General features: G+C 48.5%; 3 protein-coding genes and 2 long non-coding RNA genes across 12 annotated transcripts; 2 read left to right on the top strand and 3 right to left on the bottom strand.

Moving 5' to 3' along the window:
* The first annotated feature begins 3,658 nt into the window (after positions 1 to 3,658).
* Positions 3,659 to 43,034, top strand: APLP2 (amyloid beta precursor like protein 2). Of its 5 annotated transcripts, none has more exons than XM_052697092.1 (18): positions 3,659 to 3,800; positions 20,678 to 20,851; positions 22,024 to 22,153; positions 24,946 to 25,058; positions 26,554 to 26,729; positions 27,245 to 27,462; positions 29,058 to 29,225; positions 31,187 to 31,302; positions 31,511 to 31,585; positions 32,784 to 32,942; positions 33,353 to 33,481; positions 34,949 to 35,048; positions 35,599 to 35,769; positions 36,368 to 36,403; positions 39,154 to 39,236; positions 40,039 to 40,113; positions 40,548 to 40,703; positions 41,483 to 43,034. In XM_052697092.1, the coding sequence occupies exons 1-18, from the start codon at positions 3,720 to 3,722 to the stop codon at positions 41,582 to 41,584; spliced, it is 2,262 nt and encodes a 753-aa protein (XP_052553052.1). In that variant the 5' UTR covers positions 3,659 to 3,719; the 3' UTR covers positions 41,585 to 43,034. The 5 variants fall into 5 exon arrangements, with proteins under 5 accessions (XP_052553052.1, XP_052553053.1, XP_052553054.1 ...); XM_052697093.1 differs by having other exon boundaries at positions 39,154 to 39,233; XM_052697094.1 differs by lacking the exon at positions 36,368 to 36,403.
* Positions 43,035 to 47,015: 3,981 nt separating this feature from the next.
* LOC128087538 (uncharacterized) lies at positions 47,016 to 49,133 on the bottom strand. The gene is made up of 3 exons (XR_008209892.1): positions 49,081 to 49,133; positions 47,232 to 47,325; positions 47,016 to 47,115 (listed from the first exon to the last, which is right to left on the bottom strand). It is a non-coding gene; the product is annotated as an uncharacterized LOC128087538 (long non-coding RNA).
* An 816-nt stretch (positions 49,134 to 49,949) lies between these two features.
* Positions 49,950 to 58,809, bottom strand: LOC128087527 (transmembrane protein 45B-like). Of its 3 annotated transcripts, XM_052697136.1 has the most exons (7): positions 57,315 to 58,154; positions 54,820 to 56,709; positions 52,296 to 52,500; positions 51,843 to 52,055; positions 51,160 to 51,344; positions 50,637 to 50,782; positions 49,950 to 50,430 (listed from the first exon to the last, which is right to left on the bottom strand). In XM_052697136.1, exons 3-7 carry the CDS (start codon positions 52,480 to 52,482, stop codon positions 50,307 to 50,309), a joined length of 855 nt encoding a protein of 284 aa, XP_052553096.1. In that variant the 5' UTR covers positions 52,483 to 52,500; positions 54,820 to 56,709; positions 57,315 to 58,154; the 3' UTR covers positions 49,950 to 50,306. The 3 variants fall into 3 exon arrangements, with proteins under 3 accessions (XP_052553096.1, XP_052553097.1, XP_052553095.1); XM_052697137.1 differs by lacking the exons at positions 54,820 to 56,709; positions 57,315 to 58,154 and adding an exon at positions 58,735 to 58,809; XM_052697135.1 differs by having other exon boundaries at positions 54,820 to 58,154.
* Positions 58,810 to 58,954: 145 nt separating this feature from the next.
* LOC128087526 (transmembrane protein 45B-like) lies at positions 58,955 to 67,723 on the bottom strand. Of its 2 annotated transcripts, none has more exons than XM_052697133.1 (6): positions 65,021 to 65,059; positions 62,769 to 62,970; positions 62,268 to 62,480; positions 61,129 to 61,313; positions 60,091 to 60,236; positions 58,955 to 59,608 (listed from the first exon to the last, which is right to left on the bottom strand). In XM_052697133.1, the coding sequence occupies exons 1-6, from the start codon at positions 65,042 to 65,044 to the stop codon at positions 59,491 to 59,493; spliced, it is 888 nt and encodes a 295-aa protein (XP_052553093.1). In that variant the 5' UTR covers positions 65,045 to 65,059; the 3' UTR covers positions 58,955 to 59,490. The 2 variants fall into 2 exon arrangements, with proteins under 2 accessions (XP_052553093.1, XP_052553094.1); XM_052697134.1 differs by lacking the exon at positions 65,021 to 65,059 and adding an exon at positions 67,617 to 67,723 and having other exon boundaries at positions 58,956 to 59,608.
* Positions 64,889 to 66,036, top strand: LOC128087535 (uncharacterized). The gene is made up of 2 exons (XR_008209887.1): positions 64,889 to 64,984; positions 65,311 to 66,036. It is a non-coding gene; the product is annotated as an uncharacterized LOC128087535 (long non-coding RNA).
* Positions 67,724 to 68,410: the final 687 nt, after the last annotated feature.

The following is a 68,410-nucleotide window of genomic DNA, read 5'->3' on the forward strand; positions in this document are numbered from 1 at the left end:
AGGTCTGACTCTTCTTCAAACGCACCAGTTTTATTTATTCTTCACCCTTTCTTCTCAATTCTGCCATATTCCTGTGGAAATCAACATCTCTTAAGCTCCTATCTTTCAAGGCCCAGAAAGTCTCTGTCTTTTCTGTTATCCCCTTTCTCTGGAGTACCTTCATTATCTGTGTGTACCTTTCTTGCATTGCTTCTGCAAGTTCTGTGTTTTGTCTGCCACTTGTTGTCTCCCTGAGCTACAGATGGAAGATGGAGTTGCAAAACTGCAGGAACCCTACATTTGCACAGATAAATGCTGCATCCCAATATAGATGCCCAGTGCTAAAGCAGGTTGGCAACTTTTCAATGTTATTTCTGGTTTCCAGAGAAATGTTGTTTCCCAGAGGCATTTGTGTAGCTGGCATTAGTTTACTATTAAAAGTTTGGTATTTCTTTATGGCTCTCAAACAGCCTTGTTGGCAGTTGGGAGACTTGTCTTCAATGCAGTGCAGATCAGGATGAGTTGTTGCAATTAACTGTATCTCATACTTGCAGATTGATTAATACATTTTTCTCTTGAAGCACTCATCAGTGTGAGTTGTGCCTGAATAAGGAGTCCTCTTTCCACTCGAGCACACCCATATGCTGTGCTTGCTTTCTGCATTCAGTTTGCATTTTGCCTCCTAAAACCAGGGCTGGCTCAGCTCTACCCTCACAACCCCACAGTTGCACATATCTGTCACGTACAGTTAGTGCAAGCAATATGATCTGCCACTTAAATCTTCCATCAAGTTTTTCTAATTAAGAGCTGCATAACATTACTGTTCACAGGCTGGATCAATTTTATGCTTTAATTTGTTGAGTCTAAGAGAATGATGAAAATATTCGAAGGCTTTCTCACTTCTGTGAACTCATTCTCCAGTGCTGGCACGATCTCAGCACATCTGTTTGCTGAAGCTGCTGCTCCTTTCCTGCATCAGACATTCCTCACTGACTCCAGTTCACCCTTTATCACAACAGTTTAACATGCACCATTTAGGGCACGTTTTCATGACCCCAACTCAGCTGTGATCTCGTTGGCGATAATGGAGAGGTGTTCGCTTGAAATATTATGGAAGGAATCAGCAGAAGTACTGGAGGATTTTTCCCTCCAGGCCAACCAAGGCTGAGCGTAAGATTTCCAGTGCATCTTCAGCATAGATGTACTGGGAAAAGGGCACTAAAAGCCCTGGAACATACATGCTCAGGCATTTCAAATAGGGTTCTTGGAAGGAAATGGAAGCTGCCACCTGCCTAACAGGGTTGACAAGGGAAAGGTGCTGCAGGGAATGCTGCAGATTTGCAGCAGTTCTATGTTCTATTTCTGTTGTCACAGGCAACAGAAAGCTACCTATCAGTTCTAATCTGGAATGTATCTATGGAGAAAATGGGGCTGTGACCATTGCGTGTGCCAACATGTTGTGCTGATACAATGTTGAGTAGAACTTATTTGAAAAGCAAGCTCAAGTAAAACTTGTTGTGATCCCTGAAAGTGGTGGTTTTGGGTTTTTTTGTGTTTTTTTTTTCTCTTATTGTTTTAGCTGCTGGAATCAAATTTGCATTTTGCTGTGTAAACGTGCTGTTGGGCAGCTCTGGACAACCACCTGCATTAGAAGGGAGATTGCTCTGGTCCCAGAGCAGTCATTCTCACAGCACAGCCAAATGATGCTCCACCAGCCCACTGGCTACGAAAGCTGCACTGTGCACTTTTGCTATGCAGTACAGAAACTCAGCACAGATGTGTGGAAAGCTCCAGAAGCTATAACTAGTGTGTTAAAAGCAAGTAGAGAGGCTCTAGACAACATAAAGTATGTGAGTTATTTGCACTTTCACAGAACCTTTCACCTGGGAATCTTAAAGGGTTTTATGGGCATTAATGTAACCTTCCTGTGCCTCACGGAGCATATATTAAACACTGCCTCCACATTAATGCTGAGCAGAATGAAGCAGTCCCAGGATCACTCATCCAGGACTGTACAAAGTGGATCTGTGGGGGGTGGTGGATCGTTGGTGGGCTTTGGAAGGTAATTTTCAGCCCTTACTGCAGCCTCATGCTCCAGCACTTTGTGCTCCTGCTCTGTGAGGGCTCCACGATGGCTGATGGAGCACAGCAGAGGTAAATCCACTCACCCTATGGTTGCTCCTGTTGCTCCTGTCATACACTCTGGTGGTGCAGTAGTTCCACAGGTGGTCAAACAGGTTGCAGCAGAGGACTCGCTGTATTCTGATTGTATCGCTTTGACGTCTCACATGGGCACAGCGTGGCTGTAGGAATTCATGCTCTCACGACAGCCCTGATGCTTTGCATGCCTCAGCCACTCGTGACTTGATTTCTGGAGGTACTCAGAAACCTGCAGCCAACTACTTCAGTTTCTGCTGTACCCTGAACATCAAACCTTCTCGTACCTCAAATTAACAAGCCCAATTTTTTGGCAGCCTTTTTGACATCTGCAAAATGCACCAGCTGAGAGGGGTTATGAATATTAAATATTCACTGAGCAGTATGTAAATATTAAGTGTTAAAATTATATTGATTTATATAGCGCTTTAAATGCTGTATGAGTTCAGCCAGCAATGAAAGCCTCTACCCAAAGATTTGTAACCAGCTTCCACTCCTTGGCCTTGGGAGAAGGAGAAATGCTTGTTTTTATTTAAAGAGGGGCTGAGCTGAATATCCTCAGTTATTTAGTCCTGCATTCACACTACACAATAAAATATTTTCATTAAGATCTATCAGTTTAGAAAGAACTCATTAAAAGCGTTTTCCAACTGAAGCTGGCCAAGCTGAGAAGAAAATTACACATCCCTGAGGACTGCAGCAAAGGAGATTTAGAGGTGTTCAAATACTACAAAAAAGAGACTGTAATAAGTGAGTAGTGGGCCAGGCAGCTGCTTTAATTAAAGCTGGGGCTGCTTATTGATCTACTGCTCAGATTTACCCCGCTCTGCAGCACTTCAGCAATATTCCCTTCCACCTTTGCAGCCAGCAGTGCTTGTAGGAGAAGCTGAGGGTGATGAAGTTGGGAATGGAGGTGTTTTATAACGTTCTGTGCTGAGGGCTTTTCTCCACAGGGTGCTTCCATGCTGAAGTGAACCCACGTATTCTATGCAGCGTGACAGGGATGTGCCTGCCGTGGTTTGCTCTGCGGTGATGCTGGAGCACGGCGTGATCCCTGCGGGCCGTGCTGCTGTGTGACGGCTTTTGTTGAAGAGGAAAATAAAAGGAAACGGCCTTTCATTGGGAAGGACGGAGGGCTGCAGGCTGAGCGCCCTGTGTGCAAAGGAGGTGAGCAGAGCTGTCGCTCGTTCCGAGTATGTGGGGAAGCCTCATGTCTGCAGCCTGACCACGCCGGTGGGAGCAAAACAACAGCTTCAAGCGCCCGTTGTCCGCGCAGCCCCGCGCGGCCCTTTTCCACACACGAAGAGCCGCCCGGACACCTCAACCCGCGGCCGCCATTTCCCTCAGGGTCTGGGGGAACGCGCCCCCGTGGGCGGGACCTCCGCCGCGACGGCTCCTCCTCCCATTGGCCGAGTGCGGCGAGGCAGGCGTGGCTCTCGCCCAATCTCCCTCATTCCCCGGAGCTCCACCTCCGCCGCGCTCCTATTGGCCGCGGGGCGGGGCTTGGCGAGGCGGCTCCCATCGCGCCGCGCAGGGGGCGCGGGGGCCGCAGTAGCGCTTGGGCGGCGGCGGTGTCGGCAGCGATGGGCGCGGCGCGGCGCTTCCCCCTCCTGCTCCTGCTGGGGCTGGCCGGCCCCGCCGTCACGCTGGCCGGATACATCGAGGTGGGTGCGAGCGGAGTCCCGAGAGCCGCGCGGCCGGCCGTTGGGGGCCGGGAATCGCCTGGCGGAGCCCGGAGGCTGCCTTTGGCCGAGGCTCCCCCGGTCCGGCTCGGATCCGCGGGGCGGTGCCACGGGGGATCCTTCGCCGTCTAACAGCGGATCTGCAGGGCGCTGCGGGGCTGCCTTGGCAGCGGGGCTCGGCGGGCCCTGGGCGCGGCCGCTGCCCGGAGCGCCTGGCTGCGGCTGCGAGCGGTGCTTCGGGCGGCGGAGCGGTGCCCGATTAGCGCAGAAATGAGTAAATCGCTGCAGTTCGCCTGCGTGTGGGTACGGCTTTCACGTATGCGTGCGTGCGGAGATAAGGAGAGGAGGGAAATTCCGGCTTCGTCCGTGGAAGTCGCCGCAACGTGCGGTTGAGGCGCTGACACGGCGGGGGAGGGAAGCCCCGCAGTTCGCTGCGCACGGAGCCGGGCGGACCGCAGCTGGGTGCGCAGTTCGACCGGGCCGGGCTGGGGCCGGAGCGCTCCCAGCTCTGCCGCAGGAAGCCGAGCTTCTGAGGTTGCGTTGCGTGCCGCCTGCCCGTGGCTTTGCCCGCTTATGGAGGCGCAGCGCTCCGTCTCCTCCGTGTCGTTGCGTTAAATCCGCGTAACGCTGGTTTGATCGGGACGGGCCGGTGCTGAGGATGCTTCCGGCAGGGCTGGCCGCCGAGGTCACTCGGGGTCCCCCGGGGGGGCGGTTTGGGCGGTGGCTGCGTCCATCCGATCTCGTGCACCTGTTGAGAAGCTCCTCCGGCTGTAGGTCGCTTCCTCTGTCACATTCAACACGCGTTCTGGAAGCCGCCGTGCCCGTGGATTTGTGTTACGAAAAGCCAGCGTCCTCCTGTGGGAGCAGATGTGGCCCGCAGACTGTTGTGCTGGGGCTGAAGAAGCAGAGCTCAGCGTTCACCCACCCGTCGTGGGGTCAGCAGAGGCTTTGGCAGCCCTGAGCGCCCTGGGACGGCGCCATCAGTGCAGCGGTGCTGACCTGATGGAAGAGGGTTAACCTGGACCCAGTCCTGCCTCGCTGCTCGTCCCAGGCTCGCCCTGCCGCAGGCTGAGGCTTTGCTCCTGAGCCACGGATCAGGGGTTACACGGTGCACCCTGCTGCTCGGTGTGCAATCTGCTCGGCCATTCCCGCAGCACCATCTGCATCCTGAAGGCGTGACAGCCTCCTTCATCTGCTGGCACAAAATGTCAGTTGTCACATTTTACTTCTTTTTTTTTTCTTTTTTTTTTTTTTTTTTTTTTTTTGCTGTATTCTCCACCATTGCCTTGTCAGTGGGGGACTGCAGGTCTTCCTTGCTGCCAGATTTGCTCTGGAATCGTAGCTGGATGCAGAGCTGAGGAAGTGAAATGGTGGCTGTTTTTTTTTATCGCCTTTACTGGCGGATAGCAGGTAATGTAATGAAAAAAAGGGGATAGATTTTTTTATAAAGAGGACATTTGAAAGCATTCCAGAGTGAAGGAAAACGCATAGTAGCGGCTGCATTTATCAGTTCAGTGGAATTGGCAATGTCCCATTAGGTGGATTTTCTTTTGCTTGATTATCTTAGCTAGCAGTCCCTGTCCCCGGAACACCCGTTAATCCGCTTATCGACTACAATTTGTTTTTCTTTCTCCCCTGCATGGAGGAAGAGGAGTGGCAGGCATATTTATTTATTTATTACTGGCATCTGAGCCTTTGAGTAGGGCATTCCCCAGGGCTCCTGGCTGGTGTCAGCCCTCCTTTCAGATAACCTCTGACAGCCTCCTTGCAGACGGGCTGGGATGTAGGAGCACAGAGACGATGCTCTGCCCAGTGGGGCTGTTGTCTTTGTGTCCTGGGCTCGTGTCTGAACTGGGGGCTCCTGCATTCTGCTTGTGAAATCTGAGAGAACTTCAAATGGGGTGCAGATGCCAACTGAAAGAAAGAAAATGAATCCATTCTAATTTGATCTCTGTTCCTATGATAAACTGCTTGTGCTCTGTCCCCAGGGCCTTCAGGGATGGAAAGTTTCTTTTTTATCGCTTGACCTTTGTGTGTAATCGAATCTGAGGCAATGCAGACTTGATGCTGCTTTTGGTTTTCTTTTTAATAGCCTTTGGTTTTACTGGTCCTCTTCCTAAGCTATCCTGAATGCATCTGTTACCGTTTCAGGTAATGGAGGTTTGGGGTAAAGAAAACAACGTGCTGACTTGCATCAGGGTTGTGCCTTTTGTGTTGCTGTTGTTTTTGTGTGGTGTGCTTAAATTCTCACTAACGAAAATATCAGCCTTGTGCCATTTCTGCAGACCTTAGGGACTTGTAATTGCCTGCTGCATTGAACAAAGAACTCCACCTAGGGGAAATTTCCACTTCTGTGTTCCAGTCCTGAGGAGAAACAGCTCAGGAAAATTCCAGTCCTGAGCACGGCCTTTGCGTTGCACTCAGTTCCCAAAGCTTCACTTCCCAGGAAGCATTAGGATAAATGCTTTGCTATCAAAGCAGCTGTTTGCAGAGCCTCATCTCAGCCTCCACAAAACCTCCTCTGAAGCAGAGATGTGTGTAAGGAGGCAGTGATGGACACCTGCTGCTGTGGGATGCTCTGCGCTGCCTTGGGCTGCTCCATGGAGGTGAGCTCTGTGCTCTGCTGCAGCTCTCCTGAGCCTCAGCTGTGAGGTGTTGTGTCAGTGACCTTAAATGCTAATGAGGCATTAATATCTCTCAACCTCGGGCTAGACTTCTTTTGTGAAGAACGCCCATTGCAACACGAGGGCTATTCAAAATCCATTGTCCGGGTGGCTTTGACTGTGTTTGGGCTTTATTGCTGCACGTTTCACTTTCTCCAGTGCCATGCAGTGCAGGAAGAAGCAATTTGGGGTCTGTTCTGTATGGGTGGTGCTTCTCTCTTGATGTTGCTGGTAAAAATGTTGCCTTTTTTCCCTTTGCATGTATATTTGAGAGGCATGAAGACTCAATCTTGTAAACATAAGTTATTTTGACTGCAGCATCTGCTTCTACAACTGTGCTTAAACCATAACCTTGTTCTCCAGTTGGAAACATAAGGTGTGTGCTCTCCCCAGCCTTTCATACTGGGACAAGGCAGCCTTCATGTTTGTGCTCTTTGGCATCTCACACTTCTTGTGAGCTTGTGGAAGTTGATGTCGTCCTTCAGCTGTTTGCTCTCGTGCTGCTTATGTGCAGTAAAACAGTGCTGTCGTTATTTGTTTTTATTTAATTCATGCAGTCAGCACCGCTGGACCATTGTTAATTTAAGACGATGTTGGCTCTTAATTGGAGTACTTCAATACTCACCACGGCCATAAACCATTTGGGTGAGGCTTCTGCTTCAGAACTGTACCTGAACTTGTGATGTTGTTTTTTTTCTCTCAAAAAGTGAGGTGGACTCATAGTACCATTTCCTATCACTGCTTTTTACTCTGAGTGGAGCCTTCCAGGCACGTTGCCTGTGTGCATTTTGTCTTTCCACTTCTGAATTTCCATTTCCAATGCTTTGCTGTATGTGCCATTAAATCTCAGGTCTGTGAGAGAGACAGCATTGTGCAAAGTCTTTGAGTGACTCTTCCATGTATCTATTTACTTAACAAATAGGATAAGCTGGGGGCTCCTCTTTGCTTCATCCAGAATGGCACCCTCACTCAGTTTGCCTCATTAGGAGATCTGATGGCTCTGTACTGGGAGCACTGGGCTGAGGCCAACTGCAGGCTGTGGGTGCTGGAGGGTTTGGGATCTCAGGAAAAATTGCTTTTGGTTCTTATTTTGTTGCTCTCGTTGTTTATGAGCTCCTGCAGAGGTAAATGACCAAATCCTCGTTGAGATCTTGCATGTGGATAGCAATTCTTTTATTTGGCAATAGACTTGCAGTCCTCTCAGCTGGGACGAGTGTATATTCCTGTCCAAATTCCTGAACAATCCCATAGAAAAGAGAAGGCAGAAGTGCAGCTGACTGTTCTGTGGCTCTGCTGCTTGCTCTGCAGTCTCACATTAACTTCATCTGCATTTACAAAACCTCTGACTTGAGACAAACGATGGAAATCCTAATCTGCAGAGGATGGCAAACCAATTTCACCAGCAGCAGAGCACAGCCTGGCTTTGCACAGCCAGGTGACCACAGGCACGTGCTGCTGAGCTGCTGACTGCCCAGTGTTACAGGACTGCTTTGTGCTGCCAGCAGGGAGAATGCTCTCCTTATTTTGGTGGCACTGCACAGGGCCGTGCTGGGGGCTGGGCTGCCCTTCTATGGAGATTAACCTTGCAGCATGCTGGCCACCCTCTGCTTCGTGGGGGCTGTTCTGTGAAGCTTTGGAGGGCTTTACTGAGGAGACAGAATCAATAACAGTTTGGCTTGGATGGCCTTGCTGCGTTTCCAGACTAACTGAAAATCGTTATGAAATGATGACTTTGAGTTTTTTCAAGTCGCCGAATGCAAAGAGCTTAAAAATTGCCTGCGTCGTTTAAATGTGATGCGAAAATAAATAACAGCAGAGATGATGGAGCTTTGGATGATGGTCCTTTGCTGGGCGGTTTGGAGGAGCTGTGTGCCATGCAGGCTGGGCACAGTGCATCTTTGCAGCGTGACTCATCAAGTAGGAGGAGCTGTGCTGGGGGAGAGAACCGTGCTGGGATTCCAGGTTTGGCTCTGTGTCAGGGATGCATTTAGGTAATTTCATACGGTAAGCTCTCTAACAAAATTACAGCAGTCAGAAGTATGGCCTGATTCAGGTCAAGGACGTGGAGGGAGATGCACGCACAGCCGGGCCGTGGTTCCTCCTGGCTGTCACAGAAGATTGCTGCTTAGGGAAGTTTCCATTTAAGAGTTGCTAATTATCATCTTACTGCTGTCTTCTTGCCGATCACATCAAGCAAGCTGACAACCAGCCTTAGCAGATGTGTTGAAGTAAAAGTAGTGCTTAACCTTGGAAGTGCCCTTTCTCATTTAGGTCTGCTTTTGCAACCAGCAAATGTTCGCTGCTGAGATGGCATTTCTTGAGCGTGTGCTGGGAGCTGCTGGCCAGTGGGCTTTTCATTCTTGCATTGGGGAAAGTTGTTCTGTTATCTCTATGCAGGCTTGTCTTTCCTCACGCAGCTTCGCTGCCTTGAAGCACTGTGATAGACAGGGATACCAGCTCAGAAATCATCTGCTGCTGCTGTCCTTGCAGGGGCACAGGAGGCTGGGTGAATGACTTGGGATTTTTGGGGAGTTGCCCTCTGTTAACTTGGAAACTGAGGTGCTTAAATGAAAAGCCAAGCATTTGCTTTTTTAGTCTTTGGGCTATTCTTTAAAGGCTTTTACATTATTGTTAGCCCCCAGCTCCCTGCCAAAAGACTCATCCCTATTGTTTTGGATTTGGGATTGGTGAATCCCATTAATTATGATGTCATTGCGTAGTGTGAAGTGACAGCAACAAAAAGAAAAATGTTGCCCGTGCCATCTGTTACAATAAGCATCATGCACTCATGTTAGATTTCAAGTGGATTTGGAGTGCATATTCACAACAGACGCTGGGCTCTGCTTAGACGTATGGTGGCCTGCAGCATAAAGCTTTTAATCGCCAAATTCCCTGTGTGGTTTTGGATTTGGTGTGGCACATTGCTGGGTCTTAGCAGTTTTCCTATTTTATCAGTGTTTAATCATTTCCCATTCGTGCTGGGACTCATAACTTGACAGAAGTGGTCCTAGAGCAATGGGTGTGAACTACACTCAGTCACTAATGCTGTGTGTTGGGTGCTGACTTCTTACCCTGGTCGTCTTACAGTAACTGTGGCCTGAAATAGAGAGGGGCAGATTTGCTTTAATCTGCTAAGTATTCCTCTCAAAAGATTAAATGCAAAACGTTGGTTCAAACCTGGGCTTTGAGTTCCCAGCGAGCGTATTGGCATTTGAACGTGACTCTTTCTCTGCATAATTTATCAAAGCTCTCGCTGAAGAAATTGAATTTGATGTCTGGATCGTTTGACGCAGCGAGATCAGGTGTGCATTTAGGAGCCCAAAAGAATGGAAAAGCGTTGAGATCCAAGCAGTGCACTTTAGCCAGCATAGCAGCCTTGGCCAGAGGTGAGCTCTGCAGTGCTGGCTGTATGGCAGGGCTTGTGGTTTCGTTCAGTGTTATGTGTGCTGGGAGGAAGGGAGACAGGTGGTTGAGGGCACAAGGTGACATGGAAAGCAGCTGCTGCTCTGCAGTGGGGCAGGATTCTTGCAGCTCCCACTTGGGCTCTTGGAATAAGATGAGTGCCTCTAAGTAGTGGAGATGCAGGGTTTCAAATAACTTCCGGAGTCCTTCAGGATGGCTTCATAGCCCCAGAACGGGAAGCATCAAGCAGTGGGGAAGGTGTTTTCTTGCAGGCCAACCAAAAGAAGTTTGGGGTTTTGAAACATGAAGCTTGGCTTGAAGAGCACCATCAGAAGCTTTGTACCCGCTGCCCCCTCCGCTGCTCCTCATAAACACTGGCTTGTTCCCATTGCATCAGTGCTTGCTGTGCAACAAAGCTGGGCACTGTGTGGCTATTCTGTTCAGGGCAGCAGCCGCTTTCTCGGAAGCAATTTCCCAACAAAGGCAGGAGATGAATGGCCTGCCAGAGCACAGCCTTGTTGCAGTGTAGTGTTTTGCTGCCCTGTCCCTGCGCTTTCTGCAGCTGGCTTTGTGCTCTGCATCACAGCCTGTGGTTGCTTTAGGTCTCCCACCTTCCAGCTATGGGCTCGTGCTGTTATCCTATGCGTGTTCAACATGTCTTTGTCACGCTCAATCACAGCATCTGACGTGGATTACTTACACTGCTTTGATGCATCGTGTTTTGGATAATGTATTCCTTCATTTTCAATTCTTGTGACTTGCTTCAGAATGTCTTCATTTCTTAGGTTAGGAGACAAAGGGATAACCCTCAGCCAGCTGATCCCCTTGCAATCCCTCTGCCATCTCTCCCCTCCCTTTGCTCAGGATCCTTTGCTCAGCACTGTGCCTCTGAAGAAGACTGAAGGGAAGAGCTGGATTCCTAGTGGAGCAGGGTTGCTAAGACACCCAGAAATCTCCGTTTGGATTTGCCTAACTGTCAAACCTGCAATACCAGCAAAAAGCGTTTTGAAGTCTAGGCTGGAATTCCTGGGTTGGGATGGATTTGTTGTGCTCAGTTGTATTAAGCAAGCTTTTGGACCTTGCTCCACAGTGAGAATTAGTGCGAGGGGAAGAACACTGTTCAAAGTGTAACCACATGGGAGGTTTTCCACAGGGCATCTGTAGCACGTTAATTCCCTCTTTCATTGTGGGGCACAGACCAGAATGGATCACTGTAGCCCTTTTGTGATTCCTGCTGATGTATTTCAAGTGTATTACAGCTCTGAAAGGGCCAGTGCCTTGTTAGTCAGGTGTATGCAGACATCCCCAAACCGTGGGGCTGGGAACTTCATCCATAGAGCGGAGGAGGAGAAGTGGGCAGCGCTGCCTGCAGAGGCCGGTGGGCCTTTTGCCTCAGGCAGAAGCAGCCACAGCATGATTTCCTTTGCCTGTTTGGCCTCGGGTTTGGTTTGACTTCTTGTGTTCCCTGTCACCGTCCTTAAAAGATTTTTGCAACAAGTTGAATTGTTATTCCTTATTGTCTAAGTGGTTGATGGCTTTATTCATGCTGTTCTGTTGTTATATTCAATAGCCTGTGATTATTAAATCTATCTTGGTTGTAGAACTGAGAGCATAACCAAGATTTAGCTACAGCTGGCAGCAAAGGTAACCACCTAAGGGGAGTTTAATGTTCACAGCTGTCTGTAGCTGCACTTCCAGCAGCTATTGCTGTGATGCTAACTTTGAGATGCGTTGCCAGTTATACAGACTCTTCATTTCCTTGTGCCATAATAGGAGGTTGGTCAATTTTGACCCTTTACAACAGATAACTCTGAATACTCTAGATCTATAAAGCAGAGAATTGTGTGTTTTGTAATATTTAGTTTGGAATTACTTCTCTGGTTTAGAATCTCTCTTCAGATGCATCTCTGAGCAGCATCTGTGTAACATCTGTGTATGTATGTACATCACATGTAAGATGGTGCTCTTTAGCAGTGGAGCTGCCAAATACACCATGGAGTATATGAAGCACAATATAAAGGAAGATGCATTCTGAGCATCCCTGAGTGGTACAGTCTGGTGGAATGCATCAGGATGGGGACATCTTCAGCTGAATTTCAGGTTCCAAATAGCTGGAATATGAGCCTGGTGCTGAAACACAGCCTGTTGGTGTCTGTACAAACACCTTCTTGCTCTCTCTTTCTCTGGCATGTGTGGATGGGTAGTTGGGGTCCCTATGAAACCCCTGCCCTCCTGATTGAGACTTGAAGTTGTGCACTTGGTGGGAGGTTGCTTAGTAGTGGGTTGGTCCTGCAGTGATGAGAAGTGCCCTCAGGGATGAAGAGTGGTCCCCATGAAGAGAACTGTTCTTTGTATTCCTGCTACTCTGGACTAATAGTCCTGTCCCTTTTGTTTGGAGGTAGAACTGTCAAAGTTCAGCTGACCTCCAATGGAATCACGCAGCTGGTTAGTTAGTCCATCCATCGTTGCTGCCCAGGTTTTATGGTTGCTTTGCAGCCTTGACACATGAGATTTTTTTTTTTCTTGCCCTCTTTCCTCCTCCTAATCTATTGTGTATTTTCAGTCAAAGCCAGAAGTGCTCAGTGCAGGATTCTCACAACCTTCTGAGTATCCCTGGCATCCCCAGCTCCTGCCAAACTCATCCTGCACTGCTGGGTTAGCTGGAGATGCATGGAGAGGCAGCCTCAAAGACAGCTGAGCCTTAGGCTGCTTAGGAGCACGTTGAGGCCCTCAAAGTTTTTTTATATATATCCATCCAAAATAAGGGTATTAGAATGAGACATTCCTGGCTCTCTGGTGCTATTACATCACCAAGCTGTAATTTCAGCATGGCTCCTTCTCAAGTGCTGATTTCTTATGATGTGAGGCACCTGAACACGTTCCATAGGACTAATCCATTGCAGAGATGTGCCAGGTTTTGGTGAGGCTGCTGTCTGCAGCTTTGTGTCTGCATTACAAATCTTGCTGGGCCGCGTCTGGAGTCAGCTAATGAAAAGCAAACTGCCACTCCCTGGCGTGAGAACTTTGTGCAGTGTTCTCAGCCTTTGACTTTGAGAAAACTATTGGAGCTACTCAGCCCATGGCTAGGAAAATGGTGAATGGCCTGTTACATCAATACTGCCATCGATCTTCCCTCCCGTCCCTCTGTAGTGGTGGGGTTTATGTGTGAAGTCAGCATTTCCACTGCAGTCCATATCTGCTTTGTACAGCGAAAGAAAGTAAAACCTGTGACAGCTGAGCATTTATGCTGTGCTGCTGGGTAGGTGTATATTGCCTCTTGTTCCTGAAGGTGTAGCTAGATTGTCCAAAACTGTTCTGCTGGTTCTTTTCCAAAGGGCGAATTCCCCTGCTGCTGCAGAACGGGCAGGTTTTGCTCCCAGGTTGGTAATAAAGCTTGTGGTTTGTTGTAATGCTTTTGTGCTTTGAAGTCCTCGCTGCAGTGTCATTCATGCTCCTTAAGAGCTGTCTGGGGGCTGAGCAGCAGAACGTGCAGCCACAGAACATTGCCATGCCTGCTGCCCAGCTCACTTATTTCACACCAAGTTGGCTGGAAATAGGAAAGAACTGTTCTGTAACACCTACCTTCAGAATTGGCAGAAAATGCTTAAGGAAGCTTGTAGGAATTGGGGTTTCTGTGTACCATGTGTTGCTCCTCCCTGAAACCAGGAGGAAGTTGCTAACAGCAGTGTTTTGTTTTCTTCTGTTCTGTCTCAGTGCAGTGCTGTGCAAACTGATAGACCTCGATAGCTCCTGTAGCTGTGAATCTTAGCACAGGCAATTTGGGCAGGCTTGTGCAATGTGCAGCATTGCTGAACTCTCACAGGACTGCAGCCTTGATGTCCCTGATGTTCTGTGCTGGCTTCTGTCAAACTAGTTTTACTTTCTGGATCAGCAAAATCAATAAAGGGGATCCGGTCCAGCTTTAGTCTGTGCTATAAATTACTCCTTAATTTTCTAATAGCATTAAGCAGTTAGTCTAAGTAGAGGCCTATCACTCCTCTTAAAGGAGCTGTTTAATACATCCATTAGAGTTTCCATATGCTGATTTAGCTACGATATGACGTGGTGACTGTTAAACCCCAGCTGATAAATTAATGCCTCAGAAATAAAATGCTCCTGAATTAGTCAGGATTGCTTTTAAAGAGTAAAAGATGGGAATCCATTAAAGTGTTCCAAAGTCCTTTCGTGGCTTTGTGTGACCCCACTGCTGGCAAAACTCGAGGGGTGCTCAGGCTCTGCTCTTGGACCTCTCTCTTCTGGTAGATGCTGAATCTCAGTGGGTGAGCCTTGGGGTGGAAGGGTTCACCTTCTGTACCAGCCTTTGAAAGAAGGAAGGAGGTGGTGAGATCAGGCTGAGTCCTGCTTTTTGTGCTGGGATGCTTCATAGAAATGTTTGGCTGTTGGGTGATGAACTTAGAAAGAAGCAAATAAACTTTGCCCATCTGACTCATGCGGTTCGGGTGTTGCTCCAGGCCGCCTTCCTGCAGTCGTTCAGCACTTGCCTTTATTTATTTATAGGTTTCTTTAAAACCACTTGTTTGTGCACGTCCAGTTGCCAGCATTGGTGGAGGGAAGCTGGCAGCTTCTCCTTGGTTTGGTTGCTGTTTGCTGGGATCCAAAATAGCTGCAGTCACAAAAACTGAAGGGCTGTTTTTCTGTGGGAACTGGAGATGGGTTTTTCTGAGCTAATTCTTTCACTTTTTTTGGTTTTTTTTGCTCCCCCCCAACCCATCAGTGGTAGGATCTCTTCCTAACAAGCAGCTTAACTGCAAACTGAACTCTGTGGAGCCTGGATCAGCAGCTGCTTGGCAGAATGGGAGCAACGTTGTGTTGGAGCAGAGGCTTTCCTGTTTTCAGAGGATGGTCATTAGCACAGTCTGGAATGCCAAAATCGTGTAAAAACCTCCTGGTTTCCCCTTCCCGTGGAGAAGTTTGGTCTGTGCTGTTTGTGTGTCAGAATTACCAGCTCAGGTGTTTTCCAGAAGATCTGAGTTACAGCATGGAGTGCTGCAGCGTGCTTTGAGCAGTGCCTGTGGAGCTCTGCCCGTGTGCTACAGGAGGTTTGTGTGTTGCCCAAGTGCAGGACTTCAGGGTATTCTATCATGCTTCCAAACCATTGCAGTCCATGCACATAAACAGCCAAGTGGTGATACAGAGCAACATCCTTCAGGGGAGCTGAACTCGAGCTCAGGAGTGGCTGAAAGCAAAGCATGCCTGCACTGCAGACTTTCCACTTATTTTCCCTTTATCTCACGTGTTTTTTTCCAGGTATTTCTCCTTGCCACTTCACATTCTTGATGCTCGGTTGAAATACGCTCTTCTGTTTCCTGCCTGCTTTTTGGATCGTGGTGGTGCAGATCAGACCACAATCTGTGCAGCCTTTTTATCTTATCGGTGACATCGGGGCGGTGAGACGTGTGGTCAGGCAGAGAAACCACATTTCTGCAGCATCCACCCCCCCACAGCTTGTCGTGGTGAGCTTCACAGCTCTCTAACACAACATCTGTACAGATTCTTTTAAATATATCTCTGGAATGCTGAATCGCTTTGGATCAGCACTTTTAAGTGCTCAGGTTCTTTTGCCTGGTGATAATAAATTCTTCTCTGTCTCCGTTCTTCCATTTCTGCCCACTAGGAAGACGAGGGAGCGAGAGTACGCACATGATTTGGGATGAGGTTTGGTCTAGGAGCTAGTTGCTTTTCCTTCAAACAAATTGGAAGTGGTGAAAGGTTTTTGTAACTGTACTTTCCTGTGTATTATGGAATCTCTGTATCCTGGTTACTGCAGTGGTTGTATTCCCCAGCTATTATGTAGATAAAGTGCCTCGAGATGGAAAGGATTCATTATTGAACTGTGTGGAAAAGTTACTTAGGAAGTAGCATGTCTGAGTGCTGCTCCTCACATTGCATTGTGCTGCTGGCAGCCATAAATACACGGTTCTGCTTTCAGCCACGTGCTGTGTTTCCCAGTGGCTTTTCCCTGACTGGATTTTTAGTGCACGTGAAAACATTATCTTGTACTGCAGTTTTCCCTTAAGGGCAAGATAGCAAGGCATCTTGACTCCGTATGGTTCCGATGCCCGAATAACTCAAGTGGGAAAGCAGTAATTAGTCTTGCTGTGCAGGGCAGCGTGGTGGCACAGATTGGAGCGTCGGGGGCTGAGGATTAGTCCAGGCTGAGCCTCTCATGCGTGACCTTAGGCAGGTCACTTGACTTTGTGCCTTCGTTTAGCCTCTCAATAAACAGGTTTGGTCTGTGTGTGCTGTGATGTGACTTAGGAGGGCTCTGCACTAAATAGCCCCAATGCTGTGAAGCCCCTGAAGCAGGGCAGCATGGCCAGCAGTCTTGGCACCCATCTGTGCATGCTGGCATGGAACTGCTGGTGATGTGCTGCTGGTCTTTTCTCCCCACCTCGGACTTTTGGGGCTGCTCTCATGACAAGCTGCTCTGGTCCCAGCTGTTACACGCAAGTCAGGAAAGCTCGGGGCTGTCAGTGGGGCTGCTCAAAGTAACATTTGTTCAGGAAATGTTTTGAATGAGTAGATCTGAACTTTGCCTCTCTAGGGGTAGAAAAGAGAATGCTGAAGGCAAGCACGTTACACAAGCAGCTCGGGAAGCCTTGGATTGTGGCTTTGCTGAGTCTGTTCCCCACGACTAGCTGTGCAGCAGTGCTGCTCTCCCTGTCTGCATCGCACGGTCTCCCATTGCAGATGTCTGATAGGTAGATTATCTGCCCTGTGACTCATGCAGGCTTGGTTTGTGGAGCACGATAGACTAGAGGAGGAGCTGGGAGATAATCTGCTGTGTAATTAGTGCACATTCCAAGGGCAGAGAGGCTGCCTGTGAGCCACAGGTAGTGGGAAGCCCCTTTTCACTGGAGAGGGGCAGATCAGAGTGCAGGAGCAGTAATGCCCTGGGCTTTGGCTTCGTGTTGGTGTTTGTAGCGCTCTGGCTGCTGTCAGCACATCTGAAAGGACACGGGATGTTGTCACTGAATTTCTGAGCGTTCAAGGCTGCACATTGGCCACGCATGGGGCAGATCTAAATATAAACTGCACTGAGCCAGCAGTGCAGCTCCTGCATCGCTTCCCAGTTTTTGGCTGCTGCACCACCAAAGTTGATAAAGGAGGAGCAGATGAGATGCCTCCCCTTCAGCAACTTACAGGAAGCTGTAGGCTGCTTGATTGAGATTTCTGCCTCCTAAATTCAACGGCAAACACAGGCTGGTATTATCAGCTCACACCAGATCTGCCTGCAGACAATAATTCTTCCTGTCCTGGAGTCCTGCCCATGTGCATTATTGTAATTATCAGCAATTGAAATAAATAAATAAAGCAGTAGAGCTAGGATGAGCTGCTGGTCTGTAGATTTACTGCCTGCTGTGTCAGACGTTCATCAGCCTTGCTGGGTTCAAGCCACCTATATCTGCTGAATAAAAACAGGAGGAAGAGGTTAAGGAAAACAAACTTGGAGCACCATTGGAAGCACAAATGGAAAGCTCTGCTCGCGTTCAGGAGTTATTAATCCAGATACAGGGAATCTTAAGTATTCTGTTTAGAATGCCTTGGGTGTGAGGTTGAATGCTGAGCAGTGCACGGAGACCTGGGCCAGCTGGGCTCTGCTCCGTGTGCTCTCCTGCAGTACTCACCAGGCCCCAGTGCTGCAGTTTGTGGCTGTGCATCAATTCCTGAGCTTTTCTTTTAATTTTGCCAGAGACCAGCCTGTCCTATGGAAGGAGAAATCCCCACGTGTGCCTGGAGGCAGCAGAGATGCGGGCTGTGCTCAGAGGCAGTCAGGGCCTGCTCAGCCTGAGCAGTTCTTTTTGGTACACTGATACCAATGTGGGGCAGTGGAACCTTGGTCTTTGCCCCACGTAGGTGAGGTTTGTCAGTTGAGTGGTGAAGTTAAAGCTGTGGCCTCCACTGGGATTCCTTGTGCTGCGTTCTGTCCTTACAGGTATGATGAGATCAAAATGCCGAGTTAAGTAAGTGATGTGGTTGGTGAAAAATGGGAGCTCGTTACTCACAGATCTTATCTTGGGGTTAAAGATTCAGCTCCTGCACATCACAGTTCATTAACTCACCCAACTGCGCTATTCCAGAGCAGACTTTTTCCATTTGATTGAAAGTGATGAAATCAAGCAAGTAATTAGTCTCGTTTGTTCAGCTGCGAATTGGGGTTTAGCATGTTCCTGTAGCCACGGCAACGGCACCCACTGATGTGCAAACTGTTGGAGCAATCCTGGAGGAGGAATGGTACCTTTGCCACAGTGTGAGGTGTCAGGCAGGAGAGAGAGCAGGACTAAACAGCAGCTAACAGCAGAATGTAAACAGTGGGTGACTTCAGGAGGTCGGTATGTGTTTGAACAGGAGTTTTGCTCCTGAAGGCAGCTGTGAATGGATTACCTGTGGATGTTTCTGCCCCTGGATGGGAGCTGCACCTCTCCTGCTTACTCACTGACCTTATTTTGCTGTATACTTGCGAGTACATTTCTTCAAAGCAAGTTTCATAAGCATGGGCTGTGTTAGCAATGTCCAAACTGCTCAAAACATGCCTTGTTCTTACCAGGGCCAGTGCTGTGCATGTTTGTGATGCCATTCTTTTTGCTCTTCTCAGAGTTCAGCTCAAATCTTGAATGTAGTCATAATGTAACAAAACAGAGTTTTGTCGTGGATTGCTTCCTATAATGTATCTGGATGTTGGTACCCACCAGGTGTTTGTTTTTAGAGGGATTTAAAAGCCCTCTTGGAAAGTTTGTGTGTGTTTTTGGGCTTGTAAAGGACCATTCTGCACTTCCCTTTTCCTCTTGGCACAGAGGGGCAGTGAGGAAGGCAGTGCAGGAGCCAAGGCTTTGCTATGTGGTGTTGGTCAGCTCTTGCACAACGTTTGTGTCGTTCTCTTGCGCTGTACCCATCTGTGGTGGTGGCTGTGTGCTCCAGGAGGCTGACAGACCAGAGAACAAGTGAAGGTTTTGCAGTGTAACTTTCCCCCCCCAGGACAGTGAGTGGTGGAGATGTGCAGCATGCCTTCCCAAGCCTCTCAAGAAGCAAGCCAACAAACTGCTCCTCTCTTTTGCAAGGGATTCCAGTGTGTTCCTGCTGTGTGTTGTAACTTCTGGGCTTTTGACTTCTGAGATGTCAAGTTTGCTGTTTATAGCAAAATAGTTGCATTAATGCTGATCTTCTGGGCAGAACTGGTGCTGTGCATTGTCGACGTGTCAGCAAAGGGCTGCCAGCCATTGGGCTGTGAGGTTTGGCACAGAGAAGTGAGCAGTGGTTGGAAGTTGGAGGTGTTTTGCTATGGGATGTGGGTGCTGGTATCTGATATGAACAGTTGTGTACTTCTTTCCTTTGTGATCTCTGCTCAGATTTGCTCTCATGGATGTCTGCTGGGTGAAAGGGTTTCAGAGCAAATAAAACTTCTTGTGTGTGAATGCTTCTCTCAAAGGTGCTGTTGAATAGTTCTTAAAACTTGAGGGGCATTTTTCCAAAGCCTGGCACTGTGCCTGGGTATCTCAGGTCACTCTTAGCCCTGAGGCCCAGCCATGATTTGGGGCCAGGGGAACACTGGGGTTAGAAGGGAGTCATTTTTTTCCCCTAGTATGTAGAAAGCAGGAGCTGCACTTGGGGCTGACCAGCTGAATTCCTCTCTTGATCATTTCTGTCTTGCTGTGAACGTATGTGTGTCGATTGAAGTTGGTGGGGATCTGCAGGCGGTAGGGAATGAGCAGTGCCTGCAGAGACACATGCATTTTTGAGAGCTTGAAAGGTTAAACAGGAAGGCAGGATTGGTGGCCTGGGGCAGCGCAGCCTGCCAGAAAAACAGAGCCTTGGGGCAGCGCTGCTCTGGAGCTGTCTTGCTGTTTCTCATCTGGCTTATCTGAAGCAATTGAAATGGATTTCACTCCCCCCAAACCACTTCGAAGAGCTTTTGATTTGGGAGTTCTTCGGGTGGGTTGCTTTGTTGTTGTTCTTAGGGTTGGTTTTTAGTGACGCAGGGAGAGGACAGCCGACTCCCAACCCTTCCTAAAAACCCCAGCTCTACAGTTTAGTTTAATCTCGTTTTTCTTTTGTTCAGCCAGCAGGATTTCAGGAAGGGAAGCTGGCCTTGTTTCCAGTGCTCGCTCTGCAGTTCGACCCGGATGTGCCTTTGTGTTGTCAGGCTTTTGTCTGCTGATGCACGGCAGCAGAACCTGGCAGGACAGCAGCCTGGGAGTGCGTGGGGCAAGGGAGAGCAGGGCTGGGGAGCTGCATCAACAGAAGCCATCCTTACCTGGAGGGCTGGGCAAGCTAGGTGTCTGTATCCCAGATGTCTGTAGATCTCTGGGCAAGCACCCGGCTTGAATCTCTGAGCCATCATCCTGGAGTGGGAAGCAATTAATTTATTAGCAGAAGCAACACAGAGAGTTGCAGAAAGGAGTTTCTGCCAGGTGTTAATGAGATTAATTATTTATCCCCAAATACTGGGGATGGAGAGAGGCTCTTTAAGTTCTTCAGACATCTGTTTTAGCTTTTGTGGGCACAACCTTCAAGTGTGAATTACCCTTTGGTTTCAAGAAGCTGTTGCTGCAAAAATAAAAAGAGAGTTTGGAAAAACAAATGCATTGCTGGTGAAAACCTGGAGTGGAGACCATGGAGACCATCAGCTTCAAGGAATATGGCTACAAAATGTAATTGCAAGACTTTGCTGATGGAAGTGAGAGTTCTTTGCTGGAGCCTTTCTCGTGCTTTGAGTTGTTCTGCTTTCTTTCAGGTAAAGCAATCAACTTACGTTGTTTTTCTTTGTCTTCACAGGCACTGGCAGCCAATGCTGGGACAGGGTTTGCGGTGGCAGAGCCTCAAATTGCCATGTTCTGTGGGAAGCTAAATATGCATGTGAATATCCAGACCGGGAAATGGGAACCTGACACTTCTGGGACCAAGAGCTGCTTTGGAACGAAGGAAGAGATTCTGCAGTACTGCCAGGAGGTGAGGATTGCTGTGGGATCTGGCTCTTGTCTGCTGCGAAGGAATTGGATTTGAATTTAACCAGTCAGTAGCAAGCTAACCCTGCAGGAGGGTTGTGTTTGACTGTCTCACTTCTCTGAACAGCCCTGCTGTGTTGCTACCATGGAAGATCAGCACAGAACTGCAGTGGAATTTAGGAGTTAGCTTTAGTTGATATCAGCTCACGCTGCCCCAAGAAGGCCCTCGGTCTGCAGGTCACGGAGGTATCACTGTTTTCAGGGTTTGGCCAGTTAGACCATCAGCTGGGAGCCTGACACCTATTTCAGCTGGAATGTATTTGTGTTGCTATCAGTGACAAATGCATATCAGCCAGAATATTAGCCAAATAATTTCATCAAAACGTTGGCTGTACTTTTAGGTTCTTCCTACTTGACTGTAAAGCCTTAATCTCCTTTCAGTGTGCTCCAGGTACTGCAGCATACTGGCCTTGAAGAGTGTCTTTAATTACTCTGTGGAGGTGACAGGCATGTAAAATACCACCAGGAATGTTTTTTTAATGGGAAGGTGATAGAGCACACTATGTCTGGACTGGAAAACTTTTAATACTGTTTTACAAGGCTGATGTAACAGGGGCTGCATGTGGTTCACGTAGCGGAAACCTAAATATAAATCAGTGTCTGCACTTGAGAACTTGAGCAGAAGTGTTAATAGGTTATAAATGGAGCAGGCATAAGGAAACCTGAGTAGTTAGGTGCATATTAGCTTGGGAAATGATGAGACAGTCTGAAGATGTTATTAGTCCTTACTATTGCTGCTTGCCCTCTTCCGGAGGGTATCACACTGTCACTGCACCAGCCAAAATGGAAGGGGATAAAAATACTCCTCCTCCACCTCTGTGCAAAGCCAGAGGCCTCAGCTCTGTGCCCAGCTCTTGCCACTAACCTGGCTTTCTCCTGTCACGTGTAAAGAAGTGGTGACACGTTCTCTTGCTGATGCCCTGCGTGATAAACAGCTGGGGGCTTTTTTATGTCTTCAGCTGTTGGGAGCTTGATCCAGGAGAGAATGTGTATCCGTGTACAAATTTGAAGTTACTCTTGCTCAGAGAATTGGCCTTGCTTCTTTTGGCTGAGAGCCATTTTGTGCATTCCTTGTCCTTTCTGGAAATGAATTTATCTGTGGTTCTTTTTAAACAGATGTATCCAGACCTTCAGATTACAAATGTTGTGGAAGCCAATCAGCCTGTCAGTATTGACAGCTGGTGCAAGAGAGGGAAGAAGCAGTGCAAGGACCGCACTCATATCGTTGTGCCCTACAAGTGCCTGGGTGAGTGCACGACGTGCTTCCCTGCATTCTTGTGGGAGGGGGGTCAAGAATTGCCTCCTGGCTTCTTAGAGAGAGAACATCTGCGTTTATCAAGCTTCTCTCATATCAGGTTGCCATTTCCACATCCAACTTCCACTCAGATGGTTTTATTTCCACAAGATAGGACTCTGCCTTTCTCCAGCAGATCAACAGCTTGATAACAGCTGCACTGGAATAATGGTGCCTGGCGTGAAAAAGAAATCCCCATTCTCTCTGCAACTGCCATAAAAACCTGAAGGCTATTGTATTTGAATATCACAGACACTGGGATTTAATACTCTGATCTTATTTTTGTGGAGCTTTAATATTTTGTTGCCTTGGAAACTTAAACACTCTCCCTGTTCAGGCTTCCTGCTTCAGTCTTGGCAAGAGATCTCTATTCTGTTTCACTGCCTATGTTTAAACTTAGCTGATTCAAAAGGGCCCTGCTTCTTGCAGCTATATCCTTCATCCCCAGTTTTGAACTGTGAAAGGTATCAGATAAACTGTCACGGATTTCACTGTACTTTCCAGAGTCCATCCACCCACTGCAATCAGGCAGCACTTGTTTACCATGCAGCTTTTGACCTGTAGGCTGTGACCAACACTGCTGCACTGGTTTTCTTAATTACTGCATGTGTGTCAGGTTAGCATGTGGGTTGGTATAAGAAAACACGAGGAAATTCCAGAGGTCTGTGTAGATACTGTTCTCCTGTACGCAAAACCTCCTGCAGAGCATTAGTAAAAACTGAATTTGGTGTGGTTACATCCCCATAAAGAGATGCATCTCTTTGTAGGTGTAGAAACTCAGTTGGAGAAGCAACCAGACCTGACTGATCAGACAGAGTACTGCTGGTGGGAATAAGGATGAAATCAAGGTCTCTGGGTTCATAAGGAATCATCTGTTTTAAAAATAACCCTCTCCCAAGCGTGTTCTTCAGCTGGAAATTATCCTGATTGTGTGGCACAACCCTAAAATTGGAGAAGTGTGAAGCTGTCTGTTAAAGGCTGTCACACGTGTCGTCTGCTGCAGTGCTGTGGGCTTGTGAGGCTCAGCCTGTCAGCTCTTTGGTTTTTACATCTGAGTTACGAGTCATAAAATACATTTTTGTGGTCTTTATCAGTTTGCAAACCGCTTGTTGTAAATGGATGATGAGCACCTCTGGGGTATGCAGGGCGTTTTTACTGTAGTCCAACAGCACGTTTTCCTCCTGTTGCTGCTGGTGTTTCCCTTGCTGCACTGAGGAGCTGACAGTCTTGAGATAGGATCTTGCTGTCCTACTGTGTTTAACCTCTCCTGCCTCTCCCCTGCCAATGAAAGCTCTTTTGTATTTCAAAGATGAAGAGGGGAGAGCAGGGCCCCTAGCACCAGCACCCAGCTGTAAAACAGAGGTAACAATAGGATGGTGGAAGTGGGGCTGAACTGGTGAGGTGTGAAAAGGCAAACTGCTGGCTGAGCTGCCAGGTGCCATGGGAACACCTCTGCTGGCTGCTCTCATTCTAAAAGGAGGATTTTTTTGTTAATTAATAGCGGTCATCAGTGAAGTAGGAGTCCCATGAATGTGCCATGCATAGTGGTTTTCCATTTACAGCCTGAGATGAGAGAACTTTCCACGTCTTTCATTCCTATATTAGAAACAGGCTCTGTGGCAGCTGTTTATTAATGCTTGTTATTTCTGATCAGTTGGAGTCTTCTGCCCCCAAAACCACGGCCTCTTGACTTTACAGTTGAGTCAGTTTGAAAGGAGGAAGCTGCCCATCAGGTGTGTGAGCGTGCTGCTTTGCAGCCTTTGGACTGATGAACTTTTCTTACCCTTTTTAGGGTATCTGGGCGTTCTCTTATTTAGAAATTACCAGAGTTGGATTTTAAATCTGCAAAGAAAAATCTCAGCTCTGAGAAAATGTAATATTTTGCTCTGCAGTGCTGATGTTTGTTAGGAGTTTGGACTGAGTCTGATACTGATGCAACATGTTGGTGCTAAACTGAGTTGGTGGATATTTAAGTTGAACAGTTAAATTCAACTGATGCAAAATCTGCAGGGCAAACTGATACCTTTGTCCCCTTTCTTCTCAAAAGCAAAGTCTGGTCTTGTAGCTGTGCCAAAACTTGATTGCACTGGTGAGGCCGTGGTTATCTAAATGCTGGAATGCAGAGTGTTTGCTGAGTCTGGTTTTACTCTGTTTTTTTGGATTTATTTTGCTATCCTCTGTTTTGGGTAAGGCTGTCCGAGCTGGGGAATGTGCCACAGCTGATCCTGAGCTGCACCATCTGGAAACCTGAAAAACAAAATAAACAAGACTTAATCAGATACCCAGATACTGAAAACATAGATAACACTTGTGGCATGTAAAAATGTTCAGGATATTACAACAGCAGGCAGCTTGAACTAGCCTTGGTATGATACAGCTCATTCAGAGATTGATGATGAAGTGCTTTGAAAGCTTCCGTATGCAGATGCAATGTTCTCGAAGCTTTGCATGAAATTGCTCCAGCAATTTATTGCCAGTGTGTTGCCTTCAGTTCAGCCTTAGGGTTTGTGCAGTGCTCAGCCATCAGCCCGTTCCCCCTATTTCTCTTGGGAATCCCAAGGCTGTGGTTTTTTCCTGCCTTAGCACAGATAGCTGTGCCACGAATGTGCCTGCACTAACCTTAAAGGCACTTAGAGCGTGCTTTGGAGACAAAGGCAGCATCAGGTGTCCCCTATAGGATGTTTGTGATGGGATGGATGGGCCTCCTTGTGTTCACCTCCTTGTGGCCATCTCTTGTTCTTTAGTGGGTGAGTTTGTGAGCGACGTGCTGCTGGTCCCGGAGAAGTGCAGGTTCTTCCACAAGGAGCGGATGGATGTGTGTGAAAGCCATCAGCACTGGCACACGGCAGCAAAAGAGGTAACTGAGATGCTTTGGCAAGAGTGTTTACCCTGGGTGCGTGCACTTGGATGGCTGTAGAGATGGAGGGTAAAGGTGTTCATCTCTGGGGTCCCTCATTCCCGTGTTGCAGGCTGCGGCCCGAGGCGGAGAGCGATGAAAAAATGCTTAAAAGTGCTCAAGTGACACCAAAAAGCTCAGTAGCTGGTTGAGTTATGCAAGACTGTCCTAAGCAGCTTCCCAAGATCATAGGCTGGGATGGAGCTGGGAATTGAAGTCATATCCCCGGGCTGCATCACACAAACCAGTGCCTCGTCCTTCCTCCCGTGGTGAGGATGGTCGCAGTGTCAGAGGATGCTTGGGGTTTTTCATGCACATTTTCCACTAACGTTGGTGCTGCTGCTGGGGATTTGGTTTGGAGTGCAATGCGAGTTATGTTGTGACTGATTAGTGAGCTTTTACATAAGAGATGGATTATCTTCTCAGAACAAATCTGGACCGTGGGGGCTTTGGGTGGTTTGCTATGTACGTTGGTTGGAGTTTTTTTTAAATCTGCCTAGCAAAAATATTACAAATTCTCTGTGCACCCATTTCAGCTGAGAGTAATTAAAACAAAAATCATAGTTAAGTATACATGTTTTAAATTTTGTGGAAAGAGTAACACAATATTTAATTGTGACAGTGTTAGTAAATAAGAGGTTAAGGATGTACCAATTAAGCTTCTATTTCTTTAATTTCCTGGGAGCAAAAACCTGTCTTAATGAAGCTGTGCTAGAGGAATTGCTTTTTAATTGAGGACAAACTTTATGTACAGAAAATATAAAGATCACTTGCTTTCAACAGATTTGTTCTCCAGAAATATTTGGCTCATTTCATATCTGTGCTGTTACAAAGCAGAACAGAAGAGAGTTCTGATCTGCATAATAAAGCCTTTCTTACTGCATTTTTGACTGCAGTGCCACAAAACAATACATTTCCGTAGTTCAAGAGAAGTGTATAGACATAATGTCTAAGCACAGTTTGAATTGGGCTTTTTCCTGAATTATCCAATTGATTTTCATCTACAGCACGTTAAAATAATCTTGACACAAAGCACAGTTGAGCAATTACTCACTTACTCATGTGAAGTTTAATAGATAAAGTTTAATGAAATGGCCAACCCAGGAAAGCAAACAGCAGTTCCCTTTCTTCCAAGTGCTCTCTCCCTTGAGTTGGCAGCTGATTATTTCTGCAGAGCTTAGCAGGGCTCTGACAAATGGGTGGTTGATAGGGGAGGGGCTGGGGGTTGTTCATTAACACCAGGAGGTGCTGCATGGCTCTGGATCAGAGACTTTTCTGGGGATTTTTGCTTACGCTACAGGTTTCAAATCCATTTGCTTGCAGTGTTCAAACGTTCAGGTCATACATTGTTATTGTTTAGATTATTGGTTCTCCCATCGTTGGGACCTCTGCTAGGCAAACGTTATCCAAAGCAAGGGTGTGATCCTCATCTGCCACATGTGGGCTCCTCTTTCAGGCCTGTCTGACAGAAGGGATGATCCTGCACAGTTATGGCATGCTGCTGCCCTGTGGAGTAGACCAGTTCCATGGAACAGAGTATGTGTGTTGTCCCCAGACAAAAATTGTGGATGAGGCTCTGTCCAAAGAGGAAGAGGATGAAGATGAGGATGAAGACTATGACACTTACAAAAGGTGAGGTTCTTAGTGCTCACGCAGGTTAGCAGCCCTGTATGTGAAGCTGCTGTTACCTGTTTCACATAGGTGGTGGGTTTGAGAGGAGAATTTCTGTGCTTCTGAATTTCCCTAAGGAGAATCCTGAGCATTAACACGCCTTGCAGGATGATGAGTGACTTTTCAGTACTCCTTTCACAGCAGTTGAACAGCCCCTTCTTTCCATTCTCAGTCAGAAAGACCAATGGCTGCAATAGGTATTTCCCCACAGATATTGCAGGTTTGATCTTACTGAAAAGAAACTTAAATAAACATTTGGAGCCCCTCACTGAGCTGGAAGCATGAAGTAGCTCTGCCTGTAATAGCTGGGCTGTTGAGTCTCAGTGCTGGGGCTGATCAGCCATCAATACACTTATTTTATCATCTTTGGTTGTCCTAAAACAGATGAAAAGGGAGTCATTATTCTGTTATGCCAAAGGCTGGCTGCAAAGGAGCTGGCTCTACCTTAACTCCCTGACTTCACTTTATCCCTTCAGTGAGTTCCCCACAGAGGCAGGCGTAGAAGACTTCACAGGAACAGCTGTGGAGGAAGATGAGGATGAGGAAGACGAAGGGGAGGAAGAAGAGGATGTGGTGGAAGATCGTGATTACTATTATGATAGCTACAAAGTGGATGATTACAATGAGGAGACCACTACAGAGCCCACCAGTGACAAGGCTGTTTCTGAAAAAGAAGTCAGCAGCGACATGAAATGTAAGTCGTGTTCTGGCCTCCAGGCCTCTTCCTTCCTTGTACTCATGTTGGCTGTCAGTTGGTGATGGATTTTTGATCAAGTCAGTAAATGCCACTTGGAAGTTTTATTTGCCAGATAAGTTAGCAAACAGAGGGAAGCTGATGATGCTTGTGTTTCAAGTGTTGAAATTAACTCTCTGGAGCATGGGCCATATGTTTCCAGATAAACAGCAGAACTGCTGGCAGAAAGCCCAGTGTTTGGCACACTCAACAAGCACCTCCATGAAGGTGCAGTGTTGAGTCAGAAAATAATACCGGCATAGGCTAATTTTGGAGAATCTGAGAGACGTGTAGGGTACACCTTGAATTTGATTCGGGGTGGGTACCTTGGATTTTGTGTGTTATACCCAGATCACAAAAAGGAGGCTTAAAGTGGCGGGGTGTGTTCTGCAGAGATGGTGTTGAAGCTGCCCTTTGAGGCCGAGGATGATACTTGGTGCCCCCCTTCCAGTCTCCATGTCAAACAGTAACAGCCTTTGCATGAATCCTTCTCTTTTCACAGAAGGAAGAAAATGAGCACAATCAGTCCACTTTCATTGCATAAGTATTTGCAGTAGCTCCTGCTAAGTGGTCAGTGCCATTCTGAGGGCATCTGTGTTGCAGAGTGTCCTATACTTTGCATGTCCAAGCGTCCGCAGAGAGAAGGAGGAGTTAAGAGGGATTGAAATTCAATTAGCTACAGATCACTGAATCGTTGCCAGCAGTTCTTGCATCTTGCTGGTAAAATGCCAGCGTGCTGCAGATAATTTTCCTTGCTTAGGTCATACATGTACGGAGCTGTTACAGATCTGCAGATGTTGAGGCAGATTTGGAACCATTTGACTGCAGTGTTTTGGGGGTACACAGTTTCTTTTCTTGAAGCACCATGTACAGTTGCTGACTTACGCAGCATATCTGTTCTCTTGCCTCAAAATAACCCATCAGCTTACATTGCCTGCTTATTGTGAAACAGCCCACGTGCCATGGCTATCTGGACTTTCAGTATCTAGTGCATAGCCTTCAAAATCTAACAGCTCTAATTGCCTCAGCGATCATGTTCAGTGTACTTAGCCTGCCTTTTCACTTGCTTTTACACCTCACCTGTGAGACACTGAGCATCTGTCCAGGCAGAGTGCAGTGGAACAGGACATCGCTGAATGCGTTAAGCAGCCCTAATGGGTTTTCTCTCCATCATGCTGGTTTTGTGCAGTGCAGGCCCTACCTTTGGGACACCCAAGACATAACTCTGGCATCAGCAAAATAGATCCTTGCTGTTCCTAGTGCTACCGATGTGAAATTACTCTTGCAGATGAAAGCTGCGTGTTGAGACTCTGGCTTGGGCAGCTTGCTGCACAGCGACACGTGCAGCCTTTCCCTTGCAGTCCTTGTGGCAAACACTTGTCAGATGTTAAGAATCCCCCTCAAACTGACAGAAGCCCTTTGATGAGGGGCTGACGTAGCGACGCCGAGCCCAGATGTGCAGAAGGAGGTGTGAACCAGGGCCACCACTGTGTTGTACGTTGCTCGGCACGGCCTGTGTTCCTCACCAGCTCACGTTCTACCCCGTCTCCACACAGCTGTCTGCTCCCAGGAGGCGATGACAGGGCCCTGCCGGGCTGTGATGCCTCGTTGGTACTTCGACTCTAACAAGAGAAAATGCGTTCGCTTTATATATGGAGGCTGCGGAGGCAACAGGAACAATTTTGAGTCAGAGGAGTATTGTATGGCTGTGTGTAAAAAGATGAGTAAGTCCTGCCTCCCGCTGGCCCCTTTGCAGCTAGCTATTGTCTGTCTGGCGTTTGGTGTCTCCTCCTCCTTGCCTTGGTCAAGAGAGGATCCGTGTGTAGCCCATCCTTTTGGTTCTGGTGTCTGTCCTTTTGCAGCAGTCTCCTCTTGTCTCTTGCTTCTCGAGGTCTTTAGGTTTGACTTTCATGGGGAAAAGTGGTTCTGGTCGCGTGCTGTCTGTCCTCACCATCGGTCTGCAGCTTACCAAGGGCTTGGTTATCTTCTGCATCTATAGCAGGAACCAGGGGCTGTCTCTCACCTCTTGTTATGAAAGCACCTCGCTTGCCTTTTTGCATAATGGCCTTTTTCCCAAATATATGGAGGAAAGCACTCTCTCTCCCCAGTCACATTGCTGAGCATGTGTTTGACTAGTCAGTCCTGAAAAGCTCGCCGTTCTCCTGGAGGTAGGCGTTTTCTTGCTATTACATTTTCAAGAAAACATCAGTGAAGCAGTGTAGACTTCAGATTCCCACTTTCAGCTCGGTTTGAAATATGAATCACGATTCAATCCCTGCATATTTTTTTTTGAGAGCTTGAGGTTTTTGGCACCAATTTCAACTGACTTTTATGTCAGATGATAAAACTACCAAAAACATTTTAACCTCCTTATTAATCTTATTGTTGAACTCCAGCACTTCCACTTCAGCTGCCATTAAAGCCTTTTGAAAGGCTTTTTGTGTTATCTGGGGCTTGGCAGTCTGACTATACAGCCATAATCCTGTTTACAAAATGGGCTTCATGCAAGTGCTTTAGATTGGGCTGATCTAACTGAAGTGGTGAAATAAAAGATGTGGATGTCAGGAGCTTCTTTATACAAAAGTTTGTCCTGTTACAAAGGGATTTGGGGCTGGAAAGAGTCAGAGCCTGGTTCAGAAATGCCATGAGCAGGCCCAGAGCACAGTGCAGGTCTGGCGTGGTCCTTGCACACAGCAATAATGCCTGTGTTGTATGTTGCCATTCTTTCATGCAGTAATTCTTCCCCTTTTCCCCCCCTCCCTCCCTAGTAAAGGGAAAGGTCTGTGGAGTCCACTGCCTGCTAAACTCTTCCCCTTTGTTCATGCTGAAGCACAAGGTGACTTTTGCTCAGAAGCAGTCTCTTCCAGTGAAGTGCTGGAGGTTTTATCTGCCCATGTTAGCAAAATGGTTGAAGGGTTACCTTAGCTTTCCCATTGTGCTCTCTGTCTGTTAAAGGGCAGTGACAGAGCACGTGCTGTTTGCCGTGGATCCTTTCAGAAAGGGCTCTGGGATGTGGTATGTCTAAAACTTGTAGTTCTGTCAGTTCTGAAATCCTGTTTCTCCCCTTGTCGGAGTTGAATGTCGTAAAGATGCAAATCGCCCCAATTTATTGGACAAGTCAGTTTGTCTCACTGAGCCTCCTTCTGTTGCTGTCTTGTCTAATATCATTGCCTGTTAGTCCTGTATGGTGCATCTGCTACGGAAGGTAGGTTTGAAGTGTTAAAATACTGGGTGGTGTTTTGTGCAGATCTATTGCCGAGCTCCTTAATCATGATAATGATATCTGGAGCCAGCTTGTCAGTGAACAGCTAATGCACAAAATGTCATTTAAACTATTCAGAGCCAGTGGGAAAGGGAAAAGAACACAAGTTCTTTATTCTGCGATGCAAGTCACTCTGTTCCTGGAGCTGAGTAGTGCTGGTCTTAAAGCTAATGAGAAGGCCAAACAGGTGCTGGTTGTCACAGTGCATTACTGTGTGTTTGGGCTGATGTAACTGACTGATGTTGTGCAGTAAATTGGCAGCTTAGAGATACAAAAATGGACTCGTGGTAGGTGGTGGTTCAGCAGGCTCCTCCTGATGGATTGTTAATCCTTCAGGCATGGAGATTTCTCTCCCTACCCATCCTTTACAGTCCAGGATCACAGTTTTCTGAACCTCCACTTATCCTTACCCTCTCTTTGCAGTGCCAACTGATGATGTGGATGTGTATTTTGAAACCCCAGCTGATGACAATGAACATGCCCGCTTCCAGAAGGCGAAGGAGCAGCTGGAGGTCAGGCACCACAACCGCATGGATCGGGTGAGCATTTGGTTTTGGCCTTTTGTACTGCACTGTGTGGCTGCTGCCCCCGTGCTTCTGCACAAACTGATGGCAGGCTGACTTTCCAGTCGCTGGCTTCTGTGAGTTTCCTAAACTTGGCCACAACATGGCAGTTAGATTATCTCTTCTCTGAAGATCACATATGAACGTCTGTCTTGTTGATCTGCTCTGTCCTTTTCTTTCCTAGGTGAAAAAGGAATGGGAGGAAGCAGAGCACCAAGCTGTAAATCTCCCCAAGGCAGAAAGACAGACTCTCATTCAGGTAAGAGTTGAAGGGCCTAAAGAAGAAACCCACAGGTGCTTGGCCTTCATCTTGTCAATAAACTAAGGGAGAGATACCAATATCGAGAGCAAAAAATGACTGAAATGGAAGAGCAGCTTTCCTGTTCTGTCAGCAGGTACCTTTTAGAGGAGATTTGATTCAATTGCATGTTTTGTTCTAGAAGTTGGAGATGATCTGATGTGGTGCCAGGTCCATTCCTAAGCCAAGTAGGAGGAAGCTATCCCACCCCAGAGCAGAGCAGCAACAGAGCCAAATTGTAACTTCAGACCTTCAGCCTGCTTTGCACTGAGCAGCGACCTCACAGCCCTGTTCAGATTGGCCCTGGTGCTCTGGTCACACATTTCCTGTTTGGGCAGACATAGTGAAAACCACTTAGACAGCAGATAAAGCTTGGTTTGCTGCCAAAATGCCAATCTTTGGCCTTGTGAGTAGAGTTCAGTTAGATGATGAAGTTAATCAGGAATATGCTTTGTATGGCATTGTTAGAGGCAGACTCTCCTGGCAATGGGAAACAGATGAAGTTCCCTCAAACCAGTGTACAAATAAGTGACTAACTGGATTAGAAGCCCAATTTGGATTTATCCTGGAACACAGGTCTCTTTCCACATTGTTCAGCATAAGCTGCTGTTTGAAATCTGTGCAAGTCTGAAAGAGTTTTCCATTGTCTGTGATGAAACAGAACAATGCTTAATGAATCTCTCTGGTTTGTTTGGGGATTCTGGTTCTGACCTTTCTACCAGACTGTGCAGAGATTTGATCTGAAGGTGTGCTGATGGAAACTTCCTTATGCAGTACGTCTGACTTCTGCAAATTCAGATTAATAGCTCTAGAGTGAAGGGATCAGTCTTGTTCCTGTATTACAAGGTTGAGTTACAAGGGAAAGAGTTAATATTACATCATTTGTTCAGTGTAGTCTTGGTCTCTCAGCTCTGAAATAATCTTTATGTGCAAGGCCATGAGCCCCCTTCAGACCTTTAAAATGGGTTGTTTAGGAAGCTTGAAAGGTAAATTGTTAGTAGTTAACTCACAAATACGAAATCTGCATCAAATCTGTCAGTTCCACTCTCTCCTGCTGAAAATGATGACATGCAGTGTGACAGGCTCTGTTTATTCTGAGGAGTTATGTGAGTGAGAGAGATCCTGAAGCATGCAGCGTTTTATCTGTTCTTTGTTCCAGCACTTCCAGGCAATGGTTAAATCTCTGGAGAAAGAGGCAGCAAGTGAGAAGCAGCAGCTTGTGGAGACTCACCTGGCTCGTGTGGAAGCCATACTGAATGATCGCCGTCGGATTGCCCTGGAGAACTACCTGGCTGCCCTGCAAGCTGTCCCACCACGAGTGAGTTCCTTTGCAGTGGTATTTTACAGTGAGGCAGTGCTGGGTGGAGTGAAAGGTGGGAATGGCTTGGTGAGGAGGCTGTGACCTGCTGGGTTAGAAGCTAGGAAAGGCTTCTCAGTAAAGCTTTCTCCATTGTGGCTGTTCCTGCTGAAGACCTGGCTGTGAGTCTCCTGATTGACTCACGCTGTTTTTTGTCTATTTAAAATCACTCTGATTTCTTTAGTGCTCGTAAGGCACAGCGTTCTGAATCAAACAGAGATAGGGAAAAAAGGTCTTATGTAAGAGGTTTGTACAGATCTGTCCAGTAGCAAAGCAGGTTCACCTCTCAAATGCTGTATTTCAGTAGCGGTTTTTATTTGAATCGAGTGGGTTTTGAACTCCTCCCTCTCACCCTCCCCAAAATCCCGCAGCCCCACCGCATCGTGCAGGCTCTGAAGCGCTACGTCCGTGCTGAGAACAAGGACCGCCTGCACACCATCCGCCATTACCAGCATGTCCTGGCAGTTGACCCAGAAAAGGCTGCACAGATGAAATCTCAGGTATAAGAACATTTCTATCAAGGGAGGCGTTGTTACCCAGCAGAGGCTTTAGATGGCATGCATCAGGTCCTCATGCGAGTTTGCTGGGTACTATAGCAACTTGACAGGCTTGTGTGGAGGTCTCCCATTCTGTATGCGTGCTGCCTGCCATCAGATACTCTGCACAGCTTTCTTCAGTGCATGACCCAGTGTTTAAAAAAAAATAATTGAGGACTGGGGTTCTACTACCTTGGAGGTCTAGGGATTAGGATTACTTTGGTGCCATCTTGATGTGTTTCCTTTTGTTCAGTACCCATGAATTTATTTATTGGAGATTTGGTCATCTTTGCATGCGCCTTCATTTCTATAAAGACCTTTTCATGTCTTTCAGGACAAGTGGTACACCTTCAAGTCTTTTCTCTCTGCTGTTCTACCACTGATTCTTGCTTTCTTCTTGAGCTGCATGTCCTCAGAAAGACTGATAATAATTGTGATGTTTACAAACTGTTGGTTGGCTTGCAATAAAGAATATACATAGCATTCTGAGAGAGAACTTAGCATATCAAATGCAGTCTGTCCTGACCCTTTGTTCTGAAGCTGCCAAAGCCCAAGAGGGAGTGTGTGAACTGTATTCTTAAGCTGAAACCTCAACAGTCCTTAATTTGTTCTGAAGGCTGCAGTGTCAACAAATCGACATGTGAGGGATGTGGGTGGTACAGTTCAATTTCCATTCACTTTACTTTTCAGATGCACTTTAAGCTCCTCAATCGATTCCTTTGACTGACAAGCTGCCACATGTAAAATTAAATTGCTTTCATCCTTGCTCTAAAAGGTCAGGTACACATTAGACTGTAAAAGAGGTCCATTCAACTCCTTAGCTTTCTCCAACATTTGGCTGTCTGTATTAATGTGTTTCTTGGTCTGCGTGATCCCTGATTATGCAGCACCCTCTGCAGGTCAGGCTTGACTTCACCAGTGAATTTAATACACCAGGGGAATGTGATTTGTGGTTGAATTTATTTATCAAGTGAAGGGAGAAAGCTGTTGCCAGTGAACGGGTGTAGTGGGTACAAGAAACATGATGTGTCCTTTGTTCTGAAAGGCACCTTTGTTCTGAAAACTGAGGATAAATAATATTGTATGCTCCCTTTTCACAAGTCTTTTCTAGTAGTCAGGAATGATAATCCATTTAACAAAGCACTTAGTTGAAGTTGCAGCATGAAATGAATTATGACCGTATCTGGGGTATGGAAAACAACCATCTGCAGAGCTTCCGATAGAGAGCTGCTTACTGTGCAAGGCAGCTGAGTCCTCTCCCTCTCTTTCTTGCTCTCTCTGGGCTAGATGGCCCAACAGAAAGGTCCCATTCTGCTGTCTGTCATAGCAATTCCTCTAGTAATAGGTATTTTATTAAGTAAGTGGAGTACTGGTACCAGTAAAGTGACTGGCAGTCTGTGCCTACTCCAACGCGTTTGTGTGTGCTTGCAGGTGATGACACATCTCCGTGTGATTGAGGAGCGGATGAATCAAAGCTTATCTCTGCTCTACAAGGTGCCATATGTGGCTGAAGAAATCCAGGATGAGATTGGTGAGTGTCCCTGTGCCAGCTCCCTTGCCACTGCGTTAGACTAGGATCACTGCCTTGGAAGTGAAGCGGAAAGATTGCTAGCTCCCTTGAGGATGCCCTAAACAAGAAGCACGTGGGGTAGACACAGGAACTGCAGGGCAGATATTTCATGGGTTTTGCAGCACAGGAGGTCAGAGCAGCTTGTCCTAAGAACATTCACTGTGTCAAAGTCAACAACAGGCAGAATAGCAAAGCTGTCGTTCAGAGGTAGATGAAAAAAGAAGCATAAAAATAAGTGGAAGCTTTCTTGTTTTATAGGGTTTTAATCTCCTCTTGCCGAAACCTTGGGCCAAAACCTCAAGCCTCTGGACTCTTATTTGCATGTTTTTCTGGCGGGTACCTTTAGTGAGCATTCCGAGTGAGACCCTGGTGTATGCAAGATAAGATAACCTGGCAGCCCCGAGGAGTGTTTGCCTTGCAGCCCTGCATCAGCTAGTTCAAACCATCTGCCCCTTTCTCTTCCTGCCAGGCTTCATGCAGTTTGCCTAAGATTGCCTCTTATTCCTTTTAGATGAATTGCTTCAGGAGCAACGTGCAGACATGGATCAGTTCACATCGTCCATTTCTGAATCCCAGGTGGATGTCAGGGTGAGCTCTGAGGAAAGTGAAGAAATTCCCCTGGAGGGCAAACCTTTCCGTCCGTTCCAGGTGAAAACATTCCCAGCTGTGCCTGAAAACGAAGGTATGTAGCACTGAAGAGTTGGGTTCACTGGCTTCACAGAACATAGGCACTGCTTTCTTAACTGCTAGGGCAGCTCAGTGGCACAGGATGTTCCATCCCTTGGAGTCATTGAAGAGGAAAGCAGTCCCCCCAGCCTGTGTACGCTCAGACTGCGTCCATTTGGAACGAGTAGTGCTGCTACAGATTTGCACTGAGCTGCATTCTTGGTTTCCTGATTTTGCTCGTTGCAAAACTGTTTTCTCTCTTTCCTTTTTGCAGGAAGTGTTGAGTTTTTACTGTGTAGCTTGATTCTGGAATTCACTGTCACTGTTTAACCAAAAAATTCTTGTGTAAGTCTTTGTGCCGTGACCTGCTGAAGGGACATTAGAATCTTTTTTCTTTTTAATGCTTACCTATTTTTTTATCAGCGGGTGTTGGCATCTGGTGCGTGTGTGTGTATTTATTTTAAAAACGCTTGGAGAGAGTCCTGAGCTTAAAGAAAGCTGTAGACTAAAAGCTTTTCCCAGGGTCTGAGTCAGAAATCACGCGCAAGCCTTTTTTCCTTTCTCTCTTAATCTCCTTTCTCTGCTATTTTTGTTTTTGTTTTCCCTCCTGCTAGATCCTCAGCCGGATTTGTACCATCCAATGAAAAAAGGTTGGTTCTAAGCTGCTCCCTCACAGTGCTTCTATCACTCTCCTACCTTCTCTGTGTGCCCGATAGCTTCATTTTAGTTTCATACTCACCTTTGTTTTCATTTCCCTGCCCTCATTTAGTTTAGTAACCTTCTGTTTGCTTGTTTAGGCCTAGTGTTAAAAAAATAAGCTAGTCTGAATATCCAGTTGGTTCTGTGTGTTCCTTTCTGATGGGCTAGCAGGTGTCTCAGAATACACAGATTAACTTCTTTGCCCTCCAGAAATGTGGGCTTAGCAGCCTGTCTGAAGCCATGCAGTACTTTATATCTCGTTGTCTGGACTCAGATACTCAACACTGATCAAAATAAACCAGGTAGTGCTGGTGTCTGAACGGTCTGAAGGCTGTTCTGCTCCTGACAACAGCACTGATTTAGGGATCTGAGTGCCCCAGCAGTCCCAGGCTGCACTTCCCAGCTAAACACCCTCCTTGGCACTGTGGGAGATGTGTTCAGGAGCAGGTAAATGGGAGATTCCTTCTTCGTGTTTTCTCTGCATCTGTTTGTCGCAAGTAGCATCCCTCCATACGAGCAAAGTCCTGTGTGATTATCTGTTTCTCCTTGAGCTCATTATTGATTGTAGTGTCTGGCTAAAAAGGGGCTGACTGGGCTCTAAGAGGGGCATGGAAGTATTGATGTTCAGTTCCGCTCTGTGTCACAGATACAGTCTCAGGTAACGATCCTGCCCAGCCGACCTGCTAACTGAGCCAGTTCCCAGCGTAGCAGTGGAAGCTGGTTGTCAGAATGCTGTTGCAGAGCAGTGGCACACGTGGGGGGTAAAACAGTTGCTTTATTCTGCCTTTGGTTCCATATGTGTTGTGCAGAATTTCAAAGCCAAGGATTTTGCTAATAGCCATCCAGTGTGAGCACAGATAAGTCTGTAATGTGGTGAAGACCAGACAGCATTGCCAGCATTTCTTTACAAAAGTCACCTTCATCATTACGGAGCAATGCACAACTGACCACACTGGAAAGAATTGTGACAGTCTTTAGTTGGATTCTTGGTTGATGTGCTGTCTTAAAGATGATAAGTATAGGCTGTCCTTCTCCCCATTTGGGTAAATGGAAGTTTCTGATGATGTGGGAACAAAGGTTACATCCTACATTTCCCCCTTCTTCCTCTTTTCATCGAATTTCTCAACGGCTGCCAGGGAGATGTGCTTGTTTTGTGTGTGTGGTTACTGTGGGTTGGTTTTTTCTTTCTTTTCCTAGGAAGTATATAACCTAAACTGCACCTTAGAGCTCTATGGAACTGGGTACAGCACTGTGTGACAAACAGCAAAGCTCAGTGCAGCAGCTGAACCCCAGCTCTGGGGACTGCTTTGTGCTGACCCCTGAGAACTGGGTGAAGCAGCCATAGGCCAAAAGCTGGCACAGTAGTTCTCTTAAAAACTATTTGTGTCTAGTCTGTCCAGAAAATCCAAATCATTGACTTTCACAATAACATGAGCTGCTCCAGCGGCCGTGGGAAGTCAGACTGGCAGTTGTGGCCGTGCTTGGAATCTGATTACAGTCTCCAAAGAGCTGTGAAGGGAAAGGGAGTGAGGCAGAAGTCTAGATGCTCCTTTTGGGAGGAGCTGGAGTGAAACGTTGGTTTCCTTGGCATTTTTGTGCAGTAACAAGCTTGTCAGGGTAAAAACTTGCCACAGAGCCAATTGCCCTTTCCTTTGCATCCTGTCAGAGAACATGTGCCAATTTCAGCACTGGCTGACGTTATGTCTCAGGCAACCTGCAAGCTCAGCAGCTTGTGAAGAGGTGCACGCAATCACCTGCAAAGCATTAAGTGCTGTAGTAATATTTTCCCCCACTTCGTGCCCCTCCTTGGAGGGACCTGCCTGCAGCTTCCCTGCCTCCTGCTGTGCCCTGGGGGGTGTGGATGTTGTGAAGGAGGTTGTGCATCCTGGCAGTGGAAAACTTGCAGTCTCCTAACTTGTTATGTGGCAGTCGGTCGGAGTATCCGGCATCAAATTGTTGCTGATTGGATCTATTTATAAATGCTTGAGATCAAAACAGTTTATCCAGAGTGGCCTTCTGTTAATTGATATTCTTTCAGCATATAGTAGTTCTAGCCTAGGAATGGGTGAGTGATGTTCTGGTACAAAGGCTAGTGCAGTGCTTCGCTCCTCCTTTGCCCTGGGATTTACCATTTCTGGGCTCACGCTGGATTTGGGGCAGCAGCTCCTTACAGAGCTGTGCTGGGTGACCTTGAGATTCTCATTCCTGAGATGCTCGCTGATGCGCTCGATTCCAAAAGAATGGATGATGCTGGTTGAAGCGCTCCCTGTGTGCTGGCTGCCAGCAGAGAGGAGATGTGCTGCCATCACGGGTCACGTTGAGGTGGTGGTGACCCTGGGTGACACTTGCAGGAAGGAACTGCACGCTCACAGTTTGTGTTATGTGTTGTCTTGGAACTTCTAACAGCAGTACTTAACAGTACGGTGTGTCCGAATTCACACTTCAGCCTGTTTTGGTGAGTCCTGTCTGCTTCTCTCATTGCCACCTCATTTCCCTTCATTAACAGAACCTCCCCGATCACTTGTCACTGTAGCATAGCTTATGAGCTCCCCTTCTGACACAACAGCATGAAGACAGCTTAATAATCAGCGGTCCGTGCGGTTAAATGCAGTAGCTGTGGCAGCTCTACAGAGAGTAGGTAATCCTTCCTGCGTGGTGCTCAGGGCTGACTGATGGTCCCTGCCTTGCTCTTTTGGTGCAGGTTCTGGCATGACTGAGTTGGATGGGCTGATTGGCGCTGAAGAAAAAGTGATTAACAGCAAGAAGAAAGTGGATGAAAATGTGGTGAGCCCTCCACCTTTATTTTATAAAGCAAAGCCTGCCGCGGGCACTAATTAATAGCAGTGGCTTGTTTTCATTCCTCCTTCCTGCTAACAGAATGCCAGTGTATTCACTGTCCATATGGTGTGGGGGAGTCAGTTTTCTGACTATTGTAGGCTCTTAATACTGATTAGCATCAGAAGGGTGGGAGGGTGAGGGAAGGAGAGAGATCTGGATCTTTGGCAGTCTGAGCTGGTGAAGTGTCTGATTTAGTAATTGCTTTCCCAGAAAGAGACCCTTTGATATACCTTTGTTTTAGCTAGGTAGCTTTCTGTCTGAGTACACTGAAATGCTGTTGTCTTCCACCTGCTTTCTCACACACTTTTCATGGCAAGATAGGTCTCACCTCATCAAGGCAGGTGATCCGGTAGGCGTAGCTCTATCTGCAGCATAACAAATTCGCTCGGTCATAATGACAGCTGCCTTACAGCAATTGCCTGGCTTGAAAAAGGAAAAGTTGATTTATGCAAGCTTTCTTTCAAAATCGTCCTATAGCCACGTGTCAGATCTTAAATGACAGAAGTGCTGTGTGCAAGGTGCTTTAATTCAGGCCTCCAGTAGTCTAGACTCCCAAATGGCTGCAGTTATTTTCTTGGTCGGGTCTAAAAGTTGGAGATGATCCCACGCTTTGGAGAACAGGGTAGAATGGTAGGTGGTTCTGAGCCCTTGCGAGTGTTCATCAGCCGCCTTTTGTCTGGCTTCATGTTCCTTCTCCCACCTGTCTATTACAGCTCCTTTCATAAAATGCTTTTGTGGCTGTTTTCAGGTAATTGATGAAACCCTTGATGTGAAGGAGATGATTTTCAATGCGGAGCGCGTTGGTGGGCTGGTGGATGAGCCGGTACGTACAGGGCTGAGTGCAGTCCTGCTGACCTCCTCACGCTGCGTTTTGGTTCCTGCATGTTACCAAATCCCAGGGTGTGTTGACAGCGCTCTGGGAAGTCATGCAGAGCGTAATGCAGTATGGCACCCCTGCATAAAGATAACAGTAAAAGCATTAGATGCTAACTCGACTCTTTTGTTGCAGGAGTGCTTTGTGGGATATGAAAGCTCTGTGGGTCAGTGCTTGTCGGGAATGCCTAAACGGGGGAACAATTTTGTGTTCGTTGTCCTTTTGATAGAAGGGGATTAAATATTTACACTGCCACGCATCGTGTCTTGATAGCACAGCTGGTTGAAGACCTTACTGGTGGCCTCCTTTTAGGTTTGCAGTCAGTGCTGCAGATCTCACATCGCTCCTTTTTTATGCCTCATCCGTTGCTGTCTTCCTTTCAGGATAATGACAACTCGCTTCGTGATGACTTCAGTTTCAGCAGCAGTGCCCTCATTGGTCTGTTGGTGATTGCCGTTGCCATAGCTACTGTGATAGTCATCAGCTTGGTGATGCTGAGGAAAAGGCAGTATGGAACCATCAGCCATGGAATTGTGGAGGTGAGAAACCACTCTGCTCCATAACGGAGAATGAAAATAGTCAGCATTGAATCACATGCTGCGTGTAGGGGGTGAAGATGGCAGTAGGTGCCAAACCATCAGCTGCTGTGCTCTCGGCTGGATGGGGCTTCACTGTGCCCTTGCTGCCATCTTTGTCACTTATATATTAGCATGCAGGTAGCACTTGTCAGCGTGCCATGCTGGGGGCTGTCACATCATGGTTGTATTCACTTATCACAAGGAATTCAAGTAGGCATCCCTGTCTGGCTCAGGATAGGATTTAACAGTAGAGGAGCTTTTGAGGTGATATCTTTAGCAGGGGAGTCAGTCAGTCAATCTGTAGTAATTTGTCCTCCCAACTAATATAGCAACTATTAAGAGTGTGATCAGCAGAACACTGAGAAGCAGTTTTTTCATCATCCTTCAGCTCCCAAAATGCACGTTGCTAATGGCAGCTTAATGGAATCTGGAGAAAGCTGCTCTTCCCCTTTGCTCAGCTGATGAGGGGAGTGATAATGACCACTGTAATGAGAGAAATGGGTCCCAAATTTGTCATGTTAAATAATGTATTAGAAATCTAGGGAGAACATCCCCAAAGAAGCAGGGGAGTGCAGAAAGCATAAACACCTGGCTGAGGAATCCCGTTAAGCAGATAATTTTTGTAGGTTTTTTTCTGTTTCCTGCTGGTATTTATCCAACATGCTGTATTAACTGTCTTGCTGTGAAGCAAGGCCTTTTGAGTGCCTCCTTTGACCAGAAATCATCCTGTCTGTCCAAAGGTTGACCCAATGCTTACCCCAGAAGAGCGGCATCTGAGCAAGATGCAAAACCATGGCTATGAGAACCCCACTTACAAATACCTGGAGCAGATGCAGATATAAAAGAGATGAAGATACAGCAGCCCTGATCAGGAAAGGAGCAGGGCAGAAGGGCCAAAGTGGTCCAGCGTTTTGGATCAACTACTGACCAACCGTTGCTTCAAGAGGACTTCATCTTACATTCAGAACTCCTGGATCATTAAGACTATAATTACTACTGTAGAGTTGCAATTTCCATTCTTTTAAATGGGTGAAGAAATGATAATATAACAATATGATATATAAATCTCCTTAAATGGGAAAAATGGATCTATTGCAGATATTTGACTGAGATGTAGTTTTCTTTTTTTTTTTTTTAATAATCTGAAAAATACCAGTTCCGTTGTACTGTTGTCTGATACAAGCTCTATATATATAAAATGGGAAATGTTGATTTTTATTTCTGATAGACCACCTGTATATTGAGGGTCGTTTGTACCAGCCCGCCTTGTAAAAAGGAGACAGCTGTGGCTCTTCATTCTGGCTTTTATATATAAAGCAGTATTTTTTTTCTTATTTTTTTTCTTTTTTTTTTTCTTTCTTTAAGTGAATTTTGCTGGGAGTTGCAAAGAGATTAATTTAGGGATAGGAACTATGACAGCATAAACGAGGAAGGAATTTGGAATGGCAACGAACAAAAATCCTTAGAATGAGGAAAAAAAAAGAAGGAAAAAAAGAAAAAAGAAAAATCCCATCCTCATACACCAGTAATGTGCACCCTGCTGCTTAGCAGTGTGGGCTCTAGGAATCAAGACTCCCTGGAGGCAAGGAGTTAAAAGGCTTCTAGCATCTCTGTTTATAGTTGCTCTAGTGGAATGTTAGAACATGGTTTGTGCATACTGGGGTCTGCACATTCCCCTTTCAGATTCAGTTCTGCTTTAGAGTTGGAAGTTCCTGGTATTGGATTTAAATCCTCTGTTCTCAACCAGTTTCCTTCAGTACTCACCTTGGCATTAACAGCCCCTTTTGCTACTACTTTCTAATTTTCCCCAGCTCTCCTGCCTCACCAACATGGTAAGTAGTTACAGAGGTGCAGTGTTCTGAGCCTTTGCATCTCTTCCAGTGCTGTTGGGCTGTAGGCATGGCTTTGGGTCTTCCCAGAATGACAAATCACTGCGACAGCACCTCGGGAGCTGATGAACGTGGGGAGAGGAGAGAGGGCTAAGTTGGGAAAGGGATTCTGCCTGCTTTAAGGGAAATTGGGTGCAAGGCCCCGAGAAGAACAAAAGGGGTATTGTTCTGCTCACCATCTTGTCTTTGTACTGCTTGTATAGTTGGTGTTAATGCTCACGGCTTTTTTAAATCTGGAGGTTCTGGTAACCTGTGGTGTATTTTTTCTATTTCTCCTGTGACTTTACTTTCTTTTCCCTTCCATGTCTCTTCCCACTATGCACAGATTTACCTGCAAACTCCTTAGTGTGGTCTGTGGGGAATGTACAAAGTTTAAACACATCAATAAACACTTTAACTTCCAGATGGTTTCTTCTCTTTATTCGTGGTCTTGCCTCCCACTTTGTCCTTGCCAAACCTGGGGAGACCTTTTCCCACCTCCTTGTCCACCTCTCCTTTACTTCCCATCTTTGAAGAAATATGCTGATACTGAGATTGACGCTTCTGCCTTGCCCAGAGTCTTCTGTGGTACTTCCAGATCCTGCTGGCCTTTGCAGAGAGAAGAAAGTAAGGGAAAGGAAAACTTCCCCTTGGTTGGGGAGAATCTACTTGGTTAGAGATTGCCTGGGCAACCTCATGCACACAAAGCTGTGGGCCCTGATGAGATGCTGAGGGAGCTGGCAGAAGCGATGGTCAGACTGCTTTTGAAAGGTCATGGAGAAAAGGAGAGGTGTCTGAGGGCTGGAGGAAAGCTGGTGTGGCTCCAGCCTTCAAAAAGGGCAAGGAGGAGGAGCTGGGAAACTACAGGCTGGTCAGCCTCATCTCTGTCCCTGAGAAAGTGATGGAGCTCCTCATTCTGGATGTCATCTCCAAGAGACTGGAAGAAAGAAGGTTATCAGGACTAAATATGGATTCACTGAGGGAAAATTGTGCTTGGCCAATCTGGTAGCCTTCTGTGATGCCATGGCAGCTGGTAAATGGGAGAGCAGTGGGTATTGTGTACCTTGACTTCAGCAAGGCTTTGATGCTGCCTCCCTTGCTGGTAAGCTAGGGAGGTGTGGGGTAGATAAGTGAGCAGTGAGGTGGGCTGAGAGCACGTGGCTGGCAGAGCTCAGTGTCATGGGATGCATTCCTGGGTAGGAAACCTGCTTTAGCAGGGGGAGGATGGACGAGGTGATGTCCAGAGATCCCTTCCAACCCTGTGGTTCTGTGGGCATGATGCTAAAGCAGTGCCTGGGACTCCTGACTGGCATTACATCCTCATGTTGGAGCATAGGTGGGTTACAGATAAGAGGGCATTCAGGGAGACAAACCTCAGTGTGTGATGCAGTTTCGTTGTTCACTTTTTGTTGATGGCCAAATTGGAAATACTTTGAAGTTGTGAAGAGCCCATGGCAGCAGTTTGCTAATTGTAATTAGCATTTACTGTATCACTTTTAATGGTTTTGTTTTAGGAAGGGAACTTGAGTGTTTGGTTTAACTCTCTGTTCCAGAACACCTAAAACCAACAGGCTGTGAAGCTCACAGCTGTTCCTGCTTCTGTCTGTCATTTCTCTTCTATTTCCCCTCTTTGAAGTGTGACCTCAAGCACAAATTCTTCCTCTCTCACGTCTCACAGAAATGACTGCAAAGTCACTGCTGTCTGAGCACCGGTTTTGGGGACCAGGAGACAGACCTGGCCTTTCTTTGTGTTGACCTGGGTGGTTCCCAAAGGCTCTGAACAGAGGGGAGAGAAGGCAGGAGGACACACGAAGCTCTAAGAGCTTTCAGTAGGAAATGATTGCGTGTTCTGCTTCTCCTTAAAATGGGCTCCTGAGTTCCATTGGAACTCCCATATTCTGGCTGAATTATTCAGACTGCAGGAATGAACAGATGCTGTCCTAGAAAATGCCGTCTGTTGGCTTGTCGCAACTACTTGGGGAAGAGTTTTGATTTTTAGCTGTGAATTTCATTTAGATGATGCTGCAGCGATTCTCAAATCCAAAGCTGTTTCTTGGATTGCACCCTCAGGTAGGATGGCTGAAAAAGAAATGAATTACGAAGTCTGTAGATTGAATTCTACAGAAAGGAATTGAATTTGAGCGTTAGATTTTTCCTTCAATAAATTCTATTGGTCCCCCTGTAGTGGCAGTGCTGAGCCACAGCCTGAAGCAGTGATGGAGCACCTGGTGGGAAGGCAGGGCCAGCACAGGGCAGCTCAGGTGCATGCAATGCACTGAGTGATGGAAGGGCTGCAGCCAGGATCCACCCCTTCCCAGCCCTCATTTAAGGGTTGGCAGTAGAGATACGGGCATCTTATTGGAGATCCCTGCCTACCTGAGGCCTTCCAAAGGTAAGCAGCTTTCTTCCTTTGTTTCTGTGTCCATGGCTCTTGCACTTGGGCTTATCCTCACTTGCCGCAGCCTAAAACTTTGCTACCCAACTATTATTGCTGTGCTTTCCAGCACGTTATAGCATTACACCCCCAAAATAAATTCATCAGACCCGAATCCCAATCTATTAGTTCCATGCTCTGGTGATCACTGCTGAGTGCTGCAGATCAATTCCTTACGATGGATTTTGACTGCAGCCTTAGAAAAAGAGAAAGTTTAGAAATGTGCTCAAAGATCTCTGCTAAGAAGGTGTTTGCTGTACGTGGGGTGTCTTTGGGAGCTGGGAACGCAGCAGGGGAGGAAGTGTGGGATGACTTTGTCTCTCTTGTCTCTCTGCTCATTAATAATTGCTCTTCTGAGGTTGTGCAGTGGGATAACGTATATGGAAACCATTCTGTGCCCAACAGTAGGTGGATGTAGCGTGGGCAGATTTATTTTGCCAACCTCCTTTGCTGTTACAGCAGTGGTGGTTTAGGACTGAGCGTCGATGCTTCTGGGAGCAAACTGCAGATCTCAAGGTTAGTGCAGAGGCTGAGGTTGGCGTCAGCAGCCGGAACCTCTTTCTGTCTGGGTGTCTGAAGCAGTTGTAACTCGTTGCTTGGCATCTATAGAGATGGCAGAAGCTTCAGTGTGTGCACTGCAAGGGTCAAACAGTGAAAGCAGATGAGCTGGGAGACAGCCTGTTTTTATAGGACATAATAACTTCTTGTTGGCAAGCGGAATGATGAAGAGTAAGGCAGGGAAATGGAGGGCAAGCGGTGCTCAGTGCTGAAATTAGGTATTTTGGAATGTAGTTAAGCCTGAAAGAAATGTCTGTGGCTGAAGATAAGCATTGATCCCAGTGGTAGGTGGGCAGGCAAGGCGCATTGTGTTTGCTCTGTTGAGGCAGACCCACATCCCCCTGCCCACAAGCAGCTCTGCTGTGATTTCTCACTGTAGGAAGTTGCTCGTGCTCTCTGGTCTCAAGCCCCACTGGGACCCTGTGCCAATCATCTGGCTGTGAGCCTCAGCACAGCACGGGATGGAGCCCAGGGGAGCTGTAAGTGCCGCAGTGCGTGAAGTCAGGACATCCTTAACCCATGCAGTGCCTGCCTCTGCTCAAGCTTCCCCAGTGGTCCCATAAGAGCCAACAGCATCACTGCAGGTGAGCTGGGCAGCTTTGCTCAGCGTTAATGTGGGGTTTGGTTCTGCAGGAAGAGGTTAAAAATGCCCAGAGTTCTGTTGTATTTACCAGTGACCCGCGAGGAGCCTGTGCTTTGTTGCAGGAGCACTTAACCTATGGCCTGTGGGCTGTCGTGCGGTCTGCCAGGACAGCTCAATTCAGACTATTCTGTTTGCAGCATCAATCCTTCACTGAGAGCAGGCTGGAGGCTGAAGGAGGGGCTGGAGTGACACATCAGGCAGCCTTTGCATGGCAGCTGGGTGGTTCAGGCACAGGAATGAAGGTAAGGAGAAATGCTGGGGGCTAAGAGAAGCAGTCCCATCTCCCATAGAGGTTGCCCTGAAGCTTGTCAGTGAGAAGGAGTAAAAAAATCTGTGATAGCAGAGTTAAGAGCTGAGGATGTGATTGAGCACAGTCTAGGAAGCTTAACATCATCTTCCAAAATTGCTGGCTGTAACTGGAACAACTCCAGGCTATTCCTGTGTTCCAGACTTGTGATTCCCCCCTTCCAGCTTCATGGGGCTGTGAGTGTTGTGGCAAATGTGACTTAACCTGTGTTGTCTTTCACTCCTTTCTCACAGCATCCCTTTGTTCTCCATCCCAGAGCAGGAGGGGCAGGGCAGCCAGTTCCACCTGGGATTTCTCTCTGGAGCATCCTCCTGGTCCCTGCTGTCTCCATGGCAACAGGGGTGGTTCAGCCCTCCCTCTGGGCTCTTCTCCCAGTGCTGTGCTCACATCTGAGAGCAAGGGTTCTCTGGGAAGGTCACACCAAGTGACCCTGCAGCATAATGGGCCAACACAACAGCTTTGTGCTCTTATTTATGCATCCATTGCAATCTGCTGGACAGGACAGTCTCCATCACTGCACACAAGGAGAAACAGACAGCTCCATTCACCTCTGCACAACCGACCTGCGAAAGAAAGGGGAAATAAAAATAAAGAGGCTGTTATGCCCAGTTGCCCTTTTCTTGAATGTCCCTGGGGGGGGGGGAGGTGAAATATATTGAAGTAAAATCCTATTTGATACCTGTGCTCAGGCAGTTGGAAGAGGATGCCTGATATCTCATGCTATCTCATGCCTGCAGCTTGCATGGGCTGACACAGCATGTCCTGGTTGGACCCTGCACAGGAAACAAAAGACTTTAAGCACACTGAGAAGTACTGATTGCTTTAGAACTCCCTTTAAATAGCAACAAGTAAATAATAAAACTCATCTTTTGGCATTTAGCTATTTATGTTCTGCTAGTTCCAGAGGTGTTCCCCAACCCTCACAGCCCCAGCACCACATTGACCTTCCCAGCTACCTGTCCAGGTTCCCCTGGGGAAGCACTTTGTTACCCAGCACATGCTCAGCTCACTCTTTAAGGATTTTTTTCCCCCCTGTGTTTCTCAGAGAAGCCCCCAGCCCAGTTACCCCAATGACAGCATTACAGCACACTTTTCACCCTGCCCTGCCAAACAGACAGCAATTTCTGGGCTTCAGTTTAAAACCCAGGCTGGAACTTGCAACACTGCTGCTCTGTGACAATATTTGGGCTCTGTGCTTTACAAGGCAACTGCTCTTATCTGAAGCAACACTCACATCTTGCTTGCTTGCTGAACAGCCATAAACCTGCAAGCTCTGCTGTTAGATACCAAAGGATGCCCCCCAAACACCACCATTTATTCTGTGCCACACATCCCCATGCTTGGCCTTCACTATATTTCTTCCCCAGCCTGCAGTTGCTCCTATCTGCAAAGCAGCACTGAGAGCAGCAGCTGCCCAGCAGCACCAAACACAACACACAGCAATAGCTCAAGGGAAAAAACAGAACATTGTGTCAATAATACCACTCCACTGCAACTGAGACTCAGCATATGATTCACGAGCAGCATTTGGGTCTAGAGGCTCAAGAATTTCAGTGCTAAGACACAATTCTCACAATCCATAACCAAATGCTGCAGGTGGGAAGCAGGAGAGCCACTACTCCCCCAGCACAGGAGCTCACTCAATCCCTGACTAACTGTGCAACAGAAAACATTGCCACTAACCCAAGTCTTACACTAACAGACAGGAAGCAGCAACAACACAAGTGGGTATTGCCTTCATTCCTGGCTCCAGCGCTGTCATTTAGTTAGGCATTAATGGATTGCAAGCATGCAAATGGAGGCTTTGCTTTGGGTAGAGGTGATTCCAGGAGCCATGGACCGTGAGGACAATAATACCAGCTGGAATGGCATGTCCACATCACTGCTGCCTCCCTGGGGCTGAATATGAGGGCTTTGCAGGAAGGTGGGTGTCCTCGCACCAAACCAAACCATACTGCTACACCAGCAGAGCCCACAGAACTTCCTCACTGCTGCCACTGCCCACTCACCAAGATATGTTGCCTTCCAGCTTGGGGCTGAAGCTGTGTAGGGAATTGCTTCCACCTGCAGCTCCTTAGGAAGTGCTCTACAGATGCAATCAGAGCTACACCAACCTGCTTCTTTCTTTCTGTGCCATTGACTCAGTGAACATGTGTGACATCTCAACACCACCCAATGCTACTGCCCAGCTCAATGACAGGTCATGTTGTGTGCACAGCTCAAGGGAACCCTCAGGCATTTGCTCTGGGCACGGAGCTGAGCTCACTCAGCACGCAGGCATGAGGATCATTAAGTATTTGCTCTTATTTGCATTTCTTCAAGGAAAAGGAAACATCTCCACTAAAACCTGGACTTTAACTAGTGAAAACCTCAGTAAGAGCAATTCCACATTCCTTAGTTGTGATGTTATAATGTGATGGAAAGCAGAGCAACAATACTGAAGAAGCAAAGTCCTAGCTACAGCAAGTGAGAATATGCTCAAATACAGCTGCTATATACACAGAAACAAAAGAAAAAAAGCTGCTTACCTTTAGAAGGCCTCAGGTATGCAGAGATCTACAACTAGATGTTCTCACGTCCACTGCCAATCTCAGAATGAGGGCTGGGAAGGGGTGGATCCTGGCTGCAGCCTTTCCATCACTCAGTACATTGCATGCACCTGTGCTGGCCCTGCCTTCCCACCAGGTGCTCCATCACTGCCTCAGGCTGTGCCTCAGCATTTCTGCTACTCCAGGTAATACCAAGACAAGAAAAAAACTGCAAAGTGCAACACTTGATCAAAAGGGAAAGAGGATTTTTTCCCTTTCTTTTCCATCAAAGTACAGTACGTGGGGCTATAACCTCTGCGCTCAGCTTCCCATCAGTGGCAGCCAGTCCTTAATGAGCCAACTGTGTGGCCATGCCTCTGGTCCCATAGGGGCAGCGAATACCATTTGCAGGGACCTTGCAGGGCTGGGAATGGCACTGCCCTGGGCAGGGTGGGCTCTCCCCCAAGGCCTGGTGGGGTCTGTGGAGGTGTGGGCTAAGCCACCTCACCCAGCCCTTGGAAGGGGATGTAGCACCATCGATGAACTTTCTCTTCTCTCATTAATCCTGTTTAATGACAACTTGGTCTCAGTGGCAGGAAGCGATTCCTTGCTGTCCAGCTGCAAGCCAAGTGAGAGACCTAGGAGAAAAGCAAGGCCCCATCTCCTGAGCACGCCACATCCTTGTGCTCAAATTGCCTGCTCCAAAACTGCCTCTCACTTCTGATCTAAACCCGCAGGGCTGCAGCTGTGTGCAACTGCTCTCCAGGAGCCCCAACCAGTTCTCCATTCACTCCCAAACAGCCCAACAGCCAGACATTGCCTTGCAGTGCTTCCGACCTCAAGGCACAGTGAGGAGATCCATAAGGAGGTTTATTATAGCACTTTATTTGGGACCGTGTACACTCTGTGCATGCAAAGCTTTGTACAAAACCCCTCTGCTAGCGGCACAGCGAGCAGCAGGCACCAGGAGCTGCTTCAGGGGGCAGTTTGCATCCCTCCTGCTGGGTTCAGAGAAAGCCCAACCAGCCACATCGCCTGCCAGCAAACCAGTCCTGAGAAAATGGCAAACTCCTCGCTGTCAGAGGGAGCCGGGAGCACGCAGGAGCAGCTCAGCTTTGGGGCTCAACCTCCCGCTTCCGCTGCTTCCAGTTTAACCAAACAGAACTCCGAAGTTCATCTCAAGATCCCCAGAGCAGCAGGAGGAGCCGCCACTTCCCGCTGCAGCCTCACTTCTCCTCAGGGCCGCCCTCGGGCAGCAGTGCCCCACCAGAGCCCTTCTTGCGGACGCACAGGCCGCAGTCCAACTCCACGTCGATGTCCCCGAATCGCAGCTGGCAGGACTCGTTGCAGCTGTGGGGAGTGACAGGAACGCGGCTCAGCAGGACGCAGGCAGCAGAGCTGTTTGCTCACCCCAACCCATCAGCAAGGATGCTGAGCACCCTGATACCCAGCCTTCCCCCTCCCTTTCCAGCAGCCCCCCTGGCACACGATTTTCATCACTCGTAACACAACGTTGGGCTTCCCAGAGAGGCTTTGGTTTGGAGCTGCTCACATACCAGCGTGACACGGCCGCGTTGGCTGCCAGGGTGATGAGGGCTCCTGCGTAGTGCCAGCAGAAGCACATGGTGAGGAATGAGAAATTGCTGCTGTCAGTCTGGTCCCAGCCCGGTCCTCCCCAGGGAGGGGACAGCACAAACCCGATCTGCTCACAGACAGAGGTGTTAGGCAGAAACATCAGGCTTTACTATATTGATGATCTGAAAGGTCCCTTCCAACCTAAGCTGTTCTATGATTGTTCATTGCTTTTCCTCCTCTTTTGATCCCTTTGCTGCTGCAGCTTGCCATGAGATAATAATCCCTGTAACACCCAGCACACTGCCTCAGTGCTCTCATCAGCCAAACTGTCATGGACATGGGATGCTCATCTTGGGGAAAGGGATCCAAACATTACTTGGAACATTACTCACAATAAGAATAGAAAATTGTGAGTGTGGTTTCCCACCCTTATGATCACAGCATCTCTGCTCCTTCCTGGGGCAAAGCCCACAGCTCGGGGGGGAGCGCTGGGTTCCCACTGACCTGCCAAAGCCAGGAGCCCTGCAGAAGGAATGTGCTGGTCCTGAGGCACTCCAGGATGATGTGATCTCTGAGGAACACCTCCAGGAGGACACAGAGGGCTCCAGCAAAAATAGCGAAGGCCAACAGGGAGTGGAGGTGCTGGTCCAGTGTAGCATCACCAAAGTTATGGAAGCAGAAGAGCAAACCTGACAAAAATCAACACTTCATTAGGAAAGGATGCTCTGGGATTTGTTTCTGTCTTTTAAATATTAAAAAAAAATCTGAATATTATGGCCATGCTGTAGGTCTCGCTAAGATCTGCCTGATGGGAAGGGTGAAGCAGCAAACAGCCAACTGCTATCACCTTGTTCTGCAGGGACTGTGCAGCTCCCAGCTTTGGGGACCACCAAGCCATAGCTTAGGGGCACTGTTTGAGCCACAGGCATCCCTGTGTTCCAGCCAGGAGGAGCCCAGAAATGGGCACCTGCAGTTTGTAAGGCATCACAGAGCTTTGCGTCAGGGTTTGTCCCTTTATGTTAGAAGAGTCAGTGCATTTTTGTGATGCTGGAGAGAGCAAGGAGTTCTCACCAGGAGAACTCCAAACCCCTGTGCACATGGAGCACAGCACACCAAAATACAGCCTGGGGGTTTTTGGTTGATGCACGCTGGTGACACCCCAGCCCTCCCTCCAGCCCCCCATTCACCTTCCATGAACAGAGCCACAGACAGCGAGAGCCGATCTAAACCCAATGGCAGTTTGAGTGGTGAGTGTGAGACCACATCCACGATGCCAGAGAGGAGGAAGAAGAGGTACATGGTGGAGTAGTGCCAATGCGTGAGGTCCGTCCAGCTGTGCGTCTTGGGGCTGTACAGCATCAGGTGGGGACCAGAGGGGACAAACTGCTCCACCAGGATCCCTAGGAAGAGGGCAGAAAGGTCATGTTTTCCTTTTACATGGAGGAAAGGGCAAACTTGGAAATGTTTCTTCGAGATGGGGAATTGATAGTGATATCCGCCCAGCAATATTGATACTGATGGTAGCAGACCAAGCCATAGCTTGTCCCCAAGTCCTCCCACACAGCAACAGCTGTGTGCCACTGTGACAGCCCTCAGTGAACTGGTAGTAGGTGATGGGACAGGGACTCCTCAGCCCTTACCTGCCAGGGCAAAGAAAGCTTTGACTGCCCCTTCAAAGACTTCCACACGCCGGAGCCCATAGCTTGGCTGGTTCTCAGCATTTGTTTTCCTTCTGAGATACTTCAGGGGGTATCGCACCGACCACCAGAGACCAAAGATGAGGAAGAAGGTGCCCCGGAGGGCTCTGCCAAGGAAACTCGTCGGCATTGGGATCACTCCTGGTGTCTGTAGGAACAAACAGGCTCAGGTTAATCCCAGAGCTTGCTCAGCCTCCTGGGGAGCTGCAGCATCCACTGCAACAGGGAATGCAGAGACACGGTGCCTAAAGGAGAAGCTGCCATCATGTGTACTCTGTGATGGCATACATCACTCTGTATCTGTGTTTCAGTCACCTCAACTTCCTCGTGACACAAAAAAAATGATGTTAACACTCAAGAAGACATGGCAGCTCCATGCTTTGAGGTCCCGTAACAATGCTTCTGCTCATAAAAAGCAGCATGGCAATTATTTCCTTGGAATATCAGCTCCTTCCCAACCAGATAATCGCTGGGTGTGAATCCAGCTGGAGTGCCCAGCAGCTCCCATCAGCCAAAGCCTCACAGTGAGCCGTGACAACGTGAGCCCAGAAGAGCCTCATGCATATTCCACACAACCTCTGTGCTGAATGTGAGCAAGGCATCTCTCCACATTCTGTATACATCTACCACCCGAGGAGCCCTCACTCCTGCCCTCCTCGCAGCCTTTCTGCTCCTTCTCCACCTCTGGGCTTTGTGTGGAAGAAAGCATTACTCATCTGTAGAAAAGCTGCCACACCAACTTGCATCAGGGGGCCCCTTGCATCACAAATACATCCTCGCCGTGTTTATAAATACCAAAGGAAATGGCAGAGGCTGGATGAACAACTCCAGCACGTTCTCCAAGTCCTCCCACACGAGAAAGTAATTAGCACTGTGAAATAAGGGTAGGATGTGGCGTGGCGAGTGCCTCGGGTGTGGGAGAGCTCTGCAAGACATCCCTGGCCAGGCTGGAGCTGCAGTGCTGGGGCAGCTTGTGGATTCCAGAGCATCGGCATCCATCACCCAGCATGGGTGATCTGGGGAAGGCTTGGGACTCTTTGTTCCATGCTAAGGTTTCCTCATGGCAGGGAAATGACTCAACAGCCCTTAGGGTTGATGAGAGCTGCCCCATCCCAGCAGTTGGTTCAGGTCTTCTGCTGTACCTCAGCTGCAGGGGTGAGGTGGATCGTGCCCCAGGAGGGACTGTGTCTCTGCTGATTATAGCCTGGACACCCATCCAGGGCACTTATCTTCCTTGCACACGCAGCCACGTGCTGAAGTGACTAAAAACAAATGCTCTTAAATCACATTTAAGCGATGCACAATTGCATGATATATAACCAAATGTTACCACTGTCCTACAGGGATGCTAACTGCAATGACAGCAGCCTGAAGCTGGAGTCAGGACTGCACCTGGATTAGGACACAGCCACAGCATTAGCTTTCCATGGAGGAGGAGAAGAGGAGAGCAGCACCCAGGCTTCCAAATTACAACCGGAGGTTTATCTTTCAAGTAGGAGAGATTCCCCATCCCAACCCTTTGGTCAAGCAGATGCTTGAATTCATCTCTCTCAGAGAAAGGAAAAAAAAAATCAACAACAAAAACTTATTTTAAGGAACAGCCACTATTTCTTAGAGAAACCAGACACGTTTCCAAGCAACAAACCACTCTCACAGCTCACACATTTGAGGTGCAGCACGTCCCAGTAAGGACAAACCCAGCCCAGCACCCAGACGCTCCCACACAAGCTGGTCAGGCTCCAGGCGAGTCGCAGCCCCAGAGTGCAGTGCTGGGTTATTTATTTTTCCTGCAAGCAACTGTGCCTGTCAGAGGACTTGAAACATGGCTGCAGTCAGGAGTTGTTACCTGTGCTGTCTTTCTCTCCCTGCAGGCTGCAGTGCCCTCCTGCAGCAGCCATATGGGAGCTGCCCGCTCTCCTTATGGCACAGTGTGCTGACTGCCTGGTGTGGGCTGGACTGCAGCTCTGCCCAGCTGCCAGACTGTCCCCTCAAACTCCATCACACAGCAGCAAAGCAGCACCATGGGTGGTTTTGGCCCCAGGCAGAGATGGATGTGTGAGTACCCATGGGTGTGAGGGGCAGCATCCAGGACAGCATCCAGCATCCTCCATGCTGAACGATGGGCTCTGGAGAGCCTTCCCCACATACCCCTCTCTGCAGTTCCTCCTCTATCTCTGCTATGTGGGCACTTCTCTCTTGAGCAGAAATCCCCACCTCTCTCTTCTCCTCCTGCAAATCCTCCCCCACGACCCCAGAACCTGAGAGCTCCCCAGACAAGCCTTAACCCTGCAGAGCACCAGGAGGCTGCCTGTACCAACACCACCCCAACAGCTTTCCAGCAGCCACCATCACACAAAAAAAACATCACAGAGTTGGGCTCCCCACAGCCCTTCCCAAGGTCCAGGAGCTGCATCCATGCCAAACACGGCAGCTTGGCCTCCCTTTATGGGCAAAGAGAAGAATTTACCTGCAGCTTCTGCTTGTCCTTCTCCCTTGCCAGACGCGTTGTTACTCAGAAGGGGCAGATAAAGGCAGAGGTGAGGCAGGGAGGTGGCCCTCGGACAGGATGTTTGGAGCTGGGCTCCCCGCAGGCCAGCTTGCAGCACTGACTCAGCCATGGTTTCACAATAGGGGACACCTGGATCTGCCAGAAGCAAGGAGCATCCCACAGTTTGCCACTAAACTGGGAAGAGCAGCCGATTCCCCTTCCCGTGGCGATCATGTGTATTCAGTTATGATGTTATTTTCTGGATGGCTGGGGAAAGAGCCAATGAAGAGGTGGCAGCAACGAGGCCAGGTTCTGCTGGAAGGGCTCAGAGTTCCCTGATCTGGGCACAGTAATCTCTGCATGGGGTTGTACAGGGATTATGCCATATGAAAGGTGCCTGTGAGCAGGAGTTTGGGGTCAGGGCTTCCAAATCAAAGCGGAGCCCTTCTGAGTTCCATCTCCAGCCCACAGCAACCAAGAGGGGGAGAGAAGAATTGGCCCCACTGCCCCCCAGAGCAGACTCTGCAGCACACAGCAGCCTGGTTTTTGCCCTTTTTCTTGTCTGACTCAGTGCTGCCCAGTGTTAAGCATTTGCAGACACAAACCATACCAACATGCAAAGTAATCCCTGCATATCCAGCCTTCTCACCTCACCAGCTGCACAGATGAGCAATGAATGAAGTGCCTTGAGGTAAACAGACACTGTGACCCCACAGCATCCCCATCTCCTTCCAAATTACTGAGTTCCTGGTGCAAAGGCAATGAGCTCTGCCCAAGGAGCAGATGTAGGCAACAAAAAGCACTCGGTGCAGTCGCAACCCAATATTTCTCTGGGTCGCAACACATGTGGGTGCACATCATAGGACCCCACGCAACCCCAAAATCCCCCGTTTGGGCTGCAGGATAAGCTGTGCCCAGTGCTCAGCCCTGTCAAGAGCTGCACACATAAGCCAGCACCCAAGGGAAGCCCTAAGGCTGGAATAGCAGGAGGGGAAACAACACACGCAGCCTCCCCCAGGGTTGCTCTCCTGCACAGCCATAAAGGCCACTGAGCCATAGCCAGGAGCCCTTTTACACAACTTATCTCCATATCAGCAATAGCAAGAAGGAGGAAGGAGGAAAAACAGGCAGCTGCTGGCGTGCTGCCATGCAGTGCAGGCCTCCAGCCTTCCTGCAGGCAGCTGCAGAGCGTGCAAAGCTCCATCCAGCGGGAGGAAGCTCAGTGCTGGCAGGGAGGGGAAATGCACATGGGGACAGGAGCACAGTGCTTTCACCCTCAGGTGCTGCTCATCATTCTGCATGGGCAGAAAGGGAGCTGAGCATTCTGCAACAGGAGCCTTCAGCTTAAAGGGGATGCCAGAACGTGCAGCATCACCAAACCAGGGCTGCAGCACCTTGTAGGGTACAAGTGCTCTCCCTAAGCCCCCATAGCAGCTCTCCTTACAGACCCTCCCCAAAAATAACAGAGCGCCCAGGTTTCTGGCAGAGAGCAGCAGCACCTTCAGCAGCCTCTGTGTAACTCAGCTCCCCTTTCTGCCTTTGTTTTCTTCCTTCCTTTCCTCACCCAGCCCTACAAAGCAACATCCCCCCAAAAACCAGCTAACCTCAAAGCTGGTGGCAAGCAGAAGGAACAAAACACTTCCAGCAGTGGGAGGCCAGAGCTGCAGGGAGAAGGCACAGTTGCTGGGAGCTGAAGGTGCCTTTTGGAAGAGAGCTTAAAGAGCCAGCAGGAGCACAGCAAGCAGAGAAAGGTCTCATAGAAAGGGCAAACAGTAATCAAGTACTTATCAGCCTGTTTGTGAGAGTCCCTGGGGAGAGCTAGGGTATGAAACACTTGGGGAAAAGGGGATCTAGCCACTGGAACAACCCCTACAATGGAAAGTGAGGATAAGTGCTGATGGTAAGGTGGGATAAATGCCAGCAGCCCCCAGACTCTTGGAGGATCAGCCACACTGTGTGCTGAAATCACTGCCTGAGGGGCTGAGCTCAGTGAGCTGCACCTACAGCCCCCAGCTGCAGGCTGCTGGGGCACAGGGGAGTATTATGGGATGGTCCCAGCAACTCCTGCCCTCCCTGGGCTCCAGCCCTGATGTTTTCAAGCTAAACAGCAAACGGAACTCCATTTCATTTTTAATTATTTCTTCTTTTCTTGGCTGTAACTGCAACATCCTCTCCCTGAAGGTTCATCACCGGCCTCAGTGCTAATGAAAAAATGTGATAATGTTTGCCTGCTTCCTGGGGGTGGTGGGAGGCACGATCTAATTAAAGGTTTGCCAGCAGCTCGGGCTCTGCAGATGGATGGTTGTTAGGGAAGTGCAAAGTATTATTATTATTATGACGAATGCTAAGACAGGCTTTCATAAACAGGCAACAGGGGAGGTGAAGCAGGTGGTAGAAGCATAGGCTGGGCTTGTGCTGCATCCCTTCAGCTTTACATAAATGCAGCCACAGAGAGTGGCAGTGGTAGATCCTACTTCTGGTGAAGAGCACGGGATGAGGCTGGTGGATAGGAGGACAGCAAGGTGTGGGATACTTGGTGCTCTGGGGTGATGTTCTGTGTTCTCCTGGCATGCTGAAGAAACGGGGCTAGATGGAGCACCTGCAGCTCATTCCTGCCTTGAACGAGCAGATTTCCAATTGTGGGAACATCAGCATCCCTGCACCCCAACCAGTGCCATCCAGGAGCACAGCAAAAACCAAACTGCCCCAAACCAACCCCAGGCAATACAGCCCTCCAAAGGCCCCTCCCTCCAGCTGCACCAACACTGGGCCCAGCACCAAGTTTCAAGATGCTAATGGATAATTCAATTTGTACTGCTCCATATGCTATATAGGATCCTATTGAACGAAAGCAAGGCTGTGTTAAAAGCAATATATATCATTTAGAACTGCTCTGGAATGTCTGTCACGCAAGAAATAAATGTGAGGATGGCTTTTGGTTGTGCCTGATGTATAATAAACCATCTCTGGAGCTCTTATTGTGCTCCGAGCACCCAGAACAATTCTTTGGGTACCTCAGCTATTTACAAACACGTTTTTCAGCTAAAACACAAGTTGTTAATTCTCCTCCCAAACCACGCTCCTCCTGTGTTTTCTGTACGGTCACAGCCTGCCTCTCTCCTCCTTTGCTGACCTTCATACCTCGGAAAGAACACATTCCCGAGCAGGGAAACAAATTAACGAGCGCCGCACCGGAGGACGTTTGTAGGGCCGGGAGTTAATGAGGCAGACAGAGCTATTCCAGCTACGGAGAGGAAAAGCGTGAGGTGGGGACGAGGGGATGCTGAGGGAGGGGGTCGGCTTCTATCGGCATCCCCTCGCTGGGGGGGGGAGGAACGGAGCCCAAGGCGCCTCCGCCCGCAGCTCCTGGCAGCTCTGCCCTCGTGTGGCCGTGGGCTGGAAGGAGTGGCGTCGGCTTTTCTGTTTTCATCGCACCGAGCTGCTTTTGCTGCCCGCTTGGGTTTGCTTTCTGCCCCCCTGGAACCCCGAGTGCTCCGTGTGCCGCCCTGCAGCGAGGTTCGCTCTGTGCTTGAGGAGCTGCTGGCTGCACGGCGCTGTCGTAGAATCACAGAATCGTTAATGTCAGAAAAGGACTCCAAGAACTCCTCCTGCTTGCCGTCCCTGGGTCTCGTGTCACAGCAGAGGAGAACTGTGTGCTCTGGGGAAAGCTGCCCCCAACCATAGCAGAATGAGCATCTGCTGGTACCCTCCAGGTACAGTTCATGGCACTTCACTGCTTGGCATTAATTGGACAGATCTGCAGAGGTGAATTGCTGTGCTGCTAAATTCCCTTTGCATTGAGCCCATTTGAGCCTCCTGAAAATGAGCACCAAGAAACAAACCTGCTCCAAAGGCTGCAAACCCAGGGAGGCCAAGCATCTGCTTTCCTCTTACCTGGAAGTGACCTTTTTGCCAGGAATTATCCAGCATAGTTGGGCTGGGGACACAACACGCACCCATTTCATCACACTTTCCCAGCTGTGGGGGATTTGCTTATGGAAATCAGGGCTGTTTGGTGGGTCCTGGTGCTCAGCAATGCATCTCACAGGGCTCCACAAGTCTGAGAGCCACTGCTACACACTCCTGAATTTATCAGACTGAAAGGATTTTTTGCTTCATATTTATTCCCTCTTTAAGAACTTTTGGTGAATAGAAATCTGTTTTTAAAATGTCTTCAGTTCACAGCTTTGGCAATAAAATTCCTGTTGTGCACGACGAAGCTGTGGTGTTGTAAATCTGATGTAATTTCTTATTGCTCCTTCCATCTCCCTCCTTGAGATGATGCTGTGGTGTGGGGGTGTTGGAGGGCCTGATCCCAGCATGGAGTTTCCCTACCTTGCAGCATAGCAGGTTGGGCCAGTGGGGGAGTTGGGAAGGCCAAAGGATGCCATCCATCCCTATGGATCTATCTTAACAGTCAATTTCTGTGCTTCATTTTGTTGCTAAAATCACTGTAATCAGTGCTTGTGTCAGAGCTGGTGAATCTGGGTACAACAGAGGGCAGAGACCACCATGCACACAATAAGATTCCAAGCAGCACAAGGGCAGCCCCTCTCTGCCCTCCCCAGACATTGTGTTTGGTTTTGTTTGTATTTTTTCTTTCTGGAAAGCTGATTCTTCTCCAGTTTGCAGGAGAAGGTTGCATCCTCCTCACTCGTCATCCGATCCATTCAGGAATGCAGCCTGGGAGCCCATACCACCTTTCTGCTTCCGGACCCCCAGGCTGATGTAGGGCTCTCCACTGCCTCTCCCATACCGCTGCATGCAGCTGCAACACATGGGACAAGACATCACTGACAGCCCAACCCCAAACGTTTGGCAAAGTGAACACACAGAAGGGGATAAACTGCTACAGAGGTCCTAAACATCAGGCGTTCTTGTTAACAGCTCAAGGAAGGTCAAATGCATCGAAGTCCTTGTGAGGGAGGGGACAAAGGGAGGGAGTTGGGTGGTGATGGGAAAGCTTTGGTTTTTCTATTGAATTAAATGCTGACTTTCAGGTGTCAGCCAGCACCCGCTGCAGAGCAGCAACAGCGCACAGCTTGCACAGCAGCTCGGGGTCGCGCTTTCTTGCCTTCTCCATGCTCAGTGCCTGTGCCTCTTGCTGCCCCTATTTTGCATTCTGTGCATTCAACAAATAAAGCATACATTTGTTGCTGTGCTCTGAAACCTGCAGCAGGCACAGGCTGTGGATCCAGCTGTGGCTTCACATCTCAGCCCTGCCCTACTCCTCCCAAGCCCCAGCCGTACCTGTAAGCAATGCTGTAGTTCACAGCCAGGATGACCACTGCAGCTGCCCAGTGCCAGAAGAAGCACATGGTGAGGAACATGATGTTGCTGTGGTCGCTCTCATCCCACATGGGACCTCCCCATGGCTGGAACAGCACGATCCCAACCTGGGTGGGATGAGAACTTTGTTACCTTGGGGGGAAATCAGTGTTCTGAAACATGAGCCTGGGCTGGTTTGCAAACGGTGTTATCGCTTCCTGACCTTCCAAGATATTCTGGAGGCATGAGAAGCTGCTACAGGAGCTTTGAAGCTTCTAGTTGTCTCTCTGCACTACAGACTCCCAGCCCTCCAAGTTTAGAGTCATAGGATCATAGAACCATAGAATCATAGAACCATTAAGGTCAGACAAGACCTCTGAGATCTCCAGCCCCAGCTGTGCCCACATCCCTCAGTGCCACATCCCTATGGTTATGAAACCCCTTCAGGGACCCCACCACACCCTGGACAGCTGTGCAGCACCTTTGGTGTTTCACATCCCTGGATAAGGGCTGCTCTGAGTCAACACAGCAGCTCTGGGGCTGAGGCAGAGGAGGAGAGCTCACATCTGTTGCTGGCAGCTGAGTTTTGGGAGCAGTTCTCTCTAACTGATCTCTTTGCATCTCCACCACCAAAGCGAGCAGGTGGCCGTGCTTTCACTCAGCCATTTGACTCCTTGGTGGGGACTGCATCTTTCCACTGAGCCACAGGGAGTGCTGCAGGGTGCATTAGACACATTAAGCAATTAGGACTTGGTTGTCAGATACCGCAGAACGCCTCTTGCTTACTGTGAGCACTCGCCTTTCCCCCCAGAGAAGCAATAAGCCAAGACAAACAGCCATCTCAGCCAGAGCAGCCATCAGAGATGACCTGCGATGAGGAAATTTTCACTCTGGGTTATGATCTACTTGCAGAATTGCTCTTTAGAGACGCGTGATTGAGATCTGAAGTATGGCTCCTTCTCCTCTCCACATGGCTCTGCCACCACAGTGCTCTGCTCTGCAGGAGGAGCCAGCCCTCACCTGCCAGAACCACGTTCCCTGCACGATGGTGATGCCGGCTCTGAACATCTCCAGCACGATGTTGTCCCTGAGGAAGACCTCCAGCATGGTGCTGCAGGCCCCCGAAAATATGGCGATGAGCAGCAGGGAGTGGATGTGCTGATCCAGCATGGGGCGGTGAAGGACGTGGTAGTAAAAGAGACAACCTGCCAAAACGAGCACCATGCTTAGGGTAGCATCAACCATACTGACCACCACCACTGAGAGTAAATCACGTCCCACTGCCTCTCAGGGAGCTTTATCCGAAGTGAGCCCCTAGTTTATATCAAATTAGCAATCTAGGAAGACGTGGAAGTGAAATCATTTCTTAATGCCACGAGTAGTGTGGCCACGGGGAGCACCTGTGTCTCCTCTGAGATACGTTTCCTGGGTGCATTGAGTTGGACCCAATGATCTTTGTGGGTCCCTTCCGACTCAGGATATTCTGCAATTCTGTGATTCCCTTTTCTTACATGCTACACATTACCTGCTGAGCTGCCTGTGCTGTGCTTCAAACACCACTGAGATAAGGGAAAAGAAAATATCAGAATCATAGAATCACCAAGGTTGGAAAAGACTTCTACAGTCATCTTGTCCAACCGCCCACCTACCACCAATATTTCTCACTAATGTAAGCAAGAACTTCATTTCCTAGTGTCTTCTTCCTGCCCTGTGTGAGCCGAGAGGTCTGAAATCCAGGCTCACAATATCCAAGACAGTCTGAAGACATAATGATATTCATGATGTGCTGAAGCCAGAATAAGTCACTTCAATTTGCCACTTGCAATGCAAGCAGATGAGAATGACAATGCCTGCAGCACAATTAATGGCCCTTGGGGGGAGCATGGGGCATGCAAACAGCTCAGTGGATGTAAGATAGATGGGCTATCCACCAGCAATTCATCATAACAAGGAAACTCAGCCCGCTGTCACACCAGAAACCCCAAACCAGGAGAGCCAGGATGCATCAATGCCTATATTTCTCATCTTGCAGCAGGCAGTCCGTTGATAATATATCAGAACTGTCCTGTCCTCAGGGATGTCCAGGGCGATATCTCAGCCTGCCAAATTTTGTTCTCACTGTGACTCACCCAACAAGACCCCTCCTATCTCCTACTGACCTTCCACAAACACGGCCACGGACAGCATCAGGCGGTCCAGCCCCCGCGGCACCTTGGTGCAGACGTAGGTGAAGATGTCCACCGCCCCGGAGAGGCCGTAGAAGAGGTACATGGTGGTGTGCTGCCAGTTCATCAGCTTCACCCAGTCGCGTTTCTCCCCGCTGTAGAGGTACAAATGGGGCCCATCGGGGACGAACTGCTCTGCCAGCATCCCTGCATGGGCACACAAGATTGTGGCTTATATGCAATGATGGTTTGATGCTGCTGCTTGCTTCGGAGGCTTTCTGAAGGCAACAGCCACTGACTCGGGTCAGGATTGGCTGCCTTAATGGTAGCTCAGCTTTGGGAAGGGCTGTGAGATTTGGTCTCTCAACACAAGGTGAGCATCAAGGAGATGCATCCTTCCACATCTGGACCAGTTTCTCTGGAGTGAGGATTCCATAATGGTCATTGCTACAACATGGAAAGCTGTTGGCATTGTCAACTCAACATAGCTCTTACCTATTAGAGCAAAGGTGATTTTAACTCCTCCTTCAATGGCATCCATGCGCTGGAAGCAGTAATTATTTTGGGACTTCTTGCTTGCTTTCTGGCTGAGGTGCCTCAGTGGGTATTTCACAGACCACCAGAGCCCAAAGACCAGGAAGAAACTGCCTGGAAGTGCATGGCCCTTGAAGTTTGCCATGCTGACAAAGTCCTCTGGCTAGAAGGCAAAGAAAAACACTACCATTACACAAACCACGTTGGTATTTGGTGTGATGCTGTGGGGAAAAACAAAGGCTTTGTTCCCTTCACCTTTTGGGGAGCACTGGAAGCACCAGAGCCCAGGCTGGTCTAGCAGAGGCCCTGTCCCTGCTGCAATCTCTGGCATCCCTGCTTGAACTTTGGGGTTCTCCCTAGCTTTTTGAGCAAAAGCATCCCCTGCAGAGCTGGGGCTGGGCAGGAAGGCCAACATATGGGGAAAACTGGGAGGTCTGCTGCAAATAAACATCACTCAGGTTGTTTAGCTCATACAGAAGGATTTGAACAGCCCCGGGAGTGCTGTGCTACCAGCAAAAACGTTTTAAATTCCTGGAATTTCTTCAACCCAAAAGCACCAAGCCAAAGGGTTTGGTGAAAAACAAAGCTTCAGAAATGCCCCTCAACCCAAACCAGCTGTACCAGTGTTCCCCCTGAGCACCACCAGGCAGCTGGGCTCCCAGCAGAGCTCAGCTCAGCCCTCAGTGCCAGCACAGCGCAGGGCTGCAGGAGCAGAGGGACCCGTTTCCTAGGAGAATCACAGCAATTAAAACCCAGCCGGCTCCTGCTTGCCATTTGCCAGTTTGTTTAATTAGGTGGAGAAACGATTAGCTCTTTGATGTGGGCTCAAGCATATGTTTGGGGGCCTGCCTTGGCGCGGGTACAGGTCGGCTGTGTCGGGCTGGTCAATTAGGAGATTTTAATTGATAGCAAAAGCTGTGCTGGTGATGCTGAGCAATCCCTCCTCCGTCCCTTAAGGCTCTGAGCTGCACCAACAGGAGCCAGTTCACGGCACAGACGCAGCCCACTGCAATGGTGAGGGCATACTTTGGTGCAAACATTGCTTCTGCTGCAAACACTGCCCTATGCATGCAGCTGCCTGCAAGACACTATGCCCCCTCCACCAGGCTGGTGCTGCAGGAGCCTGCATCAAATACCTGCAACATTTTCACGCCAAAAATAAAGGAGGAAACTTAATGCTAGGAAGATAATGCCATGCTTAAAATGTTTTTTTCCTGCTGTATTTGATAGCAGCTTTGCAGGAAGGTTTTAGCAGTGCTGCAAGGCTCTGCCTTATTTTCTGGCTTAGAAGCAGAGATTTATGGACAGTGGGCATACTGGATAATTAAAGACAAAATCAAAGCAAGGCGCTGCTTACCAGCTCTGCTGGCACAGTCCAGCAGTCAAATACAATGGGCTCTTTGGTCCTTTCAAGGAGACAAACCTGCAATCAGAGCATCTACCTGTACCCTGCAACAAAGGGAGCGCCTGGTCTGGGCCAAAGGAGGCTGAATGTGTGTGTGTTGTGGTGAGAAATGAGCCACGCTGTGTACGTGCAGGGGAGCCCAAGCAATGACCGAAAGCACAGCAAACCCCTGAGAGAACAACACGGCAAGGCACTCCTGCAGCAACTGCTGTGATCATCATGTCATAATGCTCTACTGCATGCCATATAACTTCACAAACCATCTCCTGCAGTTATATTTCATAGTTGGTGCTCATAGGACCCGACGGACTTCAAAGGGGGGAAACTGAAAGGCCGTTCTCTGTGTTAAATGCACAACCCACTGATAGGACGAAGAAAAGCCAACAATTGTGGTTTCAGCTCTGAGCAGCTCCTGTCTGCCCATGCAGCTCCACATGCAGAGGGGTGGCACAATCCTTCAAACAGGAATAAACCCAAAATCCAAACGCTGGAGCTGCAGCTGCTGTTGCCACCACCATTTGTGAGCACTGACACCGGGCATCCCTGCAGGGCATGACTTCTCAATGCTCCCACTTGTCTGATCTGCTCAACAACACACCCGCATCCCTTGTAATTAATGCACTTTGTCCCCTGCCTGTTCATTACACCAAGCTGGCTTAATGATTTACTGTTTCCTCTGCTCTTATCGCCTCCCAGAGGAGTTGGCTTCTTTTTGTCTTAAAGCTAATGCACCAAATCACCCAGGAAAGCATCCAGCACTGTCAGGAGGATGGTAAGGAACCCGACAGGCTTTGCTTCCTCCTCTCACCTTCCTGATGTGAGGCCGTGCCATTTCTTTTCAGCCAAATCCTGGGGCCATAGAGTTTGCCTTATTTGCTTTACTTCTCTCTTTTCTTTCTTTCTTTCTTTCTTTCTTTCTTGCAAAGGTTTTATTAGTGCATCAATAATGACTCGTTCAGGGCGCTGCTTCCATGTCACCAGTTTGGAAATTATGTTCTAAAGTTCGCGATTGGAAACAGCTCACAGCCATCACCAGTGCAATTAACTGCCCTTCAGCCTCCACAAATCAGACAGCTCAGAGCTGCTCTCTCTCTGCAGGACCTGCAGTGTTGGTGTGACAGCAGCAGTCCCTGTGGGAGCGTTGACTCAAGGATGAAGAGAAATGGCTTTGCTTGCAAAAAAGCTGAGCTCCGCCTGGATCCCAGCTGGAAATGCCTCTGGGTGCCACGTCTGGGAAGAACGTGGCTAATTCAGACCCTCTTGGGAACGTCCTGGCCTCCTGTTGCTGATTGTGAGTGCAGGAGGTCTCAGCGTGTGTCTGGAGGAGCAGCCATAGAAGTGAGATAACATCTCTGCAGGTGAAAAAACTGCAAAAGTGGCACAAATAGGAGCTCTGCTGCCTGACATCCCCCATCTGTCCAAGCAGCCCAGAGCTGCTCCTGGTGTGAGCAGCACTTCCATCACTCCCCCAGGAGCCAGACCCCTGATGCATTCATGTCAGCCTAAAGCCCCACTGAGCTATTTCATTCCATTATTATCATTTTTTTCTTGTATTTCTGCCTGCACCCACACCAGTGACATGGAACCATCACGTTGTTATCTGTTAGCAACATTTACAAGCCCAGCTGCATCTGCAGCTTTCTGCCTACAGAAGATACATAAGGCTTTTCCTCTTAGGTTGAAAATCATCATCATAAACAGAACCTGCTTTTACTCCATCAGAGGGAAGGATGTGAACCCACAGCCACAAAGCAGTGACCATCCCCCAGCCTAGCAGAGAAAGCTGAGCAATAAAACAAATTACCTAAAGCCACCTCAATGACAGATGCTCAGGGCGGGCGCTTTGTCATCCTTTTGCTTCTCTTTACGACGTGCATTTGTTTATTTGTGGTTTTAAGGAAACGGGGTCTGACTTTAAAAACGACCTCTTTTGGGAAACACGTGTTGCTATCTTAAAAGGCATTTTTCTTCTGCATTTTGCCTGAGAGCTTGGAGTGCTTTTTCAAGGTGCTGGTTGCCATGGGACTCAGCCAGCCCAGGGCTGCGCTCCCACTGCGACTCCAACCCCAAACTGCTGCCACCAGAAGCGCCACAAAGTCACCACTGGCAGAAGGCAAGGCAGTAAAATGTCCTGAAATCATCCCAAAGCTGCTGCTTCTGCAGTCTCATACAGCTCTTGAGGATGGAGAAGAGCTCTCAGATCCCGAATCCAACCTCACCCCGCTGTGCCCATGTCCCTCAGTGCCACATCCCCACGGCTCTGGAACACCCCTGTTCCAATTTACCAATCAACCCCTGACTGCTCCCTGCTCCTTCCTCCCCTGCCATTTACCTGGAAAACCCCACAAGCAGCATTTCCCCTTTGCTGCACCTGGAGCTGTTTTTGGGCAGACCCACACCGTGACCCAACAGCACAGTACTGCCTTTGTCACGCCTCAAGAAAAAGCCTTTATATACCAAACTATTTAAGAAACCATTTCAATTCTGATATACTCAAGGCAGAAGCAATTATTCACCTAAAACTCCCACACCTGTGTTCCTCGGCTTATTGGGCACCTGGGGCTGCACTGCAAAACTGAAATGCTGTTGGTTTCCAGCTGGTAGGAAGGAGGAAGAAACCTTCCCAGAATACAGCCCTGCCGGGGGAGGCACCGGCCTTGGAGAAGGGCATTGAAGGACTCGTTCCTTCCTCATTTTCAGGCATGAAAAGAGGAATTTCTGGGCAATTCTGCAGAGAGAGGAGGATGGGGGAAGGCTTTCTGCTTCGGTGCACGTAGGGCGATTTCAGTTCCGCTGTCAGACAGAGCCTTTGTGTGTAAGTTGGCTAGGAGCAGAGCCGCAGTGGGGAGGGCTCCCTGCAGGCAGCCCCACGAGGTGCAGGGGGGATTCATGGGGACCCCTGTCCTGAGCAGCTCTCCTCCCCTCCACTGCACTTGAGCCCCAAGCACTGTGCTGTATTTCCAACTTCCTCCTTGCCTGGTGTTGCTGTCCGGCTGCCCATCGTGTCCCACTGCTGGGTGCAGCCTGTGAGTCCTTATTCACCCCATCCCATGGCCCCCACCACTGCTGGGACATGCTGGTGGGACACCCCAGCAATGGAGCAGGCAGAACCCCCACCCCCACTTTGCTCTCCATGGAGAGCACCTCCTTCCTCACCCACCCACACCCTTCACTCCTTATGGACTCAACCCAAACATCAAATTTCAGGGTCCACCACTCCAAAGCCCACTCACGGACCCTTTGGATAACCAGGTGGGCTCCTTTCCCTCCCTGCTACAGAATTTGCAGTGCAATACCAAAGGCAGGGGGGTGGTCACCCACCCCATCTCATCCTACCCCATCCCATCCATCACCATCCCACCCCTGCCCAACACACAGTCCCTCCCCACAGAGCCCCACATTACCTGCCAGCTGCTGCTGCACCTTGCCCAGGTGAGCTGTGCTCCGCCTCAAGCACCTCCCCACCTACCTGCAGCCGGGGGCCGGGCACAACCAAAGCCCCACACCTCAAGGCACATTGAGCAGCTCGCTTGAAGTTTTCTCCCTTCAGAACCTTCCTGACTCAATGAGCAATGCTGGCTGACCATGGTAAAGCTTTGTGCAGAATCCTTAACCTCAAAAGGTTATATATTTAATCACCTCAACAACCAAATATCCTTCTCCATGTCTCTGCATCACCCACCCTGTGCAGAAAGCAGGGGCACAGGGCATCATCCCCATCCCCCCCAATGCTGCAACAATGAAGGGAGTCACCAAAATCTTCATTTTCTCAGTTTGTTCCTTTCCCACACATCCCAGGCTGTGACAGATGCTCCTCCAGGGACCCACGATCATAACCCATATTTCAACTCCGAACGCAATTTTCTGACCAGACCTCCTACAAAACGCAGTTTATTCTTAATAATACTTCCCACTTTCATCTCCAGCCCTGCAAGTGCTTTACAAATGTTAAATAATTAACCCCCACGACACCCTGGGGAGGGAGGTAAGCGTTATTATCGCTATTTGTAACAGAAGCACTGACAGAGCCTCCTGTGCTCAAGTCCTGCCAGCCCTCAGCTTAACTCACTTTTATGGGGCAGCACAGATACTTACATCACCCAGAGCACATACACCTGCAGCAGGGAATTCAGGGAGAAAGCTGAGTTTTACTGTCTGGGAGCTTTGTAAATGGCTTCATGGCTCAGAGCTTTGCCTG

The sequence above is a fragment of the Tympanuchus pallidicinctus genome, unplaced genomic scaffold, assembly GCF_026119805.1.
Source record: "Tympanuchus pallidicinctus isolate F22 unplaced genomic scaffold, pur_lepc_1.0 scaffold30, whole genome shotgun sequence".
Classification (NCBI taxonomy): Eukaryota; Metazoa; Chordata; class Aves; order Galliformes; family Phasianidae; genus Tympanuchus; species Tympanuchus pallidicinctus.

Coding starts and splice junctions, on each gene's coding strand:
- LOC128087526 (XM_052697133.1), bottom strand. CDS start 65,044: ATGGCACGGCCTCACATCAGGAAG. Junction 61,314..62,267: donor CGTGGCCGTGTTTGTGGAAG/GTCAGTAGGAGA, acceptor TCGTTTTGGCAG/GTTGTCTCTTTTACTACCAC. Junction 60,237..61,128: donor AGGGAACGTGGTTCTGGCAG/GTGAGGGCTGGC, acceptor CATCCCACCCAG/GTTGGGATCGTGCTGTTCCA.
- APLP2 (XM_052697092.1), top strand. CDS start 3,720: ATGGGCGCGGCGCGGCGCTTCCCCCTCCTGCTCCTGCTGGGGCTGGCC. Junction 39,237..40,038: donor AGAAAGTGGATGAAAATGTG/GTGAGCCCTCCA, acceptor GGCTGTTTTCAG/GTAATTGATGAAACCCTTGA. Junction 40,704..41,482: donor TCAGCCATGGAATTGTGGAG/GTGAGAAACCAC, acceptor GTCTGTCCAAAG/GTTGACCCAATGCTTACCCC.
- LOC128087527 (XM_052697137.1), bottom strand. CDS start 58,800: ATGGGTGCGTGTTGTGTCCCCAGCCCAACTATGCTGGATAATTCCTGG. Junction 50,783..51,159: donor AGGGCTCCTGGCTTTGGCAG/GTCAGTGGGAAC, acceptor GTCTGTGAGCAG/ATCGGGTTTGTGCTGTCCCC. Junction 50,431..50,636: donor AACGCGGCCGTGTCACGCTG/GTATGTGAGCAG, acceptor CACTCCCCACAG/CTGCAACGAGTCCTGCCAGC.